This window comes from Pyxicephalus adspersus, chromosome 2 (assembly GCF_032062135.1).
Source record: "Pyxicephalus adspersus chromosome 2, UCB_Pads_2.0, whole genome shotgun sequence".
Classification (NCBI taxonomy): domain Eukaryota; kingdom Metazoa; phylum Chordata; class Amphibia; order Anura; family Pyxicephalidae; genus Pyxicephalus; species Pyxicephalus adspersus.
This window is the reverse complement of record NC_092859.1, coordinates 85,660,234-85,732,322: the sequence shown is the minus strand read 5'-3', so window position 1 is coordinate 85,732,322 and position 72,089 is coordinate 85,660,234. Positions and strand designations below refer to the sequence as shown.

General features: G+C 36.8%; 1 protein-coding gene and 1 long non-coding RNA gene across 2 annotated transcripts; both read right to left on the bottom strand.

Moving 5' to 3' along the window:
* Positions 1-36,600: 36,600 nt before the first annotated feature.
* On the bottom strand, positions 36,601-38,439 carry LOC140322093 (uncharacterized). Its single transcript, XR_011919132.1, has 3 exons — positions 38,331-38,439; positions 37,740-37,912; positions 36,601-36,707 (listed from the first exon to the last, which is right to left on the bottom strand). It is a non-coding gene; the product is annotated as an uncharacterized lncRNA (long non-coding RNA).
* Positions 38,440-50,918: 12,479 nt separating this feature from the next.
* Positions 50,919-67,892, bottom strand: CAND1 (cullin associated and neddylation dissociated 1). The gene is made up of 15 exons (XM_072401320.1): positions 67,462-67,892; positions 62,202-62,345; positions 61,691-61,845; positions 60,903-61,026; positions 60,012-60,268; positions 59,206-59,311; positions 57,716-57,861; positions 56,570-56,862; positions 56,115-56,256; positions 54,502-55,995; positions 54,151-54,246; positions 53,182-53,351; positions 52,941-53,105; positions 52,688-52,795; positions 50,919-51,658 (listed from the first exon to the last, which is right to left on the bottom strand). Exons 1-15 carry the CDS (start codon positions 67,527-67,529, stop codon positions 51,434-51,436), a joined length of 3,693 nt encoding a protein of 1,230 aa, XP_072257421.1. The 5' UTR covers positions 67,530-67,892; the 3' UTR covers positions 50,919-51,433.
* Between the last annotated feature and the right edge of the window lie 4,197 nt (positions 67,893-72,089).

The window sequence follows — 72,089 nt, the reverse complement described above, 5'->3', positions numbered from 1 at the left end:
TCATTGATGAATCAGGGGCATTGATGCAAAGTAAAACTCCAGCAAACGGATAAAACAGTTGACTTTCTGTTTTTCTGTTACAATATTGTCCTATGTCACTTGTCTGTCTTAAACTAGCACATTGGATAATAAATAAGCATATTTTGGCTTTTTCCATTCCAATGAACCAGGAGTCAATCAAGGGAAACAACAAAGCTGTCCTGGGAAACAGTAATTCTAAACCAGAAAGTCATCTTCCTGAGTAGCAGAGGTATGTGTAAACAAGTATTCACAAGAATGTGTAAAATTGTGAATCTGGTAATTCAGGTAAGAATTCTTTACATTTTTGTCCTTTCTGCAATAAAAATTCAGCCATGTTTGCATGTTTTTACTTTCGAGGGTAAAATTTTATTTAGGTTTCCACTTTTTAAATATAGGTTCAAGCTATGAAAACTCAGAAAGTAGGCATAGGCTGCTCTACCAATTGTAAGTCTGATGTTGCACGGACAATTCTGCTAGTGACACTTCACCCCACTTGCTCCCTCACTGATAGAGAATCCTCCTTTATGTTCCCCATAAGTACAATGGCCCTCATTCCAGTAGATCTGCATATCCTTGGCATGTGGTAGTTGTATTCAATTACTTTTTCAGGATTTTCTTTCCTTTATTTTCAGCTGGTGATTTTGATACCCTGTCACAGGGTGAATATAATGTCTCACTGTATCAATAAAGGCGCCATGGTTGTCACCCTAGGCTGTTCTTCCTTTTATTACTGGAAACACATCCAGAGGTGTAAAATCAGATCAACGTACCAAATAGCAAAATTCTGATGTCCTCCTGGGGACATCGTATTTTGCCACCCAGCAGTGTCAGTTGTGACAATTATGCCAATAATCCTAACCTGAAGGCCAGATAGCAGAAGAGCTGTTGGTACGCTACATGCTAACGCAATATAAAATAGGGAATGCATAGGTTACAGTTTACATAAAATAGATGGAAACGAGCATAACATTGTGATTTTAGTTCAATAAAAGAGATCACCACCAAAGTAGTTTTAGGATTATCCCACAACTACTCTGGTGAGGATCTCTTTCAATGGCTATGATCTAAAAGAGACTATGAAGTTGTGGTAATGAATAAATAAAGAATATTTCTAATAAAAGATAAAAGATATTTCTAATAATAAATAAAGAATATGTCTAATATTTCTTTATATTTCTTTTCCCTTTAATCCCCCCTGCATCAATAGGAATTTTATTTAGTTCAGTTCACAGAACCGTTGGAACTCAAGACCAACAGATATTTTCTGTACTTGCTGAAAATATTCTTAGCAAGTACATGTTCAAAGAACATTTACAGCTAATATAGATCAATTAAAACATCTAAGTACTGATAAGCTGCAACGTAATACATTCTTGGATTTTAATATCCTTTTAATGTCAATTCCACCCCTAACCATACATATACAAGTAGAATCGCCACTCAAAACCCAAATCTACATTTTCTCTAATAACCATTCATAAAAGATTCTACACATATTTTCCATGAGCAGGTTCCAGTGCAGGGTCAGTAACACTTACATGTGACTCTTTAAAGCTCTCCGGTAATTAAAAAAAAAGATCATGAAAAGATACAGCAATACAGAACTACTAACAGAACAACAGCCCCGGGAAAGTCTTCACCTTTCATTGTCCTTAGATTCTGAAAGGTAACTTAGTAGACAAAGCAGCAGTAATTAGCTTCAAACTTTTCTGGGTTATTTCTGCTAAGTCCTGAACAGCAGAGGGCATATATTTAATGTCCATTTTTATTAAAATCCTGTCTGCCCATGAATGCATATAATGAATCATTTCAGTAAAGCATTTTTTTTACTTTTAAAGCTAAACAAATGTATTTCTATAATTTCAGATATAGAATATTAAATATTAATAACTGATTCCCTGATTTGTAAAACTCTTTCTCCTGTTTCCCTGAGAGGACAATACTCTCACAAATAACGTCATCAGGTATTATAAACAATTGATATAATATTTCAGCCATGTGCATCAGCCTTCAGGGTCACAGCAATGTAGTTATTATTTGATGGTGTTATGTTTGTTCTGGTTAAACCTGTTTTGACTTCTGACAGGAAACTCACTCCACCTATGCATCATCCATGACTCAGTTACACATTACGGTTTGTATTTTCACCTTGCTAAGTTCCACGTTTATTTGTATCCTAGGAAAAAAGCACAACAAAATATTAGAGGCATAGCAAAAGTTAGCTAGCAAGGAAAAAATGTAAGCTAGCTTTACTCACTTTTACAAAATCAGTAGGACACTATATCCTAACCTAAATACATCAAGAAAGGAAACAAAAGCAGCTTCAATTGGAAAGGATTGTATGTTGCCAAAGAGAATGCTGACCCAGCATGGATAGTGTATGTAGTATACCATACACGCCCTGTATTAAGTGTCTATGGCACTTCTGTGTAAATCTGATTTGTTTAAACAGGCTAGACAGATTATACTGAATGAACACAGTAACTGTTCTTTTACTGTTATTTAAATAAAGCCAACAATCACTGCCAACTTCTGTCTAAGTGGAATTAAAAAGTGTGCTGTGTAATGGTGTATGCTCACTTGTGTGTATTGTAAAAAGAATTGCACATAGGCATGACCAATTTTTTAATTTGTTTTAGTTTTATTATTCTCACACATTCATATTGGACCCAGCAGCTCACACTGCACTTTGGTTGTGCTGCTTATTTTCAACATGCACGAAAGAAAATTTCTGGGGAAGCTAGTAAACTGAATGTGTATGGAGGTGTTGGGGAAACCCAGAAGAAACCCAGGCAAATACAGGGAGAACCTGCAAACTCTATACAGAAAAATTGATAATGTTTAATCAGGGTTCAAACCTAGAACCCATCAGTGTGTGAGTGCTGACTACTAAGCCATCCATGCAGCCCCCCATGGGCCCTTATTATTCTGTTAAGGTTCCCTTCCCAATGGCAGGGGTGCAGGGTTCATTTACACTTAACAGCCAAATAATTTAATATAGTCTGCCTACACACAGCTGCAGATAAAAAAAAAGTAGGCATGGGGCCACACATTACAACATATGGAAGCATTGGGGAGGTTTTTAAATTATTGCTACCACAACATGCCTAACACACATAAGGTGGCACAGTGGCTCAGAGGTTAGCACTCTGGCCTTTGCAGCACTGGGTCTTAGCCAGGACACTATCTGCATGGAATTTGCATGTTCTCCTTGTTTTTCCTTCCTCATTTCAAAACTATGCAGTTAGGTTAATTGGCTTCCCCTAAAATGACCTTAGACTGTAATAATGACATATGACTATGGTAGGGACATTAGATTGTGAGCCTCCGTAAGGGACAGCTAGTGACATGACTATGAGGGGGTGCATGGCAACTAGTTTAGCAAAACTATCCACCATGAGATACAAGAGACTTGTAAGTTACCCCAAGTACATGACTGACATTCCATTTTCTTGCTGTAACTTGTCTTGTTCTCACTGTTTGGACAACATAGCAATAGTTGGCAGAGTAATAACAGCTGCACATGCCTGTTCAGTTGAGATCAGGTCACCTTATGCTGCAAAGCCACATACAGGTAAGTTGGAAAGTATCCCAGATAAAATTCACACTCTTTACAGTGTTATACACCATGATCTCATGTCAGAGATCCTGAACTTCACAGCCTCAAAATTGGTTTTGTCTACATCCAATAGGAAATTGTTTCCAGCACTCTCCCTAAAAGTTTTTTTGTTGTTTGTATTAAAAACAAAAGATATAATGATTTTCTGTGAAGCTCAACCATTTTCCTCTTGGATATAAACTATTCTACACTATTCTATTCTTCAAACTTTTTCTTTGCAGCTTGGGAGATGAATATTCAAAGCAATAAAATATATTTAAATATTATTATGTTATAAGAATACTTAGATAAAAAAAAAATACCTGGTACTTTATGGAGCAGCATGTGACTTCTCTTCATGGAGGGGCAGAAATAGAGTGATTAACTTGTTTAAACCCCAACTAAAGCAATTAGAAGTTTATAGAAATTTTCACTTCATCAAGCTTGTCAGCTTCAGGTAATGATGGGGAAATAAAGTAAAGGTGAATATTATATGCAGGGAGGGTAGAAAATCACATGTGTTACTTTGCCATACAAAGAAAAAGCACAGGTTAGCTTTAAATAACCCTTGTCAACACCTAGTAATCTGTATTAGAAGTATTTACATAAATCCTGCCCGCTGCAGCATTGTGTGTGAGTTAAACAAAATTAGATTTGTGGCCATTCTACCTCAAATCATAATTTCCAAGAATGTCAGAGACCCTCTACATTCTCTACATCCAATCATCCCAACCCATACCTTACCAATATACTTTACACCCACAACTCTTTAATGCAAACCAGTGAAAGTTGTTTTAATATCAGAGAAAGATCAGAGCCACAGATTAACTGCAACAGGCCGAGTTTCTATTAGTAAACCTAATACAGATTTCCTGCTTAACTTGCCGAGTACCAAGTGGTGACAGTGCCTTTTAAAACTGGGCACTGGGCATATAAGTGTCATAAACACTAAATATGTAACTACCAGCTTAACATACTATATTTAGACATGTAGAATTTGATACTGTCTAAAGACTAAATTGTGTACAGTGTATTTGACCCTGATCAGCTTTGTGGTGTGTAAATGTGTTAATCTTGATAGTCTCCAGATTAAAAAACAGAAATTGTAAATATAACTCTCACTACTGAAAAATGTTTATTCTTAGGTATAATATAGTGTTTTGGATTTTTAAAATTAAATTTAGAGTCTTAAGTAATTCAGGGAAGTAAAGTAGACCTTAGTCCAGTTTTATAAAGTCTTAACAAATGACATTTTGCAAAAGCACTGCATATACTCAACAGAGGAGGGGAAGAAGGCCCTACTACTACTACTACGGATGCCAAGCTGTAGGGAGTGCAGCTGGTCTTGGAGCCATTCCTTTTTCTGCAACACTTTGTACTATGCAGGACTAAGCTGTCAAACTAAAGATTACACAGGGAGATTGTGTGTCTCTCTCTCTGCTCCATTGTTGATCATTTGCGTTGTGTGTTTCTAGTACACTGGACTAGGTACTGGTTCTAAAACTGGTTCTCCTTGTGTAATCTGTAGCACTGAACTATCAACCTTGACATATGGACTCCTGATCTGATTCTGACATGCATGAAAAAAACTATTGTTGGCTGTAGACATTTATTACCTTTTATGTCACCAACATCTTTACCAATAGGAAGCATCCTCATTCTTTTGATCTCCTGCAACACCTTTGCATCTCTTTTGTGTTAGCATGCATAAATTCTGCAGATGGCTGCAAGACATTTCCCAGGACAGCCTTTTTTTTTGGAAGCCCACGGGATAAGATAACAATATAGGATCTAAGTTTGAGGACTATCAAATACCTGGTAGATTGTTGAGGGAAGCCTCTCTTGCCTTTCTGGCTCAATTGAACCTGGAATGAAGACAGATTCACAAAGGCACTAGAGGATTATGAGCGTTAATGAAGTCATCATCAGCTAATGGAAAAAGTACTGATCAAGAAGCAACGCAGATTGAGAACAGGCTGGTCTTGTCTGGTACAAAGCAGTAGGCAGAAGCATTATCAGGGAAAAGGCCATGGGGGTTAACTTTCTGGCAGGTACAGTATAAAGCAATGAACTGGAGCAGGTCAGGTAGCAAGCTGAAGTCCATTTAGGAAATAAAACAAACCGGAAGTAATCCAAAGAGCAGGTCAAGTGTTTAAATAGCCTGCTTGGTGGCAACTTTTCTAATGATCGTGCCTGTACACATGTGTGCACGTTGGTGCATGCTCATTATAAGCTTCTTACACTATGGGTTAGCATGATATAGCTGTTAGGATACTCTTATCTGGCTGGCAATCCCAGGCTCCGCACTACTGCAGTGTCACATTCAGGTTGCTGACCTGCTGCTGGTGTGTTCATTGGTTACTGTTGCTGATTCTGCCCGTTTCCTGACCATGAGATTGTATGCTGCCTTTGACCCAGACGCTGTTTTTTTCCTAACCCCAAGATATTATGTTTGGAGGACAGATTACCTGTGTACGACCTCTTAACTCTGCTGGATTCTTCTATACTGTGTTATCTGAGGCCCCCTGGTCCTCTGTCAGTCCTTCATCAGACACCATCATTTGCACACAACGGTCATGGGGGCTGGGATGGCACAACTAGCTTCTCGAAGCTGAGCAGGTCTGGCCATAGACAAAGAGTGCAGTAATAGATTTAGGGTCTGGGAAGGGTAACGTTCTTCCCGTTAGCCTACAATGTAAATGGCATTATTCCCTCTGACCACCAAGTTAATGTACTGGGTTCTGGATAAAGTAATTAAACAAGAGGTCCCTGAAGACATGAAAGTAATTTCAAGGGTTCAACCTCTCACTTTTTACTGGTATATGCCCCTCCACTTTCAAACATGCCATTATCCTCCCTATCCTGAAAAACCCCCACGGGACCCTTCCCTCTAACTACCGTCCTATCTCCCTTCTCCCATATGTCTCCAAACTTCTTGAACGCCTTGTCTACAAAAGACTCACCAGTTACCTGAGCTCCCAATTCTCTCCTTGACCCTCTCCAGTCTGGTTTTTGAGCTGCCCATGCCACTGAAACAGCCCTTACTAAACTGGCCAATGACCTCATCAGAGCTAAGTCTCAAGGTAACTTTTCCCTGCTCCTTCTCCTTGATTTTTCTTCTGCTTTTGACACTGTTGGTCACCCCCTTCTAATACAAATCATGCGCTCCATTGGTATCAGTGACACTGCTCTCTCTTGGTTTGCTTCCTATCTGCCTGACCGCTCCTTTCAAGTTTTATTTAGTGGTAATTCCTCCTCGCCCACTCTATTCCCTGTTGGTGTTCTCCAAGGGTCAGTCCTTGGACCGGTTCTCTTTTCTCTGTACACCTCCTCTCTTGGTAGTCTCATATCCTCCTTTAGCTTAAAGTACCATCTGTATGCTGATGACACTCATATCTATCTGTCCACCGCTGACCTGTCTCCCTCAGTCCTGGATAAGGTCTCATGCTGTCTGTCAGCCATCTCATCATGGATGTCTGACCGATTCCTGAAACTCAACCTGGATAAAACAGAACTCATCATCATCCCCCCCTCAAATGATAAATTGGCACAGAGTGATCAGAAGAGGATAAATTCCCCACTCTGTGCCAATTTATCCCCTGCTGATCACCCTGTGCCAATTCAACCCCTGCTGATCATCCCTTTCCACTTACCAGTACGTTTCTCTCCGCCGGCTTGCTTCCGGGATCGCGGGGGCACGCTTGCTCTCCCAGCTTGCTTCCGGGATCGCGTGTGCAGGCTTCTCCTCGCTGGGTCTGCAGGAAGGAGGAGACGCGCTGCAGCCAGGAGGAGAGGAGAGAAGACGAGAAGCACGCAGGATCGCGGGATTGCGGTATCGGGTAAGTATGTTACCGGTTTTAATTATTTTTTAAACCTGTATTCGCCGTATAGGACGCACCCACTTTCCCCCCCCAGTTTTGGGGAAGAAAAAGTGCCGAAAATACGCCGAAAAATACGGTATATCTAACTGTTAACAACTTAGTAATTCATCTCTCTCCTCAGGCACGTTGTCTTGGTGTCACCTTTGACTCTGCCCTCTCATTTACCCCCCATTATCAGAACATTTCCAGGTCCTGTCACTTTCACCTACACAACATCTCCATAACCTGCCCCTACCTGTCCCCTGAGACCACCAAACTCCTTGTACATGCTCTTATCATCTCTTGTCTGGACTACTGTAGCCTCCTCCTCTCTGGTATTGCACTAACCCGACTCTCTCCTCTACAATCTAATATGAATGCTGCAGCCAGACTCATCCATCCTTCCCACCGCTCCTTCTGTTGCATCTCTTTGCAGGTCTCTACACTGGATTCCATTTCACCTGAGAATCAAATTCAAGCTCCTGTGCTTTGCCTTCAAATCCCTCCACAGTTATTGTCCCACTTACATTTCTGACCTGGTAAAAAAATACTCCCCCAGCCGCTCTCTCCGCTCCTCTGATGACCTCCTACTGACTTTCTCACTCATAACCTCATCACACACACGGATACAAGACTTCTCTAGAGCTGCTCCAACTCTCTGAAATGCTCTTCCCCATCCTTTTCAGCTTGCTCCTACAATCTGCTCTTTTAAAGAGCACTCAAAACCTATTTTTTCAAACTTGCCTACCCACCTTCTTCTGTCTTTTGAAACCGTCACTATTTCCCACCACTAAATATCTCCCATCCTATTGTGTGTAAATTCCTCCACCTACTAGTTTGTAAGCTCTTCGGGGCAGGGTCCTCTCCTCCTGTGTCACTGTCTGTATTCGTTTATCATTTGCAACCCCTATTTAAAATACAGTGCTGTGGAATATATTGGCACTATATAAATCCGATTTATTATTATTATTAATATTAATAATAATAATAATAATAATGGGTTTCTCTTTGCTGCTGTAGCCCTTTCTCCCTCCCCAGACCAAATTTAGGCACTTACCCTGTTTGCATTAACAAAAAACTGCAATCATGTGTTAATTATAATAAAGCTATATTAATCTGTGCCTTTCATATCTGTCTAATGTTCATTTTTAAACTTTATGTCTTATGCCCAATCTTTAGCTTTAAATTAAACATGTTCTATTGTGGGCTTCATATGCCCAGATATGTTTTACATTCACGGAGAGTCATGAATTACAGCACTGAACAATTTTAAAATGAGTTTTGTAGTATACACAATATCACTGTTTGAGTAGATATATCCATCTCCTGCATAAAGATAGATGTTTATGGATGAATCTTCACTATCCTGTAAATACAAATCCATTTTACTGGGTGGTTTATATCTTTTCCTGATTTATGGATTATTTTACTGTTGTCCTCCCTGTCTTAAAATTCTATAACTATAATATCTCGTTTTAGGCCTTCATTTAGTTTTCCAGAGGAGATAATAAAGCAATTTTATTACTTAGATTAAACAGTTAAAAGCTTATAGCAAACAAAATATCAGAGTACTGTGGACACACAACAAGAAAGAAGAGGAATAAATCTTACGCTGCACTATAAAAAGAGAATAAATATCAAAGTGTGTGTTAAATATGACTTCTTCTTCTTCACCTCTAATTTCTATGTGTTTCCATCTTCTGAATTATACATTAGACTCAATATACAGAACACACTGTTTTATCTATGGCGATGCTTCTGTACTACATTATCTTCAATCTGCTTTTCTCAGGTTCACAGTGTGGGTGTCTTGTGATGTCTGCTGGTTAATAATGGATGTTGTTGTTGCTGTTGGCATACTCTTTTGCATACTTAGTTATTATGTATGGTAAATCATATCAGTTATGAATATACATACTTAGCATATATACTAAAGTAAAAAGTTACCTCAGAGTTAGCGTCAAATAGCTAGCATCAAATGTATGGTTGTATGTATTTATTATTTATTTGATTATGTATTACAATATACCATATTCATATTTTTATAGCATGTTCCACTATGCTTGCTTGACAGTAGACACTTTATACACATTTTCTATTGCAATATCTGACTAGATAGCAGACATTCTATTTCAAATATTCTCCAATATTCTGGAAGCAGAGAGGCTCACGGATTATGTTATGTGGGTTTATAAAATATAAAATCTGTTACACCCTTTCGCCCAAAAAAGAATATAAACAAAAAGTTTAAGCTAACTTTATTGACAGAAAGAAAGCAGTGACCCAGGCTGCAATGCTTACCTTTCATCCAAAGTTGTCCTGTGCCTTTTTTTTTCTTTTTGTCCACAACATGTCCTTGGGTTTCTTGGCTGAACAACACCCATCCTTCTTCTAATTAAAAGAGTAAGAACTTCTGAAAATGTAGAGCATCATGGCACTGCCCCTGGAGAAGCACCATTACAACGCCATTCATTCATTGTGTACTGGAGTGGAAAATGCCTTCTGTATCAGTAAGACCCAAATGTCCCATTTTTATCAATACATTAAACCACATAAGGTTATATTTTATATTTTGACCTAATCTTAGGTACTACCTTTTTTACATAATACAGCTAATATATAAAATTGTATAGTTTTGTCCTGAAACTAATGGCTCTGTAATCTGAAAGTGCCAACTGCAAGCCTAATTTACTTTGTTTACCTTTCATACCAGGAAATTGTGTGCTTTGCCTAATACATCATGTGAAGATAAATGGAATTTCTGGAACCAGGAATAGTAAAAGGCATGACGGAAATGTAAACTTCCAATAAGTTAAGGTTAATTGCATGTTTTGAGAATTGTCCCATTAGTAGCTAACTGCTCCATATGCTAAATATAACACTAATAAAATGAAAGGTAAAAAAACAGGGTGACACGGCTAAATGACACCGTCAATGCACTTCATCTGTTCTTGACAACAGGAGTTGGCCTTATCTGAGTGCTAACTGATGAGAAGGGAAATGTACTAGGCAATGATCTGAGGGTTATTATCCTCCTCTGCCATTCTTAATTCAGTGTGAAGTTCATGGTAAGGGAAAGTAATTCACACTCTTAAAGATAAAGATAATGCACTCTGTTTAGGGCAAGAACAAGTTGTGAAATGTATAAGGAAATGGACAGAATGCATGGTGACTCTCAAGGGCAGAAAAGGTCTTGCAATATAAAATGTGGTTTAGGTTTCATATTGTAAATTATTTGCAAATATTAAATGTAAGTTTTACCTTTTGTCCTAAACCTAAACTAAATGTATTTTTTCTTATGGGTTATCTCTAAATAAAAAAAAAAATGCATGTAGCCAAATGTATTTATAGCTCCTTGTCATTGTGCTGCCCATCATTTACTTTGTATGTAAATATATCTTTTTATTTACTATTCCAAAATTTTAGGATCTAAATATTTTTATCTAACTTTTAGCCAAAAGTGTGACTCAACCTTTACTTATGTTCATACATTTTACTAATTGAATCCAATGTAAAAAATATGTACATTTTAGGTAAAAGTAAGTTGAAAATATGTTGAAATAGACCCCTATCTTGCAATTCATTGAAAACTACTCACGGCAATAGCATTGTGTGATAAATACTTTCAATAATATGCACAACATAGTTACAAAAGTGTTCTTGGTCAAGTGGCGCAATGGAAAACCAAAACAATAAGACATACCTAACAACATCTACCTGCATAGTCATGTTCACACCCCACATAAACAAAGCTCCTGATGTGAGAAGAAAAGTGACAAAGTTATGCATGGAGATTGGAAGAATGGTAAAAGGATTTATGGCTCTCAAACCAGGTCACCACAATTATAAAGGTACATTTCATGGAAACAAAATACTTGCTTTTGAATACACATAGGGGACACAATGGGCCTGATTTATTAAAGTTCTCCAAGGCTGGAGAAGATACATTTTCATCAGTGAACCTGGTCCAGAATGAAAAACATTTGCTAAGAAATAGCAAATGACTTATAAGAAACCCATTTCAGGTTTGCTGGACCACCCAGGTTCACTGATGAAAGTGTATCTTCTCCAGCTTAAATCAGGCCCAATGTCTTTATTTTTTATTCTTGGTACCAGCTTCAATGTTTTAATAAGTCCAGATGGTTACCACTATTAGGTAAAGCATATTTGAAAAAAAAAATGCAATGTATTGCATGTTACAAGTCCTAAGATGTAGCAGCTACATTTTGGGGTAGTGGGGGGGGGGTCTTACAGTTTTTAACTGGTAATCCTAACAATAAACCATTTCCTTTTCCGAGGTGGCAACATTCACTGTATCATTGATCTCAGCTATTGTTGCATTTTCCCCTGTCTTTAACTCCACCTTCCCCTATCCTCCAGTTCCCCCATTGCCCTCCTCAGACCTCAATTTGCTCCCTTAATCTCCCATTCCCTTTCCTATTAATTTTGCCCCTTTTATCTCCCACCTTGTCCTCCTTACCCCCTGTTCTCGTTCTACAGGTGTGATAGTAGAGGTAAGCTTTACCCCATAAACCCTCCCATTTCTCCTTACACAGCTTTCTCACTGACCTTCTACCAATCAACTATTTTGATTTTATTCTATTCCATAGTATCTGAAAAGGAAATAAAAAGACGACAACGGACATAGGATTGGCACACTAAACTGCTGCTTACCGTATATACTGGAACATAAATTGATCCCAATATGAACTGATGTACTGACTTTTACCCAGTAAGAAAAGCAAAACTACATTAACCTGAGTATAAACCTAAGGCACAAAATGCAACAATCCCTGCTAACATTTAAAAAAGAAATCAAAAGAGAAATGCCAATAAAATAATGTGAATAATACATCATGGTGTGCTTTGCTTAAAAACATTTATTTAAAAGGGAAAAAATAAAAATCACATATACTCAGTCTGTTTACCTTAGGTTGAAGTATTATGTACTTTTGAGTTGATTATGATGGATCACTAGCTCCTAAGTGATCTTGTGTGCAATATTGTTAGCCATCAAGAGATGGTGCTGTGTCCTCATATAAGCATGTAACAAACAAATGTTTCAGATAACAACAGTTTGTTATTCCCTTTACATGAGGACACAGTGCCATCTAGTTGAATACACATAATTATGATAGGAACATACATGGCTGGTCATTCTTTAGAAAAGGTATGGGCTGTATTATTATATAAGCCATTGGCATTTTGTTTCTGAGCAAATGCTAATGCCATTTTTTTAAGATAACCAGGGGGTCCATATACATGTACATATTAGGATAATAGGGCACTCTGTAAAGTATACAATAATATAAACAAGCATAAGATAAAAATACAAGAGTGAAGAGTTGAAAGGCAGATTCATGTACATTCATTTCATACCCAATGTCAATCTTGAACCTGTTTTTGCTTTTCAGTAAAAGAGTCCATCACAGTTCTAGAATTAGGGGAAGCTGAACTGCTGACATCACCGGGGATTTCTTGGAACAACTAGGAATGCTGCATCTGCAAAAAAGACACAACTACATGCTGCTCTTCCCAATGGCAGGAATTATAGAGAATGTAGAATGTCAACAAGCCTGGGTTAAAATAGACTGATCTCCTTACAAGCTGACATGTCCACAAACTGAAGGACAGATAACAAGTTGCACAGTCTGCTACCAAGCATCATAACTAGAAGCAAAGAGATAATATTGTTGTCCAGGTGATCAATAATATTAAAGTAAATTATTTCCTAAACTATAGGTAGGTGGTTACTTTAAAATGTGAACTAAGTAGGAAAATATTTATAAAACAGGAATTAAAAAATATCCACTTACATACAAGGTTTACATGCAACAGCTCTGCTTGAATAATGTTTGTCAACTGCCTCTCACTGATATGGTGACACCACTGGTCTATGGTGGACTTTTAGCAAAAAATCGTCTCACTTACCTAAACCCACAATGTTTTTGTTTTCTTAGATAGGTAGTAAGTATGTAAGGGTTAAAACCATTTACAGATTATCTGGGAAGGTTCCCTTTCACTTCTCATCAAAATGATGCAACAGGAAATGAGAAGAATTTGACACATTTGAAAAACTTCCAAAATCCATTGCTCCATCACACCTCCAAATGTTTGGATTTCTGCCATTCTGCCTCTATGACAGTGGTCATAGGTACAAATAGACAGGTAATTCTGGCAAAGAAAGCTTAATACGTTACAAGACTCTTCTGAGTGATCTAATAATGCATCCAAGGATTAACACTGACAGTTAAAATGTTCTTTATTTTTTCCTAAAATCAGCACATGACCTCACATGACCCAACAAAAGTTTATTGATGGAGTCAAGTGTAATTTATTATGCAAACGGGTCTGTAAGTGAACACTTAGCCACTAGAAAGTAATGATGTGTGACAACAAGCAGAAACTATTCTCTACAGGTTCACTTTAATTTGCCAGTTCCTAACCAGATGAATTGAGCATCATTTTGCTATCCCTCAGTTATGGTGCACCGTTTTCTTTCCTGTTTGATTTAAGTAGGGACTAGATCCCCACCTTCTTTGTTCACTATTTTTTAAAATCTGATTATTCTATAACACGAAGATAATAGTGGCGATCACAATGCCATATTTTATAGTAAAGTTGTGAAACCTGGAGGTGGTATAATGACCCTTTCACTACTATTTCTGCGTATGCTATGTTTCAAAAGTGACAATCGATTCATAAATGGAATCAGGATGTGTGAAAATAAATACCTCTTAGGTCTCTTTTGTGGAAAATAGCATTTACCATTATTTTGACAATCCTATAAAATTGATCATAATCTTTTAAATGCAACAAAAGTAATAAAACTACGCAAACATTCATAAAAGTGGTAAAGATCCCAGCTGTTTGCCACTTTTTTATGAATAGAGGGTCACAATAATGCCATGACAATTACTGAGCACACTCCATGCTGTTCTGTTCTACTATGTCCCATAAGCACAGGATCAATAACTCTGCCATGCATTTAAAGCCTCAACATCACTTTAATGGAGTAGTAAGCTCAATTAACTGTTCCTGAAAACTGCATTTAAATACATCTCAAAGCAGAAATGGCTTCTGGGCAATGTGAGGTTTGAAGCTTTAAAAATTCTTTGTTTGTTCTAAATATTCTGCCTTTCAGCAGAACTTTGTAATTAGTTTACTGAACTTCTTATCGCATTACAGTTTTATAAGCTAAAAGCTGCTTAAAGCATCATATTTATACAAAGCATTTACAGTGCAGTCAGCACTAATGCTTTTCAGGCATGCCCTTATAAGACCTGAGATTTGTCTGTTTTCACCTCTCTGAATGTATCAAATTATACTGGATCTAATTGTTATAAGATGCCCTGCAGACAACCTGTAGATGCTGTTTTCTTTTAGAATATTACTGAAGTTTAAATGCAATATACTTTGCTATAAACATATTTGTAAACTGCAGTAAAAGATATTACCATTTCTAAATTGACCAAGTAAGCATGCAGTTGCCCTTTTCTCAATGGGGCTTTACTAACTGTCCATAATATAAACAGAATAGATTAAAAATCCTAATTATCTATATATTGTTGTATGTATTTGGTATACATACTGTCCACCTATTGTTCCAGATCATAACTATTCATTCAAGCTGTTACTTTGTTTAACTCATGTGTTCCATGGGACTTGTAACTCAGTCAGTCTAGACTTTGTTCCAGTATGATTACAAAACCATCTATATGAAGGATAAGGTGTTCATGAGCATTAATGAAAAAGCATCAAGATTTTCTCATTGTAGCCTTTTGTGACCCATAAAGAAATATAATTAAAGAAAAAAAAATAATGGCTTCTTGGTAATTATATACTGTACCTCAGTGTAACTAGGTGATAGTTATTTTTTTTTTGGAATAACAGTACATTTTCATATGAATATGCTTCTATTTAACAAAGATAAAATACCTTTTGATAGCTACTAAAGGTTGTTATCTAAATGATTCCCTATCAAAACATTATAATTTAAAAATTTAAATTTAAACCAACTCCTAATATCAGACTTCAAAAATAGACATAATATAACAAAATGGAGACTCTGCAGACAGAAGGCTGGCACCAGAAGGGGCTAAAACAGTTTGAAACTACTTGATTGTGTTTGTAAGTAAATTTTTTAAATATTCTAAGGTAATTTCTGTATACTTTTTATATACTCTGTATGTAGATTTATAATTAAATATATTTAGAGATCCAAATTAATTCCTGAGGTAGTGGACTGAATGTCACTGAATGTAAATTATTAGGTGTGTTATTTTGGCCTTAAAGTGCACAGTATGTACAGCCAAAACATACATGAATAGAGTAGGGAAGGGTTAAAACCCTGGGGTTTTCTTGGGGGTGGGGGTGGGTATTTGCTGCCAATGTCAAAAGGGTGCATTTCCCTAGATATGCATCAGGAATTTGGCAGACATTTACCATGACCTCTCATAGACACGTGTCTCTGGAACAGGTGTCCCTGTTAGAGGATTTCCTATCATCTCTTGATCAGTGAACAGCACTAAAAACTTGGATTTCCAATTTTCTGTGCTGTGACAATAGTCACCAATACAAACAGAAGGCTGAATTTCCCCAATTGAGATTTAGACAGCACTAAAATCCTGAAAAGGTTTACCTTTCCTCACCTAACCTAAAAATACTTAATACTTTTATTTAATTTTTACTTAGCAAAAAAATGTATCATCTTAGTATTGCTCTGCAAAAAAATGTGTCATTTTATGTGTCAGGTTTGATCTGCTGCCAGCACTGACTCCAGCCACTGTGAAATTACTTGTGTTTCCTTCTATTAAATAGAATAGAGAGATTACAGAACGCACAATCAGCAGCTCACAGAATGGGCTGCCACTAAAGCTTTTTCAGTTTGAGATTCTCAGTTTGATTTATTAAAGCTCTCCATGGCTGGAGAAGATACACGTTCATCAGTGAAGCTGGGTGATCCAGCAAATCTGGAATGGATCTGGTCCATGATCCAAAACATTTGCTAACAAATAACTTTGAAGAAATCCATTCTAAGTTTGCTGGATCACCCAGCTTCACTGATGAATGTGTATTCTCTCCAGCCTTGGAGAGCTTTAATAAATCAGGCTCTAAGTGCTGGCCAGACATTCTCTATATAGTCGGGCAGGAAATAGCAAGAAGTTATAAAGAAGTCAAGTTTGACCTACAAGTGATCTCTATTTCAGCGTCAGTCATTATGTTTAACAGAAACAGCTGAAGAAATTGTTATCTTCTAATTAAACCATTGAAACACCCAGCCAAATACCTAAATTATCGAAATGGAAATCCTTCATTGGACCTGACTTTGGAGGCAATGTCATAAAATATTCACTGAACAGTTTCTTTGATCAGTGCAAAAACTAAAATATAAGACACTGCATGCAGTAAAATATAAAAAATAATTAATTATTCATGATAACACAGTCATCTATTGAAAATATGGAGCATTTAATAAGCAAAACATTGCATATATTTTTTTTCCATTTCACATTTTAAATCAACAGCTGTTGCCATGCAGATGTATGAATTATAAAAACACTAATAAATAATGGTTACATGTAGTGCAGCAATGATCATATTAGTAAAAAATATTATTTGTTGTTGAGATCAGTGTCAGATTGTCTATAAAAGGAAAAATGTGATATATCATAAGTAGCATATTTTCTGTGCAAGCAGTTTTGTATCTAAATGGCAATAAAACTATCCTTTCCATTTCAGTCTGCAGTCAGCAACAACATTTCAAGGCTTCCTTTCTATTACAGCAGTGTGTTGCCTCCTTTAAAAACACATATAGATTACTGTATTCATTGACTGGTGCTGCATTTAGCATTTCATTTATTTGAATTGGCAGCTCAATTGCACATAAATGCAGTGAATGCTTTTTAAAGTTCAGTATACAGCAGTGCATTACTACACACTACCTGAGTGCCAAAATGGAATAGTAAAGCACCAAAACATCTCATTAATTGAAGTGTGTACAATAACGCAACCCAGTAATGGGAACAAGCCTAAATGTGCAAAAATTCCAGTGTTGATGTTTACCATTTCACAGTATTATAGTTACAAATTGGAGAACTGGATGAGACAAGAATATCCCGAAAATGGCCTGTCCTGGAGACTTGACGATTGAAAGAAGGATAGGCGAAAGGCCAGCATGAGTAGGGTGGGAAGGAAAAGCAAGGGCATAAGGTGGCAAAGAAGAAGGGGTCAAGGTAAGTGATTGGTGGTAGGAAAGGGGTGGAGTGAGGAGAGAAGGGACAGGAGATTGGAGTTAGCTTTATTAGTGCCAAGTGAAAAAGTTTTCACCCACTCTCCCTATACTGATGGGGGGCAGTAATGGTGATTTTGCTGTAGGTATGAAGTGTGGAGACTCATCTGAGGCATGGTGTCCCCCTAAAGAAAAGATAAGGCATCGGAAATGAGACTGGTATGTCGGTGTAGGGGTGCTAGAAAGTAATATCATTCCCGAGAAGATGTATGAGCAGCTGGGTACAGCAACAATTTAAGCTGTTGACGCCCCCCTCCCATGGCGGTTTGTTGGTGGGGAATGCCCTGAGGACCTGCAGAAGGACCAGGAATGCCCTGTAGGCTTCCAGAACTCCAGGTGCTCTTGAAGTTTGCTGATGTGCTTGTTACACTTTGTGGACCTTATTTAATGATATATGAGATAACTTGGCAATTATTACAAAATCAGCTAACCATATGGAGTGCACCAAAACTCCACGTTTTATCCATAGTAAAGCTACAGACATAAAGGTATTAAAGCTGATGTAAACTGAAAAAAAAACTCTTTACCTTGCAGATCCGTCGATCCCTCTGGAGGTTTCCTGGATAGGGTCCCGCGTCATCCTGGTATCCCCCTTCATCAGGTGCCCGGTGCCATCTTCTTTGCCCTTCTTCCGCCTTCTGCATATGTCACACGATAGATAGGAAAAAAGAGTGCTGATCTAACTGCGCATTTTTTTTTTTACCACATTGAAGAAAACTTTCTTTCTGATCTCGAGCATGCTAGGAAATAATAAAAAATATAAATTTTAGCTCTGAGTAGATACCGTATGACTGAACCTTATTTCTTGTTGAGATTTAAGCAGTGATGCGTGTGAACTTTGTGCTGGATTCTATTGAGCAAGGCACAATGTAGGAGAAATAACAGTCCAAATAGAGTTCTAACGTTAATGCTTTGAGATTGATTACTTGCAGCAGATAAAAAACATAAGCAATCGAGACAACTTGTGGAATGGATTGGTATCTCACACCAGCTTCTATTTTCAGCTGCATGTTTGGGCTTTTTTAAGTACACAGTGGAAAGCGCATAGACTATTAGCAGCAATTTGAAATTTGAGAGGCCTAAAATACTGAGCAGGATTCCATGCTATGATAAGAGTTTCATGCAAAGCAAGGGTTTCTGTGAATGAAAAATATGCACAGCATTGTTTATATAAATCTATATTATGCAAACTTTCAGATATTAGTTCTGTTGACTTATTACAGGGGCAAAGCCAGAGGATGTTGTTTTAAATAAAATCAAAAAATTATGAAACAGGATGTTCTATAAGATTAGTATTTCATTTGTTTCATAATTTTCCAATTTATTTTTAGGAGTCCTTTATAGTAGAACATATAAACACCACAAACAAAGCATTTCCATTCATAAGTTATTAATGATGCTTGAAGCCACAAAATCCTATTTCAGAATTACTTATTTCCATCTTAGTCCAAGATTTCTTTTGTAATTTTACATTCACTTTGCTCAAGGGAATGTAATATTAAATGAAAAAATGGATGAATATTCACACACAAAGGGTAATATTGACAGAATGAATACAATAAATATGTCTACGTCAAGGCTTTCAAATCCAGTCCTTGAGAGGCAGGGCTCCTACACATGTTTAGTATTTCTCTAACAGACAGCAGTGAATTTAATACATTTTGGTTTAAAAAGATTTGGAAAATAATTTAAAGAATGTATATGAATGAAGGCATGTGGCTTTGAGGACTGGGTTGGACACACATGGTCCAGGAACAGGGGTGTCAAACTCAAATACACAGTGGGCCAAAATGTAAAACTTAGACAAAGTTCCGGGCCAAACTTGAAACTGAAATAGCACCGCTACTACAATTCCCTGGGTCTATAAAACAGTCCAATGCTAGGCCACGCATAGGCAGAGAGGCGGCTTGTCTATAGACACGAATGATGCTGCTACCACAATTCCCGGCATTACTTGAGTCTATAAAACAGTACAATGCGGGACCACGCATAGGCAGAGAGGCCGCTGGTCTATAGACGTGAGTGATGCCGTTACTACAATTCCTCTAATTACTTGCGTCTATAAAACAGTCCAATGTGGGGCCACGCATAGGCAGGGAGGCTGCTCATCTATAGACGCGAGTGATGCCGGGAATTTTAGTAGTGGCGTTAGTTAGTAGTGGGCCAAAAAAAAAGGATGTTGCGGGCCAGATTTGGCCCGCAGGTCACAGTTTGATACCCCTGGTCTAGAAAAATGTTTCTAAACCAGGGTTCCTTCAGAGGTTGTTAGGGATTCCCTGATCGATGAGAATTTTGTGAGAGATCAGTTTAACTGACACCAATGATTTTTTGGTGATTATAGTAATTATAGTTGAAGTTCCCCAAAGATATGAAAAATATTTCAAGGGGTTCCCCCATGTTAAAAAGGTTGACAATGGAGGTATAATTTTTTATTGGATCCTTTATGTGATGAGTTCTGCAAATAGATTTCATTTTTTGAAACCCTGGGTATCTGGGTATCTGGGTATGTAGTATCTGTTCAGAATATTCCCTACCTGTAAAATGTCAACTCTAAGGACCATTTGCCAGCCGTGAGATTTGTTTGCCAACATTGAGAGTTGGCACATATCAAAACTAAAATTGTGCAGCTAAGCATATCTGTGTAGAATAGTTCATATCCGTAATGATTTGTCATATGCCATCCAAGCATTTAATCCATTCTATCATCGTGAGCTGGAAGGTGGGATAACAAAAATAGATTTCTTGCTCAGCTTACAACATCATGACAAAGATTTTAGTAAATGACGAGATCTCTTTGGTTTTATTGCCTGGAGATTCTCTTACTGTATTACACCAGTCAGATACTCAGGAAAGGAGAGAAAATCCCCTCGGATTGAGAACAGAGTAAGCAATAATATCTGACAAGCTTTCTAGTCCTTCATTACTTCACTGAAGTATATTGGGTTTTTTTGTGTCCCAATAATGTAATAATTTGTGCCAAACAATTTACAATTATGTTTGGCACTTGTCCAAAAACATGATGTTCAATATTCAATTAAATGAACACAGAGACTTTCAGCTTAGGGTTTCTGTATTTCTTCACTGATTAAAATATATTTTCAGCAAGATAATTACCAAATAAAGATCATTCTTGATGCCAGTTCAGGTGTTGGCATGTATTGAAATCCACTCCAAACTTCTGCAAGAAGAAAGCTGTATTTATGCTCTGATGACAGCATTAAACACTTTTATTGTTTCAGACTCAGTGTGATCATGACCATAAGTATGTATTGCAGTAACCTGGTATTTGGAATCAATCTTTAAGCCATGCGGAAAATATATTCTTACAGCTGGAGTTTAGTCTGAATATGTTTTACTTTCCCTTATTGCTTACTTCCTCTGTTGGCAAACATTTTAAATACATCTTTAATAAAAATGTTGTGTGTGCAAGAACTACTTGCCTGTTTACAGACTGTATAGGGGCATCATAAGGGTGTAGCACTCTATTTCAGGACCATTTTCTAAAGCCCTCAGTTCCAATGCAAGATGTGGGCTGCCTTCTGGGAGAATGCAAACTGAAAGGATGGAAGATAGCTGCATAGACATTTACTGATGTCAGTCACAGGTGTCAGTATGGAAGAGTGGGCACGTCTTGATGGAATGCATTTACATGCAGATCACTCTGGGTAGGTTCCATGTGTGCCATTAGGTTGCCATAATGGTCCAATGGAAAGCAACACACCCATGCTGGGAAAGAAGGGGATGAATGACTTCAGAATGCCAACCAGCCCAGTAATAATGTGGGCTACAATGGACTTACAGCAACATCTAATGGACACTGTAAAAAGCTTAAAGCATCATATAACACAAGATTAAAGGTAAAGAAGACAAAAGTTTATTTAACAAAGGACCATGTAAGAAGTTGCTGATTGTGTAGCTCAGCGCTCAAATTGGCAATGTCCATAGGCCCTATAAAACAGCAATTAGGTCATATTGCAATTTTATACACATATCACATACAGTATTACCCTTAGTAAATAGTATCATAAATGAACTGGATATCATTCATTAATGGGACAATCTTAGCTATTGGCCACTTTTATGAATTATTAGACTACAAGTACCATTATTTTTTTGCAAATTACAACATCTTCTTGGCAAGCTAATTAATCAACTTTTATAAAAAAAGTGTAATAACTTTTAACCTATATTGTGCATTGATTGTTTTTAGTGTTGCTAATTTAGTTTTATGTTATGCATGTACCAGTTAATTTATTCCTTTTCCCTGTCTGATAGTTTTAGTGGAGAAAATAACACTGATGACTAATTCCTATTATTATTCAATTCAATAAAGCCGTGCAAAGTCCAATGACAAGATACAAAAAGCAATAATTCATACCAGACACTAAGATTTCAGTTTACTATAGAGATATGGAAAAAAGAAAATACCAGTGCACTTTGCACAGTCATTACACTTCCAATGACCTTTAGAAATAATACCATGATTAAAAAATTAAGATATAGTGGAAATACTTTAAACTTGTTATCTGGTCCCTACACAGAAACTTTTTGTAACCGTTTCAGAGCATTCTTTTGTTTTTTTCAGAACATTTTACAGACACACAGCACTGTTATGTGCATGGTGAGTAATGTTTGGCTGAACAATTGTAAAACGTTTATCACAATACCTTTGTTTTTATGATTGGAAATGTGATAACTTGATACAGGCCCAATAGGAAAACAAAGACATTGATTAACATGCTTCTTTTTCAGCATATGGCATGTATAATCAATAAAAACATAGAAAATAAAAACTCTTTAGTACATATAGAAATTGCATACCTTTGCACAAATAGAACATTGAAGCAAAGGAAATGTCACAGGATGTTTAGAAAGTTAAGGCAGGTTCAGACCTGCAGTGGAATCAAGTTATCCGACATCAAGTGGCTTGGCCATTCTCAGCACAGAGCTTGTTCTTATAGGGACAGAGCTTGCACATTTGACAAAGGGCGGCAGTGAGGGATGCAACATGAAGCGTCTCCCCCAAGGCAGCAATTCACTGGTATGTAAAAGGGATAACGGCAACCTCACTGGCAGTCTGAACATAGCCTTAAGTTAGCAGATTGACAACATTATTTGGCACAACTTAAACTATTGCTTAATCCAGTGTTTTATTTAAAAGACATTTAAACCCAAAAAGTAAAAGGTAAAATTTTGCTGCTTTCGTGTCCCTTAATGGACTGGATCTTTTTTTTCCCTCATGTATTTCCTTAAAAGCACAAAGCTCACACTAGACTTTAATTTGTGATCCGGGATATAACCAAGGGGTTATACCTTTCTGTTTCCTTTTCATACTGTATATTATAGTATTCTATTAACATATGTTTGAGTGCTGAAAATGAATCAATTTTCAGGACTTTAAAGGCACTGATTATCAAATGTATAACACATTTTTTTAAATTCAAAATATGATAAGGCCTTGGCTGCACCTATTCAAGCCAGCTTGAGAATTCCTTCCACCATCCTAAGTATACAGTTTGCAAATCTAGGATAAGTTTTTTTTAACATATTTTGGAGTCCTCTCATTGACCAAGCGGGTTTTCCTCCTCACTCAATCACACTATTTGGCCCTGGGGATATTCTTTATATGAATTTTGAAGTGTTCCCAAGCTTTCTTCTTGCTTATATGTTCTCTACATATTCCTTGATGGACAGTTAGTGACATGACTATAGACTTTGTACAGCTCTGTGTAATATGCCGGCGCTATATAAATACTGTGTAATAAAAATAATATTAATAATAAAAAAAAAATAAATGCTGCTGAAGAATCTGGTTGGCAAAACACTTTTGGATACGAGATGTTATATGCACTTCCCCTGAAAGTATAGGGATCTCTTTGTATAGAAAGCGACTTAATTGAACTATGGGAATAAACCTTTTTTGAATTTATATCACCTTGTGATTTGTGAATGTTAATTTACAATTATATGTTTATTGAGACATTTATTACACATTGTATTGTCTATAGAAAGGAATAGTTACTTTTACCTCTCTTTCTCTTTTTTTGTTGTGTATACTATAACTGTTATTATTGCTTTTTTTTACTGTTAAGTTTCAGATTGTAACACTCTAGTTGTTCCGATACATTTAAATTAGTCTCTCCCCAGTCTGTTTGTTTCAGCTGAGTTGGGTGACAAAGTTCATGAGATATTCCTAACCTGTCCTTGTGATCAGCATTCGGGAAAGTTACAGAGTGCTGTGCAATTACTATTGAATCACCCAATACCTGAATCATTGCCTCTCCAAGCATTTTGCTTAGCCTTAACACAAAAAACACATCACACAAATTATTATATAATGAGATGGTCATATTATGGATGTTGGACAAATGCAGCTATTTGAGATGAGTTTGAGATTCATCTAAGATTATTCATAGTTCATTTGCATTTGCATTTGACCTGCAGCTTACCTCCTTTTGAAGTACATTTGACGTGTTTGTAAGATGCATCAAATTTTTCAAACTACTTTTGTATTACCATTGACTTACAACGGAAAAGAAAAATAGCAAGAAAAGCCCATGTGCAACAATCCCTAATATACTGATTCTTATTCATTACCTATTTACATACTGGGTTGGGTCTAGGACAAGTGTGCATTGCCTGGCTGAATAATGTTCTGTAAAATAACCAGACTCTAGTTAACAGGTGTACCTGGATTTTTGGCAGAAAAACAGTTCAAATATATTCAATTCAAGATTTGTAAGGCCTTTATTCTGGCATTCTTGCATTTTTACTATACTGCCATTACAGAACATGTATCCATAGGAATAAAATCTGTATTTGGGAACCTGTAACTGCTGAATTTGCTTTCTGAAAATACTATTTTCCCGGCTCTCATAATATATTGTTACTCTCATTGATCCAAAACAAATACACAGATCTTAATTTCAGACTTCTCTTTGATTTTCCTGATCTGTCTGCTTGTTCCAGTCCAGTTAGTAAATCAGTGAGTACTGTACACAGTTATGTTACTTATTTTGAGAGCATGCCTAGCCACTTTACATTGTCACAATCATGCTGTCACTGTTGCATGGAAATCACTGGGTCTCATTGATATGCAGGCTTTCCCAAAATGGCACCCAGGTTGTGCAAGTTAAGTGGCCCCAAAATAAATCCATTAACTTTCATGAAACTCCAGCAACTAAACTGCCCACTAAAGGGGAACCTTGTGCTTTAGTGGCTAAGGAAGAAAATAGAAAATCCCATCCTAAATCCAAATCATTCATGTGACATGTGGAGGGGCAGAGTGAAGGCAAGACTTTAGACAGCACACAATGGCTTTGATGGAGAGTCAAACAATAGCTGAATCCTGTGTGGTCTGTGAAGGACAAAGGGAGAAAAGTGGCTAGGCCCCACAGGGAGGTGAATCCGTCCCAGGGTCAAACCTAATTTTTTTTACCACTCGAAAAATGCAAATCCTAATTTCAAAGCTTCTTTTTATCATTTCCCAAAAATACACTGAATCAATTTCTTTTAAATAAGAAAAAAAACTTGCTTGATTTCGTAATAGTTTTAGTGGAATGTTTGCACCCAATGGCAGTACTTGATGTTTCTTTATATATTTTCCCACAACTAATTTTCCTTTGATTTATTTCCAATAAGGACTAAAGCATGTTATCTGTTTCACAAATTATTCACATGATGAATGTGATCAGAGCACCACCTTGTGGACAAATTGATATAAGAAACATGAGGTTACAGTTCACAACATTCTACATTAGGAAGAAAAAAAAAGATGACTACATAGACTTAAAAAAAAGCCTATGAATGCATTATTACTTTATGCTGTCAGTATGATTTTGTGTATAAAGAATGTGATATCCAGTGGTTATATAATCAATTGAAGGTTATACAATTAATTGATGGACAAACCATATCTAAAGCCAAAGTATAGAAATATTAAAACTTGTATCAGGTTTTCTGCTGCCATTCACAATCTCTCCTAAAAAGTATCATCACTGTATGATTTCTCCTCTAGTTGTGTTCTGATGGCTACCAAAATGTTGAAATCCACAAGTGACAAATAGAGAATGTAATTTTCCCTAGCAGGACAGAGATAACAATAATAATCTGTTATATGTCAGATATAATGTGGTTGCAGAAGCTGAACCTGAATGGGACTCCAATGTCCTGAGATGTGACACACTGGTCTGCCTTGACTCCAAATGCCTAAACATGCTTAAAGAATGGAATAAAGATGGTTGTCAGTATTTCCATTGTGTATGGGAAGATATCATTTTCAAAAATGCATCACTTTGGTACATAGATGATACATTGCCATGAACAGATCTCTCATGTAGTGGAGTTTAGCAAAAGATGGCCGTTACAACAATTCCTTCACTCTTGTGCTTGCTGAGATTTTTAGTACCAAATTGTATTTTTTTTCTAAAATATTTGGTGAAAAGAATTTTTTACAAAACTAAAAAAAAAAAACAATCATTGTCACATTGATGACATAACCTGTGGAAATATCATATCTGTCAGTAGACAATCTACTTTTACGCCCAGACACAGCTATGGCCATCAGGTACTAAATTAAACCCATGGCCCATTCAAATAATTGCTTCTATATATGGATACACATGAATGATAGAAGACTTCTTTATATTCTGTAAAATGCGCTAAAATATCTGCACAATTTGGGGCCAACTATTTCTAAAATATTTCTAACTTTTAAAAAAGAAATGTAAACTATTTCATTAATATGCAGAACCAACATGGGAATGTGTGCAAAATGTAATTAGCATCTTCAGATTCCAAATTAACATATCTGTATGATGTCTGACACTTCTATATACTATTCCCCAATGTTATTTTCTTACAGTTTTACACCTCACATCAGAGCTAGTAATAGGAATCAAGTGACATAAGAGAGCTTGTTACAGTTATGTAGTGGTACTTTATCAGTCACTTGACAGCATTAAGTGCTCTCCAAGGTATCATTTGCTGTAAGTGGGCACTATTAGTCATTCTTGAGGTAGATCCTTAATATAGTAATCTTACATTTTAGAGAGCTTCTAGATATAAGGATTTATGACAGGTATATTATAGTTCAAATACACCTGTATTAGATAGTGGAAGATGTGTGTAAAATAAAATAATTACAGCAGAATACAGAATGACAGATGTTCTCTGTTCTATTCCTAATTAAAGAATATGCCTACTTGTGTCCACAATGGTAAATATATATATATATCCTGTGTACATAGTAAAAGCACAAGAGTAGGTTCTACTGTACACAGCTCCTAGAATTAAAAAGCCAATGCCTTCCTAACAATGACTCAAGTGAGGTTTACTGTAAGCAGGGAATAATACTATCAGTTCCAATGATTGTATTACTTATCCAATTAGTTATTTTTGTGTTTGACTCTGTTCAGGACATAAGAGGACTGTTTATGAATGTATTTACCCAAGTTTTACCCAAACTTTACACATTTGTTACACTGAATTTAATTAGAAAATACATGGGTCATAGGTAAAAATTGATTCACAAATTTGCATTTGAATCCTATGGGGAAAGATTTCGTAAAATAGTTGGGCAAAAAGGTAGTAGGAACTTTGTAAACTGATTTCCAAATCATTCTTTTTTTACAGTTTGGGATGCTGTTAAATATTCCAGAACACTTATGCCTAATTCCAGAAGACCGTATTCTACAAGACTTACCACCATATGTAACCCAAAGACTTGAGGCTTGGTGGTCTTTCATCCTTTCTGTTGCCTTGGTAAAAAAAAATATATTTTTTTTTCACAGACTTATTTACAATTACTTGTAATTGTTTTTAGAAACTAGAGTTCAATGTGTGCAGTTGTGGTTTACCAGTAGATAGTACAAAGTTATCAAAGACACATTTGCTCTTGTATATTGATAATCACAACACTATTGACACAGCCCTACGACATACACAACAAATCACCAGACAGACAGTACCTCTGTTCCTGGTACACTTACAAGCAATAACTTCTAACAAAGTCTAACATTCTCATGTATTAGCTGCAGTTATATCACAATTCCTGCATAAAAATGAGGAGTGGATGATGTTAGGAGATTAGCAATGATCTGTGTGATGGACCTGAACTGCAGGACCTTGCAGGACGCATTTTTTAATATAAACCCTGTTTTGCATGCATGATATATAGTTAGTATACTGTTTTAAGCTTCATTTGCATATGTTCAACTTTTATGTCTAGATACAATCCTAAAGCAGTGTGATTTTAATAAGATAACCAGATGAATGCATAAGAAATAGTGACTAGTTACAAATCAGTGATGTGTGTAGTTTAATGTAAGACTTCTTTTTGCTATATACTCACAATTTAGCATTAGTAACAATGATAAGATTGATATTGGTAACTGTAACATTATAAACTATAGCAAACTATAAATTCAGTTTTATTACTAAGTGCACAACTGTTTCCTTTCTAACTGGTTTTCCAGGTTACAATAGTAGAAAATTAAAGCAACAGCAGGTCTAGGATACAATAATGAAAATCTGTAATAAAATGTTCAATCCAGAAAATGTAATAAAACAGTGCTGTCCATGGTACTGGTAGACATGATACCTTGGTTAAGAAAGGCTTTTTTGACAGCTTTGAAGTGCAACATTCCTATTCCCCTTTGCTAAACCTCAGTCTTACCACTGCCGATGCAGTCTCTAGAAGCAGTTGTCTTCCTAATGAAAATAGTAGAAAGAATTGCTTTATATAATTAATACTTCATTTATTAGCACATTTGTAATTTATCTTAAATTGCATTTACATATAACTAGCACCATCTGTTGCATTTTACTTCTCTGGCTATCCACAATATAAAATACCAGTAATCTATAAAAGGCAGTTTTGGTATTATGCTTTACTTATACTGATTTTACTTTGGTTTTATTTTAAGGTTGAGCAAATCCACCAGATTTATTTAATTCAGTATTCTTGTTCACTTTTCACTTTTTTGTCTTCCTTTCTCAAATCTTCTTTCCTATTGGGCAAAATATATGAAATGTGGTTATGATATCATAGTAAAATAGTTATGGTGATCAGATAAATCTTCAGCCTAGATCTTCATCATGTGTAATTTCAACCATACATACAACTATACCCTTTCTGTTTAATAACACAGGTTTCATTTTCATCAGATATAATTGTATGTGGGCTTTGCAGTATTTTTGATGCGGATTTCAAATCTGTGTTCAGTTTTTCTTTAGCACGTCTAGTTTTTGTGATGCAGCTAATTATATATTGTGTGAAATTCATTATATTTAGCCTTACCATAATACAACATTTAACAATAGTTTCCTTTTTAAAGGTTAGAGTCTGCACTAACTGCGATTAATTTTATTTGTCTTCATGTCTAGAAATTTCCTTAATGATCCAGACAGTTTCTGTTATGTGTGAGGTTCATTCACGATGAGCACAACATCGCCAAATTACCTCAGAACATAAAAATATATACAAATTATATTTTGGCTGTCCACTTGGTGACCAGGATAAATCTTGGGCTCTACATATCATCTGTACCAGTTGTTCCAACGGACTGTGTGACTGGCTAAAGCAGCAATGCCATTTGCAATCCCGATGGTGTGGGAAGAACCGCGAGACCATCTAATCGACTGCTATTTTTGCCACGTCAACAAAAGATTCTCAGGTAAAACTATGCACAAAATTGTATATCCCAGCCTTGATTCTGTAATTAGACCTGTTCCCCAAAATGGTTCATTGCCAGTTCCGGTACCGCAACATGATGGACTTGCTTCTGTAGAAGGTGATGAGGAATGCGCTGGAGTGGCAGCCAGTTACAACCCCAAATCATCTGATCCTGACTACTTGGCCAATGAAGATCAGAACCAGAGACCTTTACACAAGCAGAGATGAATGATCTAGTTCGTGATCTATATCTCTCCCAAGACAAAGCAGAACTTCTTGCTTCAAGGCTTAAACAGAAGCACTTGCTTGCAAAGGGTGTAACTGTAACTCACTACAGAAAACAAAATCATAACTTGACAAAGTTCTTCACTAGTGATGGCCCACTGTGCTACTGTCATGATATAAATGTAATCTTTTACAGTTTCTCACAAGAGCATGTTCCATCTGAATGGCGTATCTTCATTGATTCCTCTAAAAGAAGCTTGAAAGCAGTCTTACTGCATAATGGTAATTCCAAACCAAGTTTATTGATTGCCCATTCCATTAACCTAAAGGAGTTCTATGACAACATGCAGTTACTACTTGAAGCACTCCAGTATAAAACACACCTGTGGAACATCTGTGGGGATGTAAAGGTCATTGGCTTGCTGATGGGAATGCAAGGAGGTTTCACAAAATATTGCTGTTTCCTATGCCTGTGGGACAGCCAATATACGGGAGACCATTATGTCAGGCATGATTGGCTACCAAGAAATACCTATAAGTCTGGAACAAGCAGTGTCAAGTTTCTGCCTCTGGTTGATCCGCATAAAATATTTTGGCCACCTCCTCATATCAAGTTAGGCTTGATGAAGAACATTGTAAAGGCCATGGGTAAATCAAACTCCATGGGTTTTCAGTACCTTGTTAAGAAGTTTCCAAACATAAGCAGTGCAAAAATGAAGGGATATTTATTTAAGGGAAAAGGGATATTTATAGGGCCACAGATCAAGTTTGTTTTGCAGGATGATGTTTGATGTTTTTGCTTGGGATGCATTCAAGTGGCTGTGTAAAAATTTCCTGGGCAACCATAAATTGATTCATACCAGAAACTGGGTTGTCGCCCAGTCATTAAAAATATTTTTCTTGCACTGACATCTAGAATTCTTCCTGGAAAATCTTGGTATGGTGAGTGACGAACAAGGAGAATGTTTTCTCTAGGACAGTCAGTTACTGGAGCACCGCTACCAAGGTTTCTGGAATGAAAGTATGATGGCTGACTACTGCTGGATGCTGTACTGCAACAATCCAGACAAAGAGTACACAAGAGAATCATACTCTAAGCATTTCCGAAGAAACAATGGTAACTGACTGACACTGTTCAGTAGATCTATACCACAGTGTGCCTTATTTTATATCATACTGAAGATATATTAACATTCACTTCAATGGTGCTTACGTTACAAAACACATGCACGTACAATGTTAAATGCAACCATTTCTGTGCCGGTTAGCCCTGCCGTTTCCATACACATCTGTTTTGTGTTGCAGAAGAAACTCATTAAGATCAAGAGAAGTGTAAAAGTTGTCGGTTGTGACACAATAGCCCTGATTTAGCAATGGCTCAGTGAGTGAGAGAACAGAAGATCTTGTCATTCCATAGCTGCTGTATTTTGGGTTGAATTTTGTCCCATTTCCAGTGTATAGGACTGAATCCCTTTAGCCAGTTGTCCATACGCGCAGCATGTAGGATTTAATGCCAAATTGTGCTCTCTTTAACGCAATCTATTGCACCCAGCTGAGCCTCCCCTTGTGGGTCATTAGACTTTCATCTATGCTGATGTCTCTTTCTGGCACATAGGCCTGTTGGAAAATTTTAGGAATCATTTGAGATACTTCTCAATTTTTTGGTGCAGGATGGGTAGTTTCATCAAACTCTTCATTGTTGGCAACGGGTAGATACTTCATGATCAGGGTAAATCTGTACTTTGGCATCACTGTGGCAAAGAATAATGGCAAGTATTTTATTAGTAGACCAATACCATTTCTGCAGGGGTTTGCCCACCCTTTCCTGAAGTATTACTAAGACCAAAAATAGCCAAATGTCATCTTTGGTCACTGGTTCCCACTTTCTGTCAATTGCAAACCTCAGGTGTGGAGCAGCTAATTGTTGTGCAACGTACCTGTTTGTCTCAGCAACTATTTTTTCAATAACCTCATCGGTCAGAAACAGTTGCAGGTATGCCAAGGGGTCGTTGAGTTCAACATCAATTTTCACACCAGGTGCGCCAGTAAATGGGAATGTTGTTGGTGCTGCCTGAGCCGCATCAAGATCAATAGAGCACCAAGTGCGCACATTACTGACCTCAAGTTCGATTCGTCGCTGAGTTCACTGTCACTGTCTGATGACAGGTTTCCTGGTGAATCACTATCGCTCGATTCCACCAGTGACTCCAAATCGCTATCTCTGCTTTCTAGTTGTTCAAAAACAGCTTTTGCGCGGGCATGATGCCTTTTTGATGCCATTGATGTGGTCAAGTCTCCAGTAAGCGGTCAGGAACATTCAAGGTCAGAGAAAAGTGTTCAAATGATGAAATCAAAAAAATAAGGAAAAGGTCAGGAAAAGTTCAAGCAAAGGTTAGATCAAGGTAAGGGCTAGAAGTGGACAAACTATAAATTAGGGCACTGGACAAAGCTGTTTTATGCACTAATAGATAAACTTTTGGATTTATTTTATTTTACTGTGATCAAGCATTTAAAAGCAGATTAAAATGTAATCTGCTTTTAAATTTCCCGCCTGGTCACGCCTTCCCAGTTAACTGACGGTTCACGCATAACACCGAAAATGTGATGCAGAAGCCAGTGAAAAGGTGATAATGTATTCTGAACATGTAACTTTAAATTGTAAAACTTGTATCCTTTTCAAGTTATCTCATATACCCAATATACTCTTTAATAGCTAATCAATCAAGCAGTCCGACATACGGACGACTCCTAGATACAAACTGGCTTCCCTAATCGATCTGTGCAGGATAGGGCTTGACAGGGGGAAGGGGGTAGTTCGCATAACTTGCAGAAGCAATCTTTTGCTAAACACAGCTGAGGTTGTGGGTGATCTTGTTGGGTGTGAGCTGTTTTTGCAGCCCCTTGTAACTCTTTAATGACCAAGACAATCTCTGCAGTTGTTTATTTTTGCATATCAAAGCACAGCTTGCTCCAGAAGTTAATGAATGTCTAGGCACCATAAAGGTTTTTTTTTGTTTTTTTTTGTGATTAACTCGCAATGAGAATTTTATACAGTAACTGACACAATACTGCCTAATAATATGCTGAGACAAACATCTGTCCTAATTGCATTTATTAAAATGAAGTACCTGTTCCGACTTACATACAAATTCAACTTAAGAACAAACCTACAGTCCCTATCTTGTATGTAACCTGGGGACTACCTGTAATAGAATAGAGGTCAGCTATCTAATGTATGACTACAATGGAACTAAAGTTCTAATAAAAGCACATCAATATTTATTCCATACAGATGCAAATTTTAAAACAAAGTTTAAAAAGTCAGGTCTATAAAAAACACAGAGCATAGCCCATATAAGTATAACCAGAAACTCTCCCATGTCAGGTCAATCTACTCCATCTGAGCAATTTAAAAAAAATCTGATTTTCCCATCACAATCTCTATATATTATTTTACGTATTTGTTGACAATTGAATCACTAGTGAGTAAATACCAATAATTCTGAGAGATTTTGTATATTTGTTGAAGATGACATGTATATCTTTTAATTGGCCTAGTTGTAGTAGATTCCTTGGGGGACACCATTGCAGACAGTAACTCCTGTCTAGGCTTAAGCTATGCACGCACATCAGATGATTCTCACCTGGGACGAATAGTCATTCTCTTCTTGGACAAAAATCTGACGTGTACAGTGAACAAAACTCTCATGTCCATCAAAAGTCTGTTCGAAGCTTTAGACTAACATTTTGAATTTTATTACTGAATCCCCTACTACAGTACAGGGCTGTATATATACAATATCAATATCCACCAAGAGGGTCTTTCATGGAATTGTGTTTCTTTAAACTTATTAAAAAAAGGAGGGGGAATATTCATAGTTTATCAGCATTTAAGGCAAATGTATTTGATGTATTTGGATGGGCTGAAGGTAAGTAAGGATTGAGACTGAGCATGACAAGGTCAACTGGTCAATTTATAAATATATTTTGTGGTCAATCAGGAGTGGATAGAATGAAAATACAAGGGACTATGTAATGATATACCAAGAATGTGTATATGGCCCATATGATATATACATTTCAATTGTTTATGGAATATTAGATCATGTAAATAAATATAACATCTCTAAACTATGGGAAATGCATACTGCTTTAGTAAATCAACCTCTTTATATGAAATTATAATCTACATGTTAATGGGAATACATATGTTTATGCTAACAAATCCACACTATTTATTTATTACTTTAGTAAAATCATTTTCACCACAGGGAAGTGTCTACAAATTCCTCTTTGCACAATTCTGTAGTAACAGTAAGTAACATTTTCTCCTACCAGAATATTGATAATTATATACGTATTACAAAATTTAAATATGCCTCCTTTTACTTGGGATACCATATTATATTATATATATTACACTTTACATATTATAAATATATAATGAATTAATCTAATAAAAAGACAGCTATACCAAAGTTATGTCAAACAATACTTGTTGGTTTCAGTAGGTTTTCAGACCTGTGGGCCCCAATGTAAAATTTTGACCTGGGCCCCACTTTAACAGAATATCCACCCCACTACTGATGTTCTTCTAGTTACAGATCTAAGAGCCCCAGTTCTAATTGTTGATAAAACCTCTACCACTTAGGACAAACTCTTTACATTAGAAGCCCCCTTTCACATTACAAGCACTTTTTTTCATCACATCACAGTTCCCCCATTCACATTAAGAGATCACCCTTCACATCTGGACCTTCCCTATTCACATCACTTTATATTAGAATCCCTCTTTACATCAGATAACCCCCTTCATGTCAGACTCCCATATATTCCCAGCAGGACCCCCAGACCTCTGTCAGTGTGCCTTCAGCTGTTCATCATCAAGTGTAACTTCACCAGCCCCATATTGTCCTCACTGTGGCCTTACCGCCACACAATGCCATAAGGAGGGCCCTTACTGGCCTTCAAGATTAATAAGGTTGGTTTTTACTGGGACCTTTGCAACCCCTGCTTCAACACCACTAGTTCTAAAGTTCATTTCATTGCAGATCCAGATGTATAGGCAGTTTAGGCCAGAAGTTTAGACTTTCTGTTGAAATTCAGTCCATTCAATTAATTCATACCATTCCAATTCATAAACCATCTTGTTGTAAAATATTTGACAATAGAATATCAAAGAAATTTGCAGTTATTGGTACTCCAAGGCCGGAGAGGATACACTTTCATCAGTGAAGCTGGGTGATCCAGAAAACCTGGAATTGCTTTCTTAAAATCATTTGCTATTTGCTAGCAAATGTTTTTAATCCAGGACCAGATCCATTCCAGGTTTGCTGGATCACCCAGCTTCACTGATGAAAGTGTATCCTCTCCAGCCTTGGAGAGTTTTAATAAATCAGGCACATTATTCTAGTTATTAATATTTTAATTATTACTAAAATTTTATAGAGCCTCTGCTTGGTAAATGTTTAATACACAAGAGGAGGGTAACCCAGAAAGCCTCATATATTATCTATTGGTAAGTAAATATTTCAGTAATGCCATTTAACATGAGTGTTTTGCTTCTTGCATGGAAAATAAATATGCAATCGGATAGTTTATTTAATGCTATGTTGTGATAGTTGGTTATTCCTAGGGAGCCATGAGCTGCAGAGTGTTTGTGCCAAGAGGCACAAAAAAACATTTATTAGTCTGAAAAACATTCTGAGTGGTCAAACGGAGTCACTTCTCACAATATTAGAACAGATAAACAAATACATTTACTGCATTGCTTCATTTAGCAAGCTCAATTCCTAGAGTGTCAAAAAAGCCACACAAAACTCATTATCTAAAAAGCCATAAATTAATTATCTGCTGCCATGCATCAAGTATTATTATATTCAGAGATTAAACACAGCAAATCTAAGGTAATGTTCCACAAATAATGTATACAGAATATATCTGTGTGTTGTATAGTTCTCTAAATTATTAAAAAATAACTTTAAAAGCCAGTAAGTTCTATCCATGATGCATGCCTATAATCCTAAACATCTGCAGGAGCTAAACAATATAACATGAGCATTAAAGTGTATGTAAAGGCATTTATATTTGATATATATATATATATATATATATATATATATATATATATTTTATATTTGAGTAGGGAGGGTCTAAGGGGGAGATCCTAGATTAAAGTTGTTCTCAGGGCAAGTGGTAAAATGGGAACATATATTTTTGTGACAATTCTTTAACTCTGTTTACTTCCAAGAGATTTTCCCCCATTTCCTGCTGCATCCCCAGGACAAACGAGAGAAGGGAAATCTCCCCAACAAGTATACCATCATAGGGGTTTTAAGCCCCTAAAGTCCCTAAGTTTCCTGCCCTGTCTAAAACTAAAACATAAAGTGTTGGCTTTAAATACATTTTAATGTACCTAATAAGACAGATTCATCTTCTATTTTTTGCATTATACCCTCTTGGAATGTAAAAAGACGGTAAGCTTCCAGTTTTGTACGAGATAGAGAAATAGATTCACATAAAGATATAGGATTAAGTAGCAAAAATACATTTCACACTCCCTGCTTTGCTTCATAATCCCTTTGGGGTATTTCCTGATAAATTGGTATGCTACAGTAAATGACTCTACGTATTTCAACCCCTACAGGGTTAGCAGGTCAGAATGTTTTCTACCACTGTCTTTAGCATTTGACATTTCCAGAAGTGTTAAATACCCCCTGCTGCATGCTGTGGTTTCCACCACCATTCTTGTAGAATGCACACACACACACGCGAGTATCTCTACAATAAACTTCCTGTATCTCCTACATAAAAGTCATCCTTTCTACACTCCTTTGGAAAGTCCACTAATGGGGTGCAAGAAAAATATAATAATCTACAAGTTCCATTATAATATTCTTTGAATTCCCCATTTTTATACCTGTGTGACGTTGGAACTTCAGCCCATCTTTGTTTCTCCTTAGCCTGTTAATTTGCTGTGGAGCTGTCCAGGATATAGGACAGCAAATTCCAGTTATGCTCAAATTACCTCTAGTGTTCCTGTAAGAGATAAAATATAAATTATCCTTGGCAAATATGCTTTTATGGTCTATCTACCATACATGAAAAATATCTGCAGAAATGCAGCTGTGACTTGCAAGTTAGCTGACAAAATTAATATTTGTATTCCCTTTTTTAGACTTTTAATGGAATTTTTTTGTATAACATGAAAATTCACGTACCTTTTTCTGTAAAAAAGACACTAGATTGAAATATTAGCAATTTTAGTATTTTTATAGCATAGCATTTTTGAATTATGTTCAATTAAATCCTGTTTTTTTAAAATAATAGCTAAAATTCTATTTTTTGGGATTTATATTGCAGCAGGAGACACTGACATATTGAAGTATAGATATAAAAGCTTGATGTATATAATCATATACAAAACATTCAAAAACCTTTAATGCTTTCCCTTTAAAACTGATAGGAAATTAAAAAAAAGCCAATGAATTGCAGTTATGCAGATGGATTATGATCACATTTGTCTATAGAAGATCTTTCATACAGCTGAACTTTCCACAGCTTTCTTCAACAGAACATTTAATGTGCATGGTGCATGCAATGTCTATAGGTAGGTCTGATGTCTCTGTAGTTTTACCCTTGTATTACCATTGTCATTCTTCTGTGCAGGTAGATTGCACTAAGCAAGAAACATCTAAGCTTGACATACCAGGTCTTCAAAGGATACACCATTTTTATTTGTATTATCTATTAGACTGTTGTATGAATTAGCAGTGCTACCTTTTATGTTACATTTTAATTGCTTCATCACTGCAATGCATTTGTCTCTAACAACAGTCCGGGATTTAGCCATAAAAACAAATTCTTTTTAAGGCTCAAGTACTTTGATCACCCACTCCAACGTTTGCAGTATTATCACACTTCATAAACCTCTAAATAGATAAAAATGTGCATGATAATGCAAATAGTTGTCAGTGTTGAGTCTTGCTAAATAATATTTTGTGAATACTCCTGAATATATTACAATACAGTTACTATGTAACAATATTTTGATGTATTGAAAACCATTACCTGATTGGCTCAGTGGAAAAATGAAATTGCCGTTTATTATATTGTTCTTTTACACCTTTGATCAATTTTTTGTGGAATTCAGATTCCATGACAATTCTTGAACTTTGAGCGCTATGTAAACTTTTATCATTTTGTTCATCACATCTCTTTTCTTTAATATGGGCAGTTGGAATCTGAAACATACAGGTTATATAAGATTGTAAAAGAATGAAAGACTGTTATGTCAATAGAGGTAGGTGTGTTTTTACTGTACAGCCTTCAAAAGAAGAATCAGAGGATACTCTGATTGTATAATTTGGCTACTCAAATATTTCTATTTTCAGATATTTAAGTAAGGTGCACTGAGATAAAAAAAAATAATTTGTATTGGTCCATTAAACAGGTTTTTTTCCCAGTTCAATAAACACAGAAAAAGGTGAGTTTACATTATTGGGTATCATAAAGGAAGATAGAAATGATTTTCTGTGATTAAAGTTGGGTTTGTATTTGGCAATGTTACAAGTTTCATTTGATGTAATAATAATGCTGAGATTATATCTATTATATAAATATAGATTATGTTGCACTGTATGTTGTTCCAGGACTTCTTACCAATGTTCTCATTGCTGTTGAAGGAGGCAGGAAAACCATTTGTTGCTCTCTCCAAGGTCTTGGGTAGCGCTGTGAAACTGCTGCATACTTGGGGTGCTTATCTTCTGTTGCACCATAACTTACATTTGTTTTCCTATGGAGAGAACAGAAGCTTTGATTCAGCTACTTATTATGGGAATATTTGAGTGGCATAATGTGTATGCAAGAGACTTGTTTGTTCCTTGAGCATTTTTGATATCTCAAAGATTACACTGTATTATATAAGTAGAACTTTCATTTGTGAGCATGATATGGGTTGCCTGCCCCATAGCCTATTGCCCATTCCTTGTTAGGATTTCATAAGCTAATTTTTGAAGAGTGGGCACTTGTCTTTGTTCTTATTTTACTTTGTTTTTTTTTATACTTGTATAGGTTAATCGTGGTGCCCCTCATATTCATAGGCACTCTGCAACACACATACACTACAGAAAAACGCAATGCAAGTATTGCAGTACCAGGCACTGTGATGGGCACTGAAAAAAAATACTGCATGCCCATTTTTTGGCCATTCCACTGCATTGGCAGAACATTAATTTGAATAAGGTGCCCTAATCCAACGATATATATATATAACCAAACGATACCAGATATTAACATGAATTTGCAACACAACTCACCAGAATGAAAAACTGTGGCTGGACCCTTTAAAGAACCAAGATGTCCATAGTTTTATATTGCATTTACTCTATAACAATAAACATTAATATCCACCTGGACAGTGCTTAGATACAGAATTATTGCCAAAAAAACAATACCAGTGCCATATATATATATATATATATATATTTTGCGTGTAACCTTTTATGATTCAGTGTAAAGCATTACATATATTTTCACAAGACAAGTGAAGGAATGTATATTGTCTCTTGACCCATAAATTTGCTGTAAGAATATTAATATGTTGATAATGCAAAAGTAAGGTTTCAGGCACTACCTAACTGGTATAAATTACCAGCCTCACTTAAGAAAAAGCTTCATCAGTATAATTTGTAGAATTGATTGCAATTAATTAATTTGGATAGTAATCTGGCTCATACAAGACTTTGTTATCTACAGTATTTCCATGGCTGATCAATTCCATTAACTAGTCAATCCATTAGGTGATGCAGCAGATTTTCTTTGATAGTCATTTCTCTTAAAGCAAAAGCATTATTTGCAGTAAAGACATTTTAGGAAAATAGAAATAGTGTAATATTTTCTATAATACTGTATAACTAGTTGCTGTCTTGTTACAGCTTTGACCAGTAGGACATGCAAGGAAGACCTACTCCCAAATGTCCTGCCTATATGACCCTCTTGAGAACAGATTTTTTCTGTACTGATGCATAAATTCTACTAGATCATAGAAGACACTGTCTTATTAATTAAACACAACGGTGAGTTTGTAAGGAGATAACTTTCATACTTGTACTGTGTATTTTGTTAGGATGATGAAACTAAAATCTCTCAATAATGACAGCAAAATAGTATATTGTCATTACATTTCTTATTCATAGTTTTTTTTTTTTGTTTTTTTTTTAATTGTTGGTTGTTGAATTGATATATTACAATTACAGATGGTTGCAGTCTACATATTTAAGTCACACTTAAGAGAGCAGCAGAGCACACATTGAAATGTGATTCAGGCCAGGCATACCCTCTGAAATCCTCACTACCTAACACACTATGGTAAAGTTTAAAAAGAAACATTTCCATAGTGTATACCAATGATATGAAAGATAAACTGGAACCATTCCTTCCCAAATACATGATACAAGGGTATACTGTACCTTAATGTTGTTGGTAGATATTTAAATTGACTGTTCTGTACATTATGGCTTTGTATTTTGTTCTTGTGAATGTTAACATTCTTTACAATGAAAAAATCAACAAGACCTGAGAATGTCATAGTTTTGTCCATGCTGTTCCCAGTCCCATTGATTGCAGGTAGATGGAGATTGGATAGAGGCATCATGCCGAAGTACTATTTCTGAAATAAAGATTTTGATTGTATGTATATAAGACATTCAACATAGGAGTATAAAAAAAGCAAAATATAAATATGATTGTCACCTTCCTACGTACTTTTCATTAAACAAATATTGACTAGGGTTGATCTGCAGTGCTGCAAATTTAGGTACACCGTCTGCAGAGGCAGATCCTTCCAGAAATAGCAAGCTAGCATATGCCTTAATATCCATATGATGTGCAAATAGGATTATTTAGACATCATAGGCATCCACAGATTCCAGGGCAGACAAGGCATAGTTTATTAGCTATTGCTAAAGTATATTTATCCGAAGTTACTCATTAACTTTTAAACACATAATGCTATCTAGCAGTATGGATGCAGAAAATACAGTACAAGTAGAAAGTAATGCAAGCACTTCCATTAAAAGACCAGATACAATTTGTATTTTTATACAACTACGCTATACAAAAATAACGTATCTGAGATTGCTGTTGTGGTGTTTATGAATCATCCATAATTTTTTTTAAGGTTACATATTTTAAATGGATATTTTATATACTGTTTTTTACTATTTTACAGAAAATCTTTGTTTTTAAAAAAAAAAAAATATTAGGTGTGCATATAACCCAGGATTCCTAGGGAATTATAGGCTTTATTTATTAAGCAGGAAATCAGACATTCCCTCATGGGAATCTTTTGGGTCCACGTGTTTCAGTAATTAATTCCAACCAGGGAAAGTTTGAGGAATGTCAGATTCCCTGTTTTATAAATAGATCCCTATGAGTTTTCTAACACACTTTAAAGCAATCCTGTACTAGGGAAAGAATGTTGATTACTCCTTTAACAAATGCTATTTCCAATTAATTAAAAGTTATGAGTAATGCACAAAGGTAACCTTAAATCACTTCCTCCAACTATAACAGGAATAAACATACAGTACCTTAGATAAAGTCAGTTCAAATATCATACTGCAGCTTGTGTAAACCCAGCTCTTTCTCCGGAGTCCCCCATAAATGTATGCTTAGTATTCTATCACCTTCTGATGCTGGATTATTGAAACATTAACTACCCCCCACAGTTACTAGTCAACAAGAAGCATAGGTATCCTTGGAGACCTCTAAGATACACTGTGCTTTACTAAACTTTTATAGCATCAACACTTAGTTGGTGGTTATGATATATGCATGAAAAATGCTCATCTTCTGCCTCAATCACAATAATAATGAATTTGGTAATGAACAGGTTAATGATAGGTTGAGGTTAATGAACAGATAATACACTTAAGGAGAAACTAAAGCATATTCTTAGCAAGTGTACATTTTTAGCTATTTTTAGGTTAATATGAGTTTAAGTGCTTTCTGATTAATAATTGGCTTACTATATTATAATTTAAATATGTATATATTAAAGGGAATTGTAAAGGAAGCACACTGAAAACAAGTTTGGAGGTAGAAGATATTTTGCAATATTGTGTTTCCCTGCTAAAAGTGGGTCTGTTCTTTTCAGATGGCGCTAGCTGTTTAAATCAGTCCAAGCTATACTGTCTTTCAGAGAGAGACTTTGTATGGTTCCCTTGTAAGTACAAGTACAAGAAAAAAAAAGAAAAGGGACTTTTAGGGAATCATGTTCAACTACATATAAAGATAAAACACAAATTTTATAATACAAAACAATAAATACATTAAAACATTCAAATCATGAGTAATACCGTGAAATGATCTCAATTATTGCTCGACGCGTATCATAGACATAGTCCACTTCTTCAGGAATTAATTGAGATAAGTATCCAATTGATAACATAAGAACTACAATCCCCAAAAGACAGCTCGCCAGGATCCCAATAAGTCAGGGCAGTGGAAAGTCAGCAATTCATTTTATCTAGGAATCTCCTATTAATTAGAATGATCCTTATGAGCCCCTTGTTTGATTACATGTGTCATCTATTCTTTCAAAGCCAAACAATGTCTGCTATTTTCATTCTATCTAGGAATCTCCCATTAATTAGAATGATCCTTATGAGCTCCTTGTTTGATTACATGTGGCATCTATTCTTTCAAAGCCAAACAATGTCTGCTATTTTCAAGTGTTAGAAAAGATGTTCACCAGCTGACTGGAGCCCTTCATGTGTAGTCATAAGATATCCTTGGCCAGGAAAGCTTTGTTAGTACAAGGTATTATTCTGTGGAGCTGGACGCAAAGTCAGTTCCATAGTAGAAGTGACAAACTGTGTGGACTAGAAATTATGTTTTTGGGGTTTTTTTTGTGGAAAATTTTATGCTGGTATTACTGCTTATGTTTTATTCAATTACATTGTTATAAAACTTGTTTATTTATTTATAATAAAGTAGGGTGAAACTGGGACCCTTTACATAAGCTGGGCATTGAGGATTTTATAAAATCATATAGTCCAATGACATGTTTATGTACATCGTATTGCACTAATGCAGGCAGACCAGACTCATTTAGCCGTATTGCTAGCACAGCATAACGGACTGTAGTGTGTAACCACTAGGGCAGTGCACTGTAGCTCAGGTGGATTGTACACATGTGTCAGGATGCCATTCATACAGAATAGCACTGCAGCACACAAACCATGTCATAATGTGATTTGGTGGACTGACACTTTTGTAAGTCACTTAACTTACTGCATTTTGAGAATACATTTTAATTCCAGCATTAGTTTGATTTTTTGCTGCGTATTTCTAAAAGCTTTACATTTAAATAGGTTACAAATGTGTATGTTAGACAAACTAATATAAGCTGTACATGTGATTGCAGCCGAATATGTCAACTAAATTAGCAATCAAATAATAAAACTGTAACATTCTTAGTTCCAAACTGCAAGAGAAAATATAATAAAGAGATATGTTTAATATACATTTTACAAGGGGTTACCAATCTATATCTCCACACTTTATAAAGTACTAGCTGAGTATCCAGGTATTTCTTTATTGCAATCTTATACAGGAAAAGGAATCAAATAAAGCTATGGTGTTAAATCAAAGAAATGTTTTTTTACAGGTTTTTAAAGTATAGGTACAATATACAATTAAATTAACCTAAACTAATGGCATATGTTTCAATGCTGTTTTAAAAGTTTTAATAACATTGTGCTCATGAAACATCCTTTGTAACTTGAAGACAATCTGAAATTTTGTTCCTGAGATGTAGATGCACCTCTGGTCAGTTTCTATTAGTTCGTTATCAAAAAAATATAGTTGTAGATATTTTGGTGGCTGATCTGACAGTGGAAGTAACAATCCCGCTTTATTGTCTTTGCACCATGAATGTGGCTGGAAATCCAGGCTGGTGAACAACTGATGTGGCGCCGAATGATGTCATTTGGAAACATGAGTTGTATTTTCTGATGTTACTAGGTAAATGCTTTGGCTATTTGAGGTATTTGCTGATGTGTAATTCCAAAGTTCTTGTGGTGGTGTTTCCAGTTGGCAGAGTTTGACTTTCCCTTTTTTTGCAGTAAATACTAGGAGAGATTTAAACTTCTTGGCTTGACAGTAACTATTTCCATTTTTCCGATGGTAACACTTGCATGCTGCGTGTAGTCTTTATGTGGATCATAGTGGAATCCTTCCAAAGCTAAGCTAAAATGTTGTGCAGTCCGTGATTGTCTGGCTCTTTCTCCCATTTTGTGTATTAGGGTCTCACGCTGTTGTATTGTATCTGAAGCTCTAGATGTAGTAGCTCTAGCTCTCTTATCCTGTAGTCGGGCCTCATGCTGTTGTACTGTCTCTTAAGCTCTAGATGTAGTAGCTCTTTTTCTCATTTCATCCATGTATCTTCAAGGTAATCATTCTTGTACATTCGTGGGGAGACATGCTCTCTCATAGAGTTTCTCCTTACTCAACATTCATGTAACCACCTAACCAATAGTTCAGTGGTTCCTTATATACCATTACAGGGACTTGAGGTCCCTCACCAATACCTTCATTAATTCGCTCTCACTCTTCCTTACCTCTTCTGATCAATATTAGTTGTACACTATTTATCTCATACATTATTACTCCCCTAATAAAGCCCAGATAGGGCCAAACGCATTGGGAGTGAGTGTATCGACTACCACTCTTTATGAGTTTGTGTACAATTTTTTTATAATTGATTTTTATGAAATAGGTGCATATATATCACATGTGTATTTTTAGAACGATAACATGTTTTCAATAAAATATATACCTTTTATGAAATTGAACACGGTGCCTCAAAAAGAGCCTCTTTTCTTTTCTCTTTTGTTTGTAGTAATTTGGCTTTGGCCTAGGCTACTTTGTCTTTTAAGAGACTGTACTCCAATATTCCTAGTGATCACATACACACATCTACCGGTATAATTATATATATTTATATATATATATATATATATATATATTTACAAATATATATATATATATATATTTATTTATATATAAACACATACATACAAACATACATCCAAATATAGCTCTGACATATAGCACAGCACTGTACAAAGATCAGCGGTGCACTCACATGAGTCTCACTCATATGTTTAGCAAGTTTGGTTGAAATGTGTCGATGCGTTTCCGAGTGATGGTGGAACATAGCAAATTTGTTTGAAATGTCTTAATGCATTTCCTAGTGATGACAAAAGATGACTGGTGCACTCACATGAGTCTCAGTCATATGTATGACAGGTTTGACTGAAATGTCTGTTACCTTTAATGTATTTTCGAGTGATGGTGGAACATACACACATACATCCAGTTTTATATATAAAAATATATATATATATAAAAAAATATATATATATAAAAAAATATATATATATATAAAAAATATATATATATATATATATATATATATATACACACTTAAAGTTGTTTGGTTTGGTCAGAAGTAAGGGTAGCATTAACAATGCATTTTAAAACAATAATTCTTGTATGTATAGTTTGTAATTATACATGTGCATGGGGGCAGCAAAATTTTCTTACAAGCTTCATGTTAGTTCTACAGACTGGTTGAATAACTCCTTCTCGCAATGCAAATGGATGAGTCAGCTGACTCTTTTAAAGCAATGTAATCCATATGGGGTATATCTCAAGTTTTTAGGCAAATGTAGACAGGTTTCACAGACTTCCTACATATAGTAAATCTACATACATTTACATTTAATTTAAATTACGGTAAATACAATAAATTCAAACATATGTTCAATGAACACACTATACTTTACCTTCCAAACTACTTTGCCACCCATATTGTGTGTACAGAGACTGTTCAAAGAATAGTCAAATAAAGTAGTCTTTCACTAAACAAAGCAATAGCTTGACTAACTTCAAAGACTTCTTTGTGCTAACAATAATGGAAGATTGAGATTACAGTGTTAATCATAGTCATCATGGTGGTACTGTCAGCCTTTGAAAAGATATCCAAATCCTGTGTGCTTTCAGGAATGAGACAGAACAAACTGAATAGTGATATATGAAAATACTAATCATAACCTAAGCAGAATCAGACACATTCTAATTGTATTCATAGAGACACTGATCACAAGAAATGAAATGTGTCTAACATGGGTGAAGCCAGCTATCGTGTTGGATAGCAAATCTTTTTATTTGCTCAAAATAACATTTTAATGCTCTCTAGTGTATGCAAGTACTAATATAGTATTAACGTTCTGAATATTCTTGATAATGTTATGTTGGAGGAAGAAAAGTACTAGAGTTTACCTGGTTAAACATCTCTCTTTGCATAACACTTGGAAACATTTAATATCATTTCAAGGAGAAATTATAATAGTTTGAGACTATATATTCTTGTTATTGATGACCACAAGCCACAAAGCATTCACATCTGTACTGTGGTGTGGTATTGCACACGTACCTGTGTATCAGGGAGGCATTTAGAATGTGAGTTGCGAATATAGTTTAAAACTTTTTTTTAATAATTTATAAATGTACAAATGTACTCTATTTCTTAGCCTTGATTAAAAATTGCAGATTTTCCCTACTGCTAACATGCGGACAACAATGGTGTACCAAGAATGAATGTGAATGACAGGCACTGTGACTTGGTGAAGGATTTTAAAAGCAACATTGAAGGACCACCAAACTGTCCTAAAGGATAGCAGGCTTCCTTCCAGCCCCATGATCCTTCAAGTTGCTTCCTCCATACTGCCAGCAGCTACATTACCTATTTTCAGCCCTGTCTTCCCTCACCTTACAGAGAAACCTTCATCTCTCTGTTGGCTCAAACAGGGATTGGGACTGGAAAGAATGGGTCTCAGTGCCATTTTTTGTATACATTGACGAATTTGATATAAATCAAGATATCAGAATGTGGTACTGTAGATTAAATAGAAGATACTGGAGCTTGATTATTACGGCTCGTGTCATTACTCTCTATTCCCTGCTATGTGTGTCTTGTCATGGATTTTTGATGTGGCTGCATGTTCACCTCGCCTGTTAAACAGAATCTGAATATAAATAACATACTCACCTTGTCCTAAAATATTTCTGAGAAAGCAAAATAAAACATCTGTGAAATGCCTAAAGTTAAAACAATAGAATCAGAATTTTCCATGATTAAAACAAGAAACACCTTTTATATATCTGACATTTGTAATAAGATGAAGATTGTATTATTTTAATAACACGTTATTGTTTTATACTTAGTGAATTCATGTAAAGCACAGAAGGACCTTTTATGCCTGAAAAGTCCCATTCCTTTATTGTATATGTAAAACAATGTCTGTGATTGAGACCTATAGTTCCTCTGGATAATTTATTTTTTACATTTCAGCGATTCATCTTTATCCAATGTGTTTTAGTGTATTGCCTGGAACTTATACAGACTAGTGACCTGAACTAGGTTTATACCTATGTTCAGTTTATACCTTGTTTGATGTGCTCAGGGCCATTTGCCACCACCACTGTTGAACTGGACTCACATCATCCTCCCCATATGGATGGGTATCAGGCTCCTATCTAGCTCATGTCTCTCTGGAGGAAGTTTAGAAGCCAGAGTATAGAGTATTCCAACAGCTAGAGAGCCCAGCTAGAGGTTCCTGCTAATTCTTTAGGAGCCACATTTCAAAAAAATCAAAAAAGGCGGACAGACAGGGCCCTTCTTGTTGGATAACCCAACCTCCACTCTTTTTACCCCGTCCCATACTAGTAAAAATTTCCAGCAGGCTTTAAAGACAGTGAAGCGGTATAATTATGTTAAGGAAAAAGACACTGCCAGTTATTTATCAGATTTGTGTTTTTGTGGTATGGACACAAAAATATATTTAAAAGTTGGCTTTTTAATGCAAAATGCTTTGTAAATACTCACCATACGGGGATCTTTTAGAGCAATTTGTATGACATAAGAAAAAAGCATAACAAATACATTTGACCCATAGTTTCATGCGCTGCCTCATACATGTGTATGGAAAGTTTTAAAATCAAGACGTTAAATGACATACCATACCATACCATACTGTTCATGCACACAGCAAAAATAGACTATACTATCTAAACATAAAACTATGGCCACTGGACTGACGTTACCTCCCTCTCAGTAAGAATTCTGTCATTCTCTCAGTGATCATAACTCCTTCACATTCTGTAGGCGAGTTCTACACTACTACCTATTAAACCTATTAAAAGTTTGATCGAATGTCTCATTACATTCAAAATACACAAAACTACATTGGCATCTATTTTTAGAAATATTAAATGAAAATAAAAATAAAAAACTCTCAAAAAGTTGTTTTAAGGGATAGCAGCAGTAAAGCTGTTTACCACCGGATTCAAATAAAACTTGGAACCTAGTTTTAAAATAGATAAGAATATTACAGCTCTATGTCATGCATGAAAAATGAAAGCATGGTCTTCTTTAAAAATAAAAAATATGTAAAATTTCATATTTAGCTAAATATGGCCCTTATAAATATGGCTCCTGGCCTTTACTGTGTGTACTAAACAAATACAGATTCTCTATAATAATACTTTCACTGAGTAAAGTTAAACATTTATGACAGTAAACTATTTACTAATTAGTCCTAATTTTGTCTCAAACTATTTACCTCCATGAAGCAAACAGAATTGCTCTGTAAAGTTCATTAGTTTTTTTTTTGTTCTGAGGAACAACTGAACACAAAAAACAGATACACCTTTAATAGAGGGAGAATTATTACATTTCTTACAGGCTTTTATTTTACAGAATCAACCTTAAAATTTGGTATGATAAACTAGCAGTTGACCAAAGTTAAAAAATAGTAGCAAGACCAAAACATTATTCAAAATCATAATTCAAAAAAAAAAAAAAAAAAAAAAGCTGGAGCACTGACACATGGACAGACTGACTGATGCATGACAAAACTAATGCAATGCAAACCAGACTGTAAAAAATGTCCAACTCTTGCAAAAACCCTAATGCAACATGATGTTGTTATCCTCCTTTAAAAATGTATAAAAGGTACATTTTATGCAACTATTAATAAGTTTTATGCTAGAAAAAAAAACTATGATAAACTGATAATGATAAACTCTAAAGACAACAGACAAAGCTCCAGATAATGGAGCTTTTTTTATTTTTTATAAAATCCAAATCCCCAAAGTAACGGTTCTGTTACAGAAACTAACTTTAGTTACATAAAGTCCCTCCTCTAATCCAAAATCATTAAAAAAAAGACTGAAATAAGGATGCAATGCCAAAATGTACATAACTGCAGTGAGAATTATGGCTTTCTGATTGTGCCTGGGCCCTGTAGCAGCAGTGGTCTAATCTGGCTTGCTTAGTGACTAATACGTTAGTTAAGTGACCCAAAAGAACTTTCATTTAGATCCACTAACAATCTGCACTATAACCCTGAATACACATGGAGCTAGCAGGTGGATGCCTTACCCTCTTAACCTCTAGATATACCTAGGGGGTAAGTGCTAGCCTACTATTTGCTCTTGGTGATTCAAGCTAAAAACAAACTCTGGCACTAGAATCTTACCATCTGGAAAGCTAGATAACATGGAAGTGACAGAAGGATAAGTGATTGGTGACACCCACTGTTTAATAGATTCTAGCTTTCAAAACACAGGAGGAACTTTAGCTTTTCATAAATCATGCTGTCGTATTTCCCCATTTTTGACAGTGGGCCAACATACAAATACTTGAAACACCCGCAGTAGAGTGTAAACTACCATGCAAAACACAGGAGAGCCAATTTCCAATCTTTATGGACCTAAACATGTCCTATTTTGAAGAAGAAATGACAATTTGACAGATATCCAAACATACCAGTATTTAAGCGATTGATGGGTAGAGCTAAACAAACTCCTTAATCTGGGCAAGTTTTTTTTTAGGCTAGGAAAATACTGACCTACACATGTTCTCCAACTCTGTCTTTGGTCCTTAAAAACCCTTTAGGGCAGGAGTGTCAAACTCAAATACACAGCGGACCAAAATTAAAAACTAAGACAAAGTTATGGGCCAACCTTGAAATTTATTGAAAAAAAAAACAATTGAGGAAATTTTTCCTTCATTAGATTTAAAACCTTTTCATATGGAAACAAAGGGGTTTTGCGTCACATTCAATCTGGAACAAGCCTATAAGAAGGAAAAAGAGGCATAAGAATTTTTTTAAAATGTTATTTGAGAAAAAAATCTTATGCCTCTTTCTCTATTTGTAGCCTTCTGCGTTGGATTTCAATGGTAACCATTTTGCACAGGCTAACAATACCAAAATTCGTCTATGAAAATCCAACCATTCAAGTCCATGCCTTGGAGTAGCAAGGAAAAGTACAGCTGAGGGGGAGTGCTGGAGATGCCAGACGCGGCCAATGCAGAGCTAAATCTTATGAGTGGCCCGCCGCTGAAACTCCCTATTTATTAAAAATAGCGCTGCTACTAAAATTCCCGGCATTATTTGCGTCTATAAAACAGTCCACACATAGGCAGAGAGCCTGCTGGCCTATAGATGCGAATGATGCCGGGAATTGTAGTAGCGGCGCCATTTCAATGAAGAGGCGGGCCAGCTGCAGTTCCTATTTAGGATTTCTTTGGGAGAAAAAAAAAAAAAAGGACGTTGGGAGGCTAGATTTTGCCCCCGGGCCAGTTTGACACCCCTGCTTTAGGGGAACATAAAAATATTTTATTTAGCCAGAACTAAAAATACCCATATACCCTGAACAGCAATCTACCAAAGATCTATGAAGCACATGCTGAGCCAGATGGGCTCTGGTAAACTGCAATCCAGAAAATTAAGAGAGCAAAAGCACAACCCCAAAGGCAAGCAAGACGTGAATAGTTTACCACAGCTGTGAATAGGTATACAAAAGGCATTTATGAAAGTTGTTTTTTGTAGGAAACACTAACTGCACAATAAAGACCATAATAACATGTTCTAAAGGTTTCAAGAAATAGGCTATTAAAACTGCTGAGCGCCTGCATTGCATTGTGTTCTGTGATCACACTGTTGGACAAATGTATTTAATGTTTTAGAGGACAAGTTTATATGTTCTATAACATAACATAATAGGAAAACTGTAGCTTGTGTAAAAGTGCATGCTTTTTGTTTTATACAGATATCTATTTGTGCACCCATTCATGCAAACTAAATGTAGATTACAGATAGACTGCTACCATAACAGGTTTTAAGGGATCTTTACTTTCTGGTCATGTTTGGTTTAATGAACATTACAAAGACTTAGATTGGCAAGCCAGATTTTTTTTTATGTAGTGGAATCAAAGGAACAGAAGAGAAGCTGTACAAAAAGCCATGTGTTTATCTGCTGAAGAAAAAAACAATAGAATAAAAATTATATTCATGGTCCATTTTTTTTTTGTTTTTAACAGTTTTAATCCTAAACATTACAGGGCAAATTAATGTTGGAAGTTATCTTCAAACATTGTGTTCTAAGCTATAGCCATCTTTAAAATGGTCAAACCAATAATATCTTGATTATGACATTTATATTCCTGGAATCAATGCTACAAAAAAGCAACAATGGAATTAAGCCAAACCATCTTCTTAAAGTGTAAAGAAAGTGGAACATTGTGAAGCTTGAAATTTAAGATATCGCATTCTCATTCCGCTCTTAGAACCTGTCAATTTCAGTGCATTTTATGGTTTAATGTTATGGTCCCTGCTCAGTATATAGATTTAGGTTGTGTCCATTGATTCCATGTTAGCAGACGAAGTATCTTTCTGAATACTTTCAAATATGGCTGCCAGTTCAGGATTTGAGCTGATCTGGGACTGGAATTCACTCATCAATGGGCTTTTTTCTGCTTCCGGAATGGTTAAAAGTGCTGCAACTGCCCTCATTGCTGAGCGTTTAAGTTCGTCTTGCTTCTCAAATTCTTGTTTCACAGAGTTTGCCTTTACCTGGAGACATATGGAGACAGTTGTTAACATTATGCGATACAGACAGTACAGCAAGTAAATGTAGCAAACTGTTCTGTTCTTAATTACCAAAGCATGAGGAAAAACGGTCTCAACAACAATCTGTACTTTACCTGTTTCAACCCCTTCATGGACATTTTTCAACTAGGGCTGTTAACTGTCAAATTGTGGAAAGCAGTACTTTTGGGGACTTTGCTTTAAACAAACAAGCAATTTTTTTTATATAATATGCAACCTCATCCAGCCTGATTTCACTGTACTAGAAACCTCCCTCCCCAGCTACATAACTTAGGAAGACCTCTGCAACTTTGTTTTCAACCTTTGCTCATGATTCTTTTAATACTGCTTGCAACTGTGAAATGAGCACTCAATACTGGATAGGATATAGAATAAAGACATCCTTAATTCTAACAAGGTTCACTGCACAGATGCAACTAGGTTTAGACAACATATTAACTGGACATTGTAATGAAGTAAATTAGCAGATGAATAGGATGTCCATTAAATTTTAGCTTAGGCAAGATAGGAAGGATGAAATAGTATAAACGAATGAAAGGGGAGATAATTCAGTTTTGATCAGTTCTAGAACACATTTTATATTACCATAACAATTTAATTACATTGCAAATAGTGCATGTTTTTGTTTTTATCCATGTGGATAAAATAAGCATAAAAGTATGAGGACCATACTTTAGCTTTATACCTCAAAGCTGTGCCTGAGCATCAAAAATCAACTGTGCCATTACTCCATAGTAAAGTCGGTAAGGCACATGTTAGCTCATAGCCAGAAGCACCAGACATTTTCTTGGCTGCTGCTCTTATGTGTTCAGGGAAGCAGAGTGCAGTAAAAGTAAAGGAGAGCACAAGCATATGTGGTTAAAGGCCTTAAAATAAATATGCTGTCTTAACCTCATCAAAGGTATTGCTTCTAATAAAGTTGTTTTCTGGCACGTTTTAACAAAAGTAATTGCAGAAATATAAGACTAATAATATTAAGGCCTAGGTTCATACCTTTGTTGTACAAGTGGCACGTAAAGGTTCTACCAGTCTATCCAGCCTTTGCAGTACGGCACTTGGACAAAGTGTGGATAGCCTAACCAACATTAAAAAGGTCAGCATCTAAAAGGGAAAGCAAAGTTAGTTGAATTAAGACCAAGGTCACAATGTGAAATATTCTACATGCTGCCACCACTCCTTCGCCAATAAAAACTGGTTGTAGCCAAATTTTTAACATTCGCAGTTGAAATCTTTAAAACGCCTTTACCTTTATGTCATAATGATCCTTTAGACCATCTTCAACATGGTTTAGGAACTCAAAGATGTCCAGTCTGTCCAGACAGCTGTCAAGAAGAGTGTACATACACTCAAAGGCTGCTTTCCGAATATCTAAACCATCATCAACTGTATGCTTAAAAGGACCCATCTCCACCTGAAAATTACAAGTGTCATTTAGTAACCGGCAGCTATCTGGGAAATGGAAAAACGAACAAATTCACAGTACTGACCTCTCTTATTAGCTCCTTTCTAACTTTAGTTTCATTGTACAGATGGGGAAGCACAGAATCAAGCAAGTCTCTGATTAGCGATGGCTTATTGTGGGCAGCAGAATTAAATGTCACAAGAGCTACTCGTCTCACATTTAGGTCTGGATCTTCCAGTGTTTTCAGGAAGTCACCTGTAGTTGTATATAAGTTAAACCAAACATGTGTAAACACTAAAAAAACACTGTTAATCAATTTAGGATGATAAAATTACTGATGATGATGGAGAATTCCTATTTATGACGGCATCTGGAGTAATTCCCTACTTTAATACATAATCTGTGAGAATAAAAATTTTGAAGTGGTTGCAGATTTAGAAACGTAGGTGCAGCATTGCTATCATCCTCACCATTATGTATTATCCAGTAAACTGCTTAACTAGGGGGATTCGTGCAGGAGGGGAGATTAATAATCTTAACATTTCAGTCACCGATCCCTCCAGTGGCAGAATTACAGCCAAAAGAATGCACGATTATCAAGTGGGAAATGATTATACACACACATTTCTATGCAATACCTATAGCAACTTATACTACCAAGTTGGTAAAAACCTAGTTGCTTCATGTTGTGTTTTGTTATACACACTCACAATAGTATTAAATATATTACCTAATGTCAGGACATTAAATGCACCTTAAATGACAGGAATGTAAGTTTAAAAGTGGTAAAGTTTTTTTTGTTTAATACATATTTTACAAAAAGGTAGATTGTAAGCTCTTCTGGCAGGTCCCTCCTCCTCCTCCTGTGTCGGTGTCTGTCATTTGCAATCCTCAATTTAATGTGCAGTGCTGCGTAATATGTTGACGCTATATAATTACCGTTTAAAAATAACGCATATATAGGTACCGGACCAATCACAGTGTGGCCAACATGATAATCTTCATGCATGTACTGTAACACTCATTTTAGAATTATCTTCCTTTCTATGCTTACCAATGCAATTCTTCAACAATGGATCAATTGGCTGAGGATGATCAGATATTGTAAATTTAACAGCTGTTACTACAGAACTTCGTGCATAGGATGAACCTGGAGAGGAAAAAAATATATATATATGAATCTTGACAAGTGTTCTTTACAACTACAACCTAAAGCTCATAAAGCAGTAAAAATAGTACACTGAAGTCACGCAAGAATTACACACAATTAAGTGTGCGCTTCAGAAAAAAAAATTATTATATATATATATATATATATATAAAAAGAATAATCATCAGTTCAAACTAACTGTCATAAAATAAATAATCATCAGTCATAAAACTAACTGCAAACAGTACAACTTACCAGCAGCTAAATATCCTTTGAGTCGTGGGAGAAGGGTCTCTGGATCTATCAATGTCAGTTTTCCCAAACATTCTGCAACCACATTTCTTGTTCCTTCCTCAGCACATTCAGAATGTTTAAGCAGTAAAGCCCATATATTTTCAACATAAGGTTTGAGGCCTGCTACAGAAGCAGAACTTATTATTTCCTTAAGGGAATGAAGCAGTAGGTATTGCCTTTTGGGTTGACTAGTTATCTCCTGTAAAACAAATGGCAAATATTCTGGAAGGTTGCCTACACTGATGCTTCCAAGTGCGTATGAAGCTGCAGATTTGACTTCTTCGCTAGGGGAAGAGAAAGCTTCCAGTATAACAGATTTCAGCTCTAGCTGTCCACTGAGGTCAATATGATGGCCAACCTCTCCAAGTGATAACAAAGCCAATAGACGAATAGAGTCCGTGGACCTCGAGTTTTTAACATCCTGTATAAACTGACCAACGACAGCTGGACCTTCCTTAGGACATGCTCGAGTAAGTGCTGCCACACATTTGGCAATAGAATAGTATGACTGTTTGTGAGTAAGTGCAGTGCTCTGTGCATAAACCGGCCCCGTCAACATACGGAGCAAGTCCATATATCCTAGACTTGCAGTACCGGTCACCACTAAGGCTTGGAAAAACTCTAACATTGCACTAAGTGCTCCTCCTTGAAGCAATGGTGACCGCACTAAACCAATAAGTTCATTAAGGATAGATCCACTAATCTTTGACAAAGAGGATGGATATACTTTAGCTAGTGTTGTCAGGAAGCTTATGGCCATCTGAGACACATGCATATCACTTTCACTAATAAGAGGAGGAAGCTCATCCAGTACTGCATCGATCATTGCTGCAGTTAGGCTGTCACTATAATTTTTTATTAGGATATCTAGAGCAGAGAGTGTCCCAAGTTTTAGAGCTCGCTGATTCTTCCGAAGAAATGAGGCAAGAATAGGTACTCCTTCACCCAAGATTGGTCTAAGATCAATTTTCAAAGGAGAACCCGCTATCAATGTCAGGGCTTTCACTGTGGTCAATCGTGTGATTTCATTTTTCAGTCTTTCGAGAAATATTTGAAGTGTACTAGGGAGATCACTGCCCAGATTATCACCTAAACTACAGATAATCTGACCCATGCAAGAGATTGCACGCTCCTTTACTTCTTGGTCAATATCTGCTGCTTTCAACCTTTTAATTGTACATGTAAACAAATCTTTTATGTATGGGGTTGCATCAAAGGAAGAAGGCTGGTCCAGAGGTCTGATGACTTTCACAAGCTGCTGAGTAACTAGCAGTGCTTCAGAGGTGATTTTGTAGAATGGATCTCCAACACAGGTTACTACAGGTGAAACCAGAACTTGGACATGTGAGTGGAAGACTTGAGGAGAATGATTGCAAAGAATCACATAGAGACAGGATAAAGCATCTATCTTCAGGTTTGAAGAACTTGACTTGTCATTTAATGAAAATATGATCCCTACAAAAAACAGAAAACTTTTTTACCATACAAATCAAAAATTACAGACCAACCTGTGACAAAAATAGCAAGTATTTCTTCACTTTCATAAAAATAGGTAGTTAGATTTCTTGCTTTACCTGGCACCAGAACTGGAATGTGTTGAGTTAAAGCACCAGGTAACACGTTGACCAATTCCGTCAACATGTTAAAACAACACTGGCGCGTCTTCACACTTTTCTCCTTCATTTGTTTATGCAGTGCTTTCACAATGTTTGGGACCTAAACATTTAACAGATGCAACAAATAAACCTGACATTAGTTTTAAGCAAAAGTGAAAACAGTTTAGGCAATCAGTTGAACTTCTACACTGCTGCTTTACACTATACAAGGCCAATATCTAGGAACAAATTTTATGAATTTCATACTGAACAGATTACATAAGGTTATATCAATGAAGGGAAAAAAATTGATTTGACCTAAATCATAAATGCAGAATTTGCTCCTGAGGTCAGGCCACAAGAAACAGACATAGGTTTTTCTTCCTCTTGCGATAAACATTTGTCAAGACAAGTTGGGATGTTACAAAACAAACCTGGCTCTGAAGCATTGTGAGTGGCGTTTCCCCTTGCTCCATTGCGTCTGGGTCACAAAGCCAACTTTGTACAGGTCTTGTCTGTTTCAGAAGTGACAAATATGCATGAAACACATCAGCCTTGACATTCTCTTCCCGTTCCTTGAACCGAGCTATAAGTGCAGGAGACACAGTCTTGTAGAATTCTGGCAGCATCTCATGGCGAGTGCTCACCACAGCATCCAAGCACTTTGCAGCAGCACGTCTAACCTTCCAACTCATGTCATCATCATCGCTGTATTCATCATCACTACCTACAGAAAAGGGCCAAAGTTTTAAAATGTGGACATGTACAAAGAGTAGAAGTCCCAAACTTCAGTTCCTCTCCAATAATTTAGAATGTAATGTAACAGCATATTTCCAATAAAAGCACCAAATTTCCCAGAGTAGACTGGCAAGAAAAGCAACGTAAACTGCACAGCAGACTTAACAGCATCCAAACAGAGGCAGAAAAATGAACTTCAGCAATGCCAGAAAATATAAATCTAAGCTCTGGGAACTTCATAAGCATCAAAGAAAACAGCTTCTGCTTGAGAGTAATAGTTAAGACAGCTATTTACCATTATTAAAATTGCCCCTCATTTCTTTTGGCGTAAACAGTAAATAGATGTTGCATCCTTTTCTGCTTCAGTGACAATGGTCAGAAGCACAAGAAAGATACTGTAAAACTGTACAGAAAAGACTATGAAAACTTTACATGTTTTTCAAAACCTACAGAATTTTTTTTAGGTACACAGAGTAGTTCCCAAACATGCCACATAAAATAAGCACTTCTGATAGCATCCTCAATAAACAACAGTCACAAAACCCATGAAAGAATAGTTCTGCTTAGAAGAAATTCTAAACCAGACATTTAGATATAGGCAGTTCCGTCAAGATCAAAACTGAGCCAAACTGGTAATATGGTGAATGTGCAGCTAATAAAAGCCCTTTAGCATTTACAGGAAGTTTTTGGACTGGGGGTTTAGAAAATTGTACTTAGGAACACACCAGAATAAACAAAGATGCACGGGATAAATACAAACATAGTTGTAAGCTAGCGATTATCAATAAATAAAATGTCTGTACAAGGCGGGATCAAGCTTTATGTTAATAGAATAAGAATACCTTGATCATCGTCATCTGCGCCATCCGCATCCATAGCATTTTCATCATCCTCTTCATCATCATAATTGTAATTGGGATCATAGGTCAAATATTTAAGACAGATGTTAATAATGGTTGACACATGTGGATAAACTTCCTTTGGACACCTGTATGAAATATTTCATAGTTGCTATTTTGGTTAAATGTCTTATTAGGAAACTTCAAACAGAACTTTTGATTTAATGTTTAAAGGGGAAATAAAATCACCATGTATAAATAATCAATATAGAGAACTTATTTATTCACTTTAAAATTATTGCAAACAACAAAGGCAGTATTCTGTTGACCCATGAGGGGGGGTCCCAATTGCCTTAGGGCAGGCATGTCCAAAGTACGGGCCGGAGGCCAATTGCGGCCCGTGTTCAGATTTCCGCTGGCCCGCAGCCTCAGTCATAAAATCAATATTATGAGGCCCATCAGCACTGTTGACCACAGTAAAAAATACACACGTACAAAAAAACTATTATATATTTCATTAGAGTTGATCGACTGCCTTGCAATTATCGGCCCACTACTAGGCAAGACGGGAGTCCCCAGATGTGCACTGGGAATCCCCTACGTCATTATAGTGGGCGTGTGCTGTGCAGACCACGCCCACACTAACCCTGAGTACATGCTGAAAGCTCAGCCCCCACACATTTTCATCTCACGAAATCTGGCTCTCGAAAAAATATTTTGGACACCCCTGCTTTAGGGAACCTGAAGTACATTTATCACTGTTAGAACAAACGAACATGCTTTATAAGGGTCCCCAAACTTTCCTCTGGATTAACTGTATGTATAAATGTGTATAGGTTTCTGTCTAGAAAGTTCAGGGTTTTCTAGTATGCTTGTTTTTTACATTTGGTTAAATTTGATGGAGCTGTACTTTTTTCAACCTGACTAGCTATGTAAATGATCGGGTTCATGTGCAAATACTTATATAGTTATGCATTTCAGATAGAGTATGGCATGACACAGTTATCTGAAAAACGTTTGTATTAAACATGAACTCACAACATTTACCAAATCAGAAACTGCAGTGATTAAAGCAGACCTCTGTTACCATCCACTGATCTAAGAGATATCTGTGTATGGACAGCCCTACAAAAAGGTTTTTAGTGGGGATACCTGCCTCACATCAAGATAGCGATACCTTCACCCATTTTTTTTGGAACCAGGATTATCCAACTACACTTACAGATATTACTACAACTAATCAATCCCACTGTGACTTGATGCAATTACAAAAAAACAAACAGCACCAAGACTGCAAAAAATGTGCTGCACATACAAGCAGAAGAAACGCAAGACCCCATCAGAACTTAACTTTGTTGACAAAAGCCTGGAGCTGAAAGTTGAACAGGAGGAATTATTACTATCACAGCAATGCCATTTAAGCTACTTATTACAGTAAGCACAAAAACAATGATTTGGTCTTAACACTGATCAACAAAAATTGTGAATCTTACCGTCTTACAAAAGATTCAAATGCTTGAATACAGTACTCTCTAAGCTCATCATCATCTACATTGCAAAATTTTACCACCAAGGGAATTATTTTTTCCAAATATTCACCTAAAATGAAAAAAGCATAACAAGAGGATTAGAAAAACAGTGCAGCTGACTAAGGCTTCATTTACACAAATAGCTGAGTGAAGAGATTTAACCACCGAGAAGCTGTTACTCAAGAATGAGAAATTGTCTGCACAGTAGGAACACAAGATGATGTACACTATAAGTTATATTAATATTTGTGTAACCTTTTATATGGTCATTAGGTGGTAGAAAACCATTACATGCAGCATGTCCTTGGCTGTGGATGTCCTTTAAATGTGAAAAAGAGCATAAAAGATCATACTGCCGTGTATATAGAGAATACCAAACACTGGAATAACAATGAGAAAAAGCAGACGCTTCTGCAACAGACAGAAAATTTTTTTTTTTCTATTTTCCCCCCGAATGCTTTAAATGTATTGAGATTTTGTGTTCCTGATAAAGATTTTCAAACATTTTTTGTCCAATACCAACACTATCAACAAAAATAACAAGTAAAAGGAAATCCAAACAAGTCCTTAGACAACCAGTAAAAACCAACAGATTCTAACCCTTTCCCATTTCGATCATACAAGAGACAGACATGTAGTGATGTAGTGAATGTAGGTGTTTTTAAAGTGTTCATAACTTCTGTTCAGTAAACACCAGTTCTGCCACATGCTTGCTCATCAATTTTCGAACAGCATCAACTAAGACTAAAAATGAAGAGATTTGGACTTACCTATTCGGTGGCCTGCTTGCCTACTGATAGCAGCAATGCATTGTATGTAGGTTCTGGTGGTAGACATGGAATCATTTTTAGAAAGCTCCGTCAGCAGGTGTTCAATAAGATCAATAAACACAATGTTGCCACAACTCATTACTAGATGTCCAAGAGCAATAATTGTTCTTTTTCTTACAGCAAGCCTTGGGCTTGTTAACTGTGGAAGCAAACAACTTAGGATTGAAGGGTGGAAATTAACAAGCAATCCACCCTGCCTGCAAAAGAAAAAAAAAAAAGGTGAAAATAGTTTACCATATAGGCAAGACCAGCTTTAAAACAATAGTAGACCCATCATGGAGAGATTACATAAAATGCCTTTGCTGGCCTGATTCTAGAGAGAAAAAAAACAAAAACTCTTTAGAACCTTCTATCAGTGATACGGAACATCACACAGTTATCTGAATGGTTGTTCAAAGGAATGTGAAACTACAGACACCAAAAGTGGAAATTTAAATGCAAGTAGCAGCATTCTTTAGAGTGTCCAGCAAGGGAAGTATCCATAATCTTTGATTTTATTAGGAGGACCTATACTGGGAGATTAAGGTGCAACAATCAATAGCAATACCTTTACATTTAGCAAATCTACTGAGCTCTATTACATAGGAGACTTTGAATATTATCCTTCAATTATTGGTACATTTTAAAATGTAACTCTAAATTGGATCAGGGTAATGTTTTCACTGTGATAAATACAAAAAAAGTGTACTGAAGGCTGCCTATTTAAAAAAATTAAACTATAAAAAAACTGCAGTGGCTTGATCTTGCCCAACATAATAAATAGAAATATCAACCAACTAAAGCCATGTTATATACAAACAGTTTTAGAAACACAGAATATGAGACTTTTACCTGCTGAGCATATCAGCCATAATGTCCAAGGCTTCCAACTGAACAGACACATCCTCTTGTTTTGCAATAGCGCTTGTCAAACGCCCTGTAATTTTTTTGCAAACATTTGCTGCCAAAGCAGATCCTGTTGTAGTACAATAAATGTGTAAAAGTTAGATTTTATACATTCAAGCTTTTTTGATCAGTAACGCTCAATGTTGCACTAATGTAACACATTTAGTAAGTGAAAGAAAATTATGGAGAACAATAAAGCTTGCATAATTTTCCTACAGTTTTGCTTGTAGGGGGTCCCAAATGTATTACTAATTGACCTTCAGCATACATAAAAGAATCCCTAACAAAAAACACACACATAATATATCATTTTACATACACTATGTGTGAGCTTTCTTTGTTCTGCAAAATATTTTCCTTCACAGAAATCCAACACACACTTCTATGTAAGAGGAGGCTACCTAAGCATCACTGAAGGCTAATGCAGCCACCCTCGGCACTCATGCAGTCTGTGCACCCATGCTAAGCAATTGGCCTAAAGCTACCAGCACATAACTAGGCTCACTTGTCAGTCTCCGACCCAAAGTTTGCGAACAGAATGTTTTTTTTGTAACAATTTAATTTGAGAGATACAAATTTATAGTACATTTTCTTTTACACTGGGAGACAAGTCATGCTGCAAATAAGATGCCACTTTAACCCCCCTTCAATTTGGGAATGCAGTTATACTAAAATATTGTGGTTATCATCATTTAATATAGTACAATAAGCTGTAAAAATGAAAAATCACTCACCACTGGATGCAGGAGGAAGTTCTCCGATTACAGTCTTCAACCCAATGCTAGATATATCACGTAGCTGCTCCTTGTCAGACAACATATTTGTACAGAGTGTGTCGACAATGGTCTCAACTTGATATTCCTTTACTTTACTTACTAGAGGTCCAAGGCTTATCAAAAAATAAAGATAAAATGTTAGATATGCACATAAGCATACACCAATTTACAGCAGACAGCATCACGGTCACCATTGCCTATGAACTTTTAGTGTAAAGCTTTTTTTTTCCCCATTTGCCTTTTCAACTTAATTTTAATTGAAAAGGTCAAAAACATCTGAAATCAAATAAATGCAAATTATAATAGGGCAAATAAGTGCATAGCCTAGTGAATTGTGCCTTCCATCGTGGCCTTTTTCAGCTAAAGATCAGAGTCTGCATTGCACATATTGGCCAAATTGGCATCCTTAAAGTGATCCAGTTGCCGGGCTACTGATAAAATTAAATTTGAAAAAATAAATCAAACTTACCATTTCACAGCTAAATTTTGAACTTCACCATTCTTGTCTTCTAACAGCTTTAAAATCATCTTCACTACTTTCCTTTCACTGTCATCATCTAACTTAATAGAGTCTTTCTGCAGCTCTGTCATCAAGTCATTTGTTGCCATGAACCTGCAAGACAATTGTGGAAATGATCAAGGGTGCTTAGTGGCGCACGACTGATGATAGCCCCTAAGCATCCTCCTGATTGATAATACAGAATACATACTGAGTAAGCCTGGAGCAAAGTCTCTCCTTCTCCCCACAAACCACAATGTGCAGGTCCTTCTATAGATCAGAATGGCACACATTGCATGGGGACCGAGGATATGACTCCAAACCCTTGAAGATTTTTTTTTACCCTTGGGTTATTGTTAAACATATTATTCCTGCTATCCCACATGAATCCATGTTAAAATATGCACCAATTGTTTTTACGTATTAGCACTTTTTTACTTTTGGACTTGATCAAAATATTTCATTCAATATGGGATTTCTTTTTCACAGGCGTTGATTGCAATGATTCTTGCACTTTCTATCGTCCCCTAAAAACTTTAGGTATACAGAAACTACTGTAACATGTTTGCTATAGATTACAATTCATATATATTGTGCAGCTCAGAAAAGTGCAACTTATGGACTATTAACAGGAAACACATCCTGTTTTTGCAGGACATTTTTCAGTCCCTCACAGAAAGATCCATGTACACATAAGTACAATAGAGGATGATTGGCTTAAGAATCCTACAGATGTAAGGATAAAGCCGCTGCATATCAGCAAATAAGAATTAAGGTTTGTACCAACAAGCAAAAGTGGCAATGAGAAGAAAACCACCATTGCTTATCAATGGAATGCTCCCATTTGTTTCACTGAAATGTAGCACGGAACAGTGATAGATCAGCAGCTGGCTCAACCACTGCAAAGTGTGTAATCTAGCCCTTAGAGGAAAGCAGCAATATAGTAAAACTGCATATATGATGCAATCAGCCATAAGCATCTACACAACATTTGCCCCCCCCCCCAATAACATTTAGAATTCCATGTTACCTTGTTGATCCTGCCAGTGGGTCTCTAATCTTTGAACTTGTACTTTTAAGATTCCCTTAACTTTGGCCCTAACTACCCAGACATTCCTAACATGCCACTCCATTTGGCCATCAAAAGTGCAGAGGAAAGAAATTTGTGGCTCCCAGTAATAACAGATTGTACAATGGGGGATTCCAAGCTCCAAAGGGACAAAATCATCCAGCAGGCTCCCAAACCCTCCTGCCTCAACTCAATCTTGGGGTGTCCTTAAGCCCCAATGCTACACATTCCTAACCAAGGTGGGCAAACATACTGTCATACTGTCTATTAAAAAAAAAAAAAAAAGCACAACAGGCAAAGATTTTTTACTAATTTATATGTAATGCATACCCATGCATGATGTGTAGAAAGTGAACAGGTATTTTAAAAGAAAATCTTAACTAAAGGGCACATGTAAGGTTTGGCATTTAAAGCGTACCTATGCAGCACCGCCCCCTAATTGGCGATTGAGAATAAATGGGAGCACGGAGCCTCCCCGGATAGCTACGTTACGCATCCTGGGAGGCTCGGGCATATGCAGGTGCCCTTTCTTAAAAAGAGAAAAAAAATTGCTGAACTGACACATGCGCAATAAGATTGGCAAGTTTTTTTCCCATCTACGTCACCTGATTTCATGTGTTTCAGGTGACTTAGGTAAAAAACCCGGAAGAAGAGGAGAAAATGGTGTTGCCCAGCCCAAAGACGGATGCTAGGACGATACAGGACCCAATAAAAGAGACCTCTGGATCAACTGCTCTGCGGGATTGAAGGTAAGTGTATTATTTTGGTTTTAGGTAAGGTTTGAGTTTACTTCCTCTTTGATAAAAAGATTTCATAGTGCATGGCAATCCAACACCCACACACGATTTCCGTTGTTCCAGCTATCCAAGGCACTAGTGAAAAGCACTTTATTACAATGTTACTGTGCAGTCAAAAAGGAGAATGTAGTTGAAATGTGCCCAGATGCAGGCAAAACTGCAGGCTTGGTATTGACCATTAGGAGTACATCACAAAAGCGGAACACAATAAGGCAAGAAGCATAAATAACATTTTCTTAAAAAGACACTTTGTGTGAGTGACAATTCTTCCAGATTAATGCTTCCTGCTATTTATACTTACTAAACCATACTTCCATATCATCTATCTGCATCCCTGGAGCCCTGTCTAGGAGATTGAAATGAAGGCAAGTTTTCTGCCCATCATACTTACTAAATATATTTGGTACCTTCCAAATAACAAATAGTATACAAGGATATTGGATTCATATAGCATGTATATGCTGGGTTATTTACCCTGGCAAAGCTGGCTTTCACATTCCCTTTACCCACTGTGCAGATAACCAGTGATAAATCTAGACATTTCTTCCTGACACGGATCTTTCCAGTTTCACCTACAGCCTTCCCATCTAATCCTATGAGTGGCCTCTAGCAGCCTCACAGAGTTTGACTTAAGCTGCGTACACACTTCCAATTTTTATCGTTGGAAATCAACGACGAACGACCGATTGGCCAAAAATCGTTCGTAAAAAAAGGACCAACGACGCCGACGAACGAGGATAGTCGTTGGAAATGAACGACCGGACCGGCGGATCGGATTGGACGACGATCGTAGACCATCTATCGTGTGTACGGTCGTTCAGTGATCGTCCATGGTCTGAGCATGCGCGGTGAACGAACGTTCGCTCACTTCCTGTGGTGCACGTCACTTCCTGTATCGTTCAAACGATCGCATCTATCGTGTGTACAATATCTTTGAACGATCGTGTCGTTATCTGTATGTACAGGATCTGTGCTATACGATCATTCGCAGATATCGTGCAGTATCATTCGTCGTTTGTTTACCAACGATAAAAATTGGAAGTGTGTACGCAGCTTTACCCACAAATATATGAATTATAATAGGCAGCCAAGAACATGTGAAAGGGATACATAGCTGGATCGGGAAGGAAGGCAAGTATCTCACGTTGGCTTGGCTGGGGGTGTGTAAGGATTTCATGAAGAACAATTTTATTAAGCCAAATATTGTCCTTTGGCTGCCTTTGATTTGGGACTGATTGGTGGAACAGAAATGTTTGCTGCAGGCTGGCTGGGTAACACTTACTTTGGCTGCAATTTCTAGATGCCAAGTTCCTGGCCACATCCAATGCCTAGGCTGCCTTTAAATAGGAGGCAGATCACATTTATTCATGACAACATCATTACTATCCCTGAGACTAATCCCTACAATCCCTAAATTCCAATAAACAAATGTTATAGTAAATGAACAAAGCATATCTCTTAATGTCACATACTATAAAGTATGTAAATATAATACACATTTTGCAGTCCCTTACACATGCAAATTGCCACAAAGCACAGGTGTCAGGCCAACCGCAAGGTTTCTTAGCTTTAGGTGTACATAAGAGCAAAGTATTCATTCCAGGTTAGGACTGGGTAGAGCAGTGCTGGGGCAGGATTTCTTATCTGGGTTAACATCCAAACAAGGGGCAAGAAATAAAACTCCATGGATTTTTGTGCATCTTAAAGATAAAAATAGTGATAAACAAGAATTACAAAATTGAGAATGTAGCTGAATTACAAAATTGAGCATGTAACCCAAGCATATATTATAATATTATAATGCCAGAAATGCAGAGTCCTTGTCACCTCCTGCAAGTTGAAAGTTATTTTCCTTCTATAACCACAAATCCCCCCACCCCTGTGACTATGAACCAAGAAGAGTCAGGTATAGGGTTTTAGATGTCAAGACTGATACCTTCATACTTGTATATACTTTGTATAAATGCCCATTTCAGGGCACCCAGAGATCCCCCACCCCTTTATCATTTGATTTGATGGAATTTAGAACAGGAGCAATCAGTACATAAACAACCACTCAAATAGGGGACAGACAAACACACCAAGCAATCTCCTAGAGCAGGGGTGTCAAACTCAATTACACAGAGGGCCAAAATTAAAAACTTAGACAAAGTCGCGGGCCAACCATGAAATTCATTGAAAAATTTGAGAACATTTTTCCTTCCCATTAGATATAAACCCTTTTCATATGGAAACAAAAAGGTTTTGCTTCACATTCAATCTGGAACAAGCCTATAACAGAGAAAGAGGTATAAGAATTTTTAAAAAATTTTATTTAAGAAAAAACTTATGCCTCTTTCTCTATTTGTAGCCTTCTGAGTTATAGTTCAATGGTAACCTTTTTGCACAGGCTAAAATTATTAACAATATTCTTCTATGAAAATCAAGCTATTCAAGTCCATGCCTTGGAGTAGCAAGAAAATGTACAGCTGAGGGGGAGTGCTGGAAATGATGCCAACGCAGAGCTAAATCTTATGGGTGGCCCGCTGCTGAAACCTCCTCTTCATTCAAATGATGCCGCTACTAAAATTCCCAGCATTAGTTGCATCTATTAAACAGTCCAATGAGGGGCCACACATAGGCAGATGGCCCGCTGGTCTATAGACACGAATGATGCCGGGAACTGTAGTAGCGGCGCTATTTCAATGCAGAGGCGGGCTAGCTCCAGTTCATTTTTAGGTATCCTTTGGGGGGAAAAAAAAAAAATGGACGTTGGGGGCCAATTTGCCCCCTGGGGCCAGAGTTTGACACACCTGTCCTAGATTGTAAGCTCTTCGGGGCAGGGTCCTCTCCTCCTGTGTCACTGTCTGTATTAGTCTGTCATTTACACCCCCTATTTAATGTACAGCACTGCCTAATATGTTGGCGCTATATAAATCCAGTTTAATAATAATAACCAATGACTGGGGGGGGGTGACGGCAGACATAACACAATGACTAGGTGACAGCAGACATAACACCACAAATGATGACAGCTGAGGATCCATCAGTCGGACAATTGTCGGCGGATCGCGGTGTAATGTGCAGCATTGGGTGAATGCCATGTAATACTTTGCAGCAATACAATAAAGTGATATCATGGCTGCACATGGCTGAAGCAATGCACGGTGTGAGCCCCGGGGCAGGACAGGCCGGGCCCAGTCACGGTGACACCGCACTCAGCACGCTCCCCCAGCCGCGGCCTACACGCAGCGCCTCACAAGTGACAGCTAGGCCTCACTTCTACTGCCAAACCCGGCCTGAGCATTAACCAAGGCCGGTCACATCGCCGCCCCCAGGGCCACACCACAGGTAACCCGGCACCGGACAGCTGCAGCCCGCTCACCTAAAGTCTTTATCGCTGGATGTCATCTTCTCCAGCAGGTTGGAGATGTGGTACGAGGCGCTCGCCATGTTGCCGTCTCAGGTGATGAGGCCAGCCAAGTCTCCCCTGCACGGCTCCCGTGCCCGGTACACCCTCCTGTCTGCCTAACGCCACGCGCCTTGAATCGGTGCAGCGGCGGCTGGGAAGGGAGGCGGGGGCGCGCACAAACCTGTGTCGGGAATCCGCCTTCCCTGTGTACGTGAGCGCCCCCGGGTGTCCCCGCCCAACTCCGTCGGCTGCTGTCTGCCTGACGTGCGCAAGGTCCGCAAATAGCAGGATAGAAGAGATCTGTGAGGGTGCAGGGCGCCGAGCTCAGTCCGTCTCACGGCCCCGTTAAGATGGCAAAATACCGCGCATTGAAAAAGTTCAAGTTCACGGCAAATCTTCTAACGCTACGCGCTGCTAAGAGGTGATTGGCTGGATGACACGTCAATCACAGTGACAAGCGAGCCATCTAGAAATGACTGAACTCGGGCGGGATTGGTTGAGCGACACACAAAACAGCCAATGCGTGAGCCGGAAATACAGTGACTGGATCTGGCGGGGAAACTATCTGGCCGTTGTGGCCCATTGTGATCCCGTGCTGCAGATTGGTGGAGCCCCGGGGTTCGGTTCTCTGCGCCACAGGATGGGAATAACAGTATGAGGGCTGGCTAGACAGACTGCTTAAAGCTCAGTATAATTAAACCTGAATTATCAACAAAATACATGAAGTATTCTGGAGCAAGCTGTGCTTTGATATGCAAAAAGAAACAACTGCAGAGTTTGTCTTGGTCATTAAAGAGTTAAAAGATGTAACAGATCTTCTCAGCTCTTAAGATAACCCACAACCTCAGCTGTGTTTAGCAAAAGTTTTCTTCTGCAAGTCGTGCAAACAACCCTTCCCCCCATCAAGCCTCTGTCCTGCACATAAGTGAGCAGGGAAGCCCCATTCGTATCTAGGAGTTGTCCGTATGTTGGATGTCCTTAACTCGTGGATTACCTGTAGTGGTTTTTGGTAGAGGAGACATGGAAAATATATATATTTTAAATAAAAAAAAAACTTTATTTTTGTCTGTAGCTTTTTGTGGTTTGTGTACATTGTATGGCACGTGTGCAATGCATTGTGGAGCCCTGCTGTATTTTCAGCATTGAAAACAGACCTGGTGATCTAGAAATGTCACCATTATCTTATGCCAAACAGTCTGAAAGAAGCTCTCTACTTTATTTCCAGTCAGGTAAAGAATCTCTGACTGAATATGCATACTAAAGTCACAGTGGCAGAGTCTTGCTGGTTGAATGATAGTCTTCCTAATGGAATTCTTATAAAGCACAGAAAAAAAAAAAACTTGTGATCAAACAATTTCCAGGGTGTTTAAAGTGAGATTTGTGGAAGATCCTGCCATTTAAAGGTTTTTTAAAGACCTTCACCAAAAACTACTGACGATCAGAAAAGTTTTCTCTGGGGATCCATGCACTGGGATCCTCTTCTGGGATAGATGGTTCAGAGAAAACTCTAATGCCCTATACACACTTACTAATATAGTCGCTGGAAAGGATGTTTCACGATCCTTTCAAACGACCAAGCACTCCACGATGCATGAACGGTGCTGTACATACAGCACCATTCTGCTTTATGCAGAGGGGAGGGGGAGCGACGGAGCGGCACCCTGCTGCGTGCTCTCCCCCTTCACTTGCATTACGATGGTTCATCGTCCATGGGTCCGCCAGGACTGTTGTTCGGATGACGGACGCGCGCTGTACACACTTCAGATTCTCCTTTGATATCGTCCCTGATCCGATTATCGGGCGAGAACCATTGGAAGTGTGTACTTAAGGCTATGTCCATGCTTGCAATAATTATCATTAGAAAACGAACGATTAACAATCAATGATTATGCACCATTATTTTGAAAGATCGTATTGTGCACGATTCTGTACATGCTGAAACGATACAATCGGTCAAATATAATCCACCAATAATGTACACACACTAGACACGACTGAACGATGCAGGAAGCGACATGTACAGGAGAAAGTGTACTGCAGTCACTTGATCCATGATCACTGAACGACTGTATACACAATAGATAGCGAACAATAATCGCCCAATCAGATCTGCCGGGATAGTTGTTCATTTCCAGCAACATACCTCGTTCATTGCCGTCGTTGTGCACTTTTTTTGTTAGCAATTATCAATGGGTTGTTAGTCGTTTGTTTCTATTATTCTAAACAATAATTATTACTATTTATTAAAAATAATTACTGTCTGCAAAAAAAAGTTAGCGAACACAATATTTTATTGACCTTGAAACGAGTTGCACAGTGTGTTCTGACAAGGTAGAGCTCAAACCAAGCTTTTGGATGTGAAAATACATTTAGCCCTCTTAAGAACCCAACCATGACCTTTAGATCTGGCATTCCAATGCTGGAATTAGTTTGGGTTATGAAGAGTGAACGGATTCATTAGAGGGCCACATTCACAAAAGCACAAGGAATATCGTTTCTTGATTACCTTTCACTTTTAGAAAGTGGATTGCATTTGTGATATTTTGCTAAGAACCGTCAGTACTTTACAATTGAGCTAGAAGAGCTGACATTACATCCAAGGACAAATTTCTTTTGGCCAGGCCCCTGAAAGTCATACCTAGGTATTTTCTGAAACCATTTGTAAGTGATAATGTTTAAAATGTGTCTGGGTTCTTCCTTGCTGATTATGTTAAGTCCACCTGCCCACCCCTTGATTTTCAGTTTATTTGGTCCCCCTTTGCAATTAATGTGCGTTGGTGTTGTGTTCTTATACCATTAATTTGGGGATTGAATCATTGTACTCATTGGACTGTTTGTTACCTTTTAGTTTACAGTGACTTGTTTTTATTACCCCTGGGATAGGAAGTGTAATAATCAGTGTTCACAGGTACAACTAAAGAAAAAAAATCCTGAGAAAAGAAACTAAGGTAACTATTAAATTTATGGGCTGGTAAACTGCAAAATATTGTATGCTTTTAACACCATTCCACTCTTTATTGATATTCCTGGAGTAGCACGTCTCTGATATGTGATCTTTTCATATGTATGCAGCATCTGCAATTGGTACCTAAAAATCTGGATTTAAAAATGTGGCAATGAGCAGTTAGATTTTGGCATGAAAATGGATGAAGCCTGAAGTTGAGGAAAATAACTACAGGCAGCTAAAGGCAATTGGAGAAACCCTGCAAGTATTTCAAGAGTAGTGTTGCAGAGATACAGAATAAGATATGCATGAAGTGATCCTATAGATTGACTGCATATGAGCATATTCTTTTCTTAAAAGCAGCCTACCTGAAAAAAGTCAGATTCCTTGTTCTAGAATAAAATGGACCCAGGTGAGTCCAAAATCTTCTAATACTGTGGTGACACAGTTCTTTACCCTGAATCAGATAGACCTACCATAAGGGCTCACATGCTCACTTAGAGGTTGGCATTCAAACTTGTTTTTCTGCAGTATATTAATTTAGTTCTATTAAGAGTACTAATGAAAATATTGAAAAGGAATTGAATGTCAGTGATGGTTCTCCATATGGAACTATGTATCACTGTGCATACAAAATGACAGGGCTTTGCAAGAATCACATTACCACTTTTTGGTAACATTTTCTGTTTCTTAGGTCCATGACATTTTATTAAATTTTGTCAATACAAATAACGGAATTGAACCCACAGAAAAAAAAGGATTTCTGACAGCTTAAATAAAAAATACCGTTTATACAATAAAAGAAAAAAAATAATTTACAAATTAACGTTACATATAGAATAAAACCTAATTTATTGAATAAAACAGGAAACAATCATAGAAAGGAAAAAATTAACAAACCATTTTTAACTACCATCTTTCACATGTAAAGATCCGATGACCCATGTAATCTCCAATGTACAATAGGAGAATAAATTAGATAGTGTAGAGTAGATACACACACACACCAGACAAAGATGTTAGGGAAAACTTGAGACCATGAAAAGTTCAATAAAAACTAAAAGCTTAAAGCGGTTTTAGCATTCCTTCCATAACTTAAACATCTTTTATTTACTGTTGATGTTTTGTTCACTACAACTACTTAGAATCCCTGCCAAACTTTACTAGTGTTTTCTTTATTTGTGGTCCTGGAAGCAACCTTTTTACCGTACTAATTCTCCTCCACTGTCAACAACTAAAATCATATATACATACACACATACATTGGTTATAGACAGACATCAAACCTTTTTTTTTTTTTTATAAACTGCACTTCATTGTTTCTGAAGATCAGTTTCTACTTGCTATCTTTCCTTTTTAACCAAAGTTTGTTTTTTCAAAAACCTAACTTTCTATGCATGGCTTAAGAGTAAGAATAAAGAGGATCGTACAAGATGCCTCATATAGCACTATGCAATAGACTGTATGTGAAGCTGGGTTAAATGGTAGACTTTACATTTGTAAAAAAAAAATATATATATCCATCCATATGGTATTGATTTGGCATGTGCTGTCATGCCATGCTACCACAATAAGTGTGCAAAAAGAGTTGCAACAAGCTAGTTGGAGCCCATCTCCTTTCTTAACTAGAGGATGTTCTACATTATACAACCCTTTC

What these genes read in the sequence shown, in the direction of transcription:
- CAND1 (XM_072401320.1), bottom strand. Translation starts at nt 67,529, where the DNA reads ATGGCGAGCGCCTCGTACCACATCTCCAACCTGCTGGAGAAGATGACA. An exon ending in TCACAATGCTTCAGAGCCAG is followed by an intron (nt 56,257 to 56,569) that starts GTTTGTTTTGTA and finishes TTAAATGTTTAG; the next exon opens with GTCCCAAACATTGTGAAAGC. An exon ending in AGGATCATTATGACATAAAG is followed by an intron (nt 52,796 to 52,940) that starts GTAAAGGCGTTT and finishes TTTCCCTTTTAG; the next exon opens with ATGCTGACCTTTTTAATGTT.